This window comes from Oncorhynchus gorbuscha, unplaced genomic scaffold, assembly GCF_021184085.1.
Source record: "Oncorhynchus gorbuscha isolate QuinsamMale2020 ecotype Even-year unplaced genomic scaffold, OgorEven_v1.0 Un_scaffold_1076, whole genome shotgun sequence".
NCBI lineage: Eukaryota > Metazoa > Chordata > Actinopteri > Salmoniformes > Salmonidae > Oncorhynchus > Oncorhynchus gorbuscha.
The window spans coordinates 1-60,000 of record NW_025745965.1 but is presented as its reverse complement, the minus strand read 5'-3'; the positions used below and the strand labels follow the sequence as shown (position 1 = coordinate 60,000).

Below are 60,000 nucleotides of genomic sequence, written 5' to 3'. Positions count from 1 at the left end.
GCTCAGTTTCCACCTCATTTTGTGGGCAGTGAGCACATAGCCTGTCTTCTCTTGAGAGCCATGTCTGCCTACGGCGGCCTTTCTCAATAGCAAGGCTATGCTCACTGAGTCTGTACATAGTCAAAGCTTTCCTTAATTTTGGGTTAGTCACAGTGGTCAGGTATTCTGCCACTGTGTCCTCTCTGTTTAGGGTCAGTCACAGTGGTCAGTGGTTTAGGGTCAGTCACAGTGGTCAGGTTTCTGCCACTCTCTGTTGGTCAGGTATTCTGCCACTCTCTGTTTAGGGTCAGTCACAGTGGTCAGGTATTCTACCACTGTGTACTCTCTGTTTAAGGCCAAATAGCATTCTAGTTTGCTCTGTTTTTTTGTTAATTCTTTCCAATGTGTTAAGTAATTATCTTTTTGTTATCTCATGATTTGGTTGGGTCTAATTGTGCTGTTGTCCTGGGGCTCTGTAGGGTGTGTTTGTGTTTGAGAACAGTGTAACGAAGTTCGTCTGTTGTTTGTAGAGAGTCAGACCGAAATGCAGCGTGTAGGTTACTCATGACTTTTAATGAAGATAATGCGGTACATGGAATAACTGAAGAAGAAAACAACAAACGAGTGAAACTAATTACAGCCTATCTGGTGACTAACACAGAGACAGGTACAATCACCCACGAAATACAACGCGCACTCAGGCTACCTAAATACGGTTCCCAATCCGAGACAACGAGAATCAGCTGACTCCAATTAGGAATCGCCTCAGGCAGCCAAGCCTAACTAGACACACCCCTACTAATACACACTCCCAATTAATACAAACCCCAATACGAAATACAACATATAAACCCATGTCACACCCTGGCCTACCCAAACATATAACAAAAACACAAGATACAATGACCAAGGCGTGACAAACAGAGCCTCAGGACCAGCTTGCTTAGGCACTATTCTCCAGGTTCATCTCTCAGTCATCTCTTATAATAATATATGCCATTTAGCAGATGCTTTTATCCAAAGCGACTTACAGTCATGTGTGCATACATTCTACGTATGGGTGGTCCCGGGGATCGAACCCACTACCCTGGCGTTACAAGCGCCATGCTCTACCAACTGAGCTACAGTTTGTTATGGAAGGTTTGGGAATCGCTTCCTTTTAGGTGGTTATAGAATTTAATGGCTCTTTTCTGCTCTGCATTATTTGGTGTTCTACGTTGTACACAGAGGATATTTTTGCAGAATTCTGCGTGCAGAATCTCAATTTGGTGTTTGTCCCATTTTGTGAATCTCTCAGCTCCTAACCCCAACACTATCTATCATTACTATCTATCATTAGCTATCAACACTATCTATCAACACTATCTATCACCAACTATCATTACTGTCTATCTCCTGCTATCAACACTATGTATCATTACTATCTATCAACACGATCTATCACCAACTATCATTACTGTCTATCTCCTGCTATCAACACTATGTATCATTACTATCTATCTCCTGCTATCATTACTATCTATCTCTGCTATCAACACTATGTATCATTACTATCTATCTCCTGCTATCAACACTATGTATCATTACTATCTATCACCTGCTATCAACACTATGTATCATTACTATCTATCACCAACTATCATTACTATCTATCTCCTGCTATCAACACTATGTATCATTACTATCTATCACCTGCTATCAACACTATGTATCATTACTATCTATCTATCTATCAAACACTATGTATCATTACTATCTATCTCCTGCTATCAACACTATGTATCATTACTATCTATCTCCTGCTATCAACACTATGTATCATTACTATCTATCACCAACTATCATTACTATCTATCACCAACTATCAACACTATGTATCATTACTATCTATCTCCTGCTATCAACACTATGTATCATTACTATCTATCTCCTGCTATCAACACTATGTATCATTACTATCTATCTCCTGCTATCAACACTATGTATCATTACTATCTATCTCCTGCTATCAACACTATGTATCATTACTATCTATCACCAACTATCATTACTATCTATCACCAACTATCATTACTATCTATCACCAACTATCAACACTATGTATCATTACTATCTATCACTAGCTATCATTACTGTCTATCTCCTGCTATCAACACTATGTATCATTACTATCTATCACCAACTATCATTACTATCTATCTCCTGCTATCAACACTATGTATCATTACTATCTATCACCAACTATCAACACTATGTATCATTACTATCTATCACCAACTATCATTACTATCTATCACCAACTATCATTACTATCTATCTCCTGCTATCAACACTATGTATCATCTACTATCAACACTATGTATCATTACTATCTATCTCCTGCTATCAACACTATGTATCATTACTATCTATCACCAACTATCATTACTATCTATCACCAACTATCATTACTATCTATCACCAACTATCATTACTATCTATCTCCTGCTATCAACACTATGTATCATTACTATCTATCACCAACTATCATTACTATCTATCTCCTGCTATCAACACTATGTATCATTACTATCTATCACCAACTATCATTACTATCTATCACCAACTATCATTACTATCTATCACCAACTATCATTACTATCTATCACCAACTATCATTACTATCTATCACCAACTATCATTACTATCTATCACCAACTATCATTACTATCTATCACCAACTATCATTACTATCTATCTCCTGCTATCAACACTATGTATCATTACTATCTATCACCAACTATCATTACTATCTATCACCAACTATCATTACTATCTATCACCAACTATCATTACTATCTATCACCAACTATCATTACTATCTATCACCAACTATCATTACTATCTATCACCAACTATCATTACTATCTATCACCAACTATCATTACTATCTATCACCAACTATCATTACTATCTATCTCCTGCTATCAACACTATGTATCATTACTGTCTATCTCCTGCTATCAACACTATGTATCATTACTATCTATCTCCTGCTATCAACACTATGTATCATTACTATCTATCTCCTGCTATCAACACTATGTATCATTACTATCTATCTCCTGCTATCAACACTATGTATCATTACTATCTATCTCCTGCTATCAACACTATGTATCATTACTATCTATCTCCTGCTATCAACACTATGTATCATTACTATCTATCACCAACTATCATTACTATCTATCTCCTGCTATCAACACTATGTATCATTACTATCTATCACCAACTATCATTACTGTCTATCTCCTGCTATCAACACTATGTATCATTACTATCTATCTCCTGCTATCATTACTATCTATCTCCTGCTATCAACACTATGTATCATTACTATCTATCTCCTGCTATCAACACTATGTATCATTACTATCTATCTCCAGCTATCATTACTATCTATCTCCTGCTATCAACACTATGTATCATTACTATCTATCTCCTGCTATCAACACTATGTATCATTACTATCTATCTCCTGCTATCAACACTATGTATCATTACTATCTATCACCAGCTATCAACACTATTTTTTTATTTCACCTTTATTTAACCAGGTAGGCAAGTTGAGAACAAGTTCTCATTTACAATTGCGACCTGGCCTATCACTAGCTATAATTACTATCTATCACTAGCTATAATTACTAACACTGGCTATCAACACTATCTATCACCAACTATCATTACTATCTATCACTAGCTATCAACGCTCTATCACTAGCTATTATAACAATCTATCACCAACTATCTTTACTATCTATCACTAGCTATCAACACCATCTATCACTAGCTATAATTAGGTATCAACACTATCACCAACTATCCTTATGATCTATCATTAGCTATCAACGCTATCAACACTATCACTAGCTATAATTAGCTATCAACACAATCTATGACTAGCTATGATTAGCTATCAACAATATCTACCACTAGCTATCAACACTATCACTCGCTATAATTAGCTATCAACACAATCTATCACTAGCTATGATTAGCTATCAACAATATATATCACTAGCTATCAACACCATCACTAGCTATAATTAGCTATCAACACAATATATCACTAACTATGATTTGCAATCAACAATATATATTGTTTGGCTTCCGGGTTGGAGCGAGTGGTCGCATCGGCACTTCGCTCCCGCAGGTAGTATAACTTTTTCATCACATTTCATTACATTTAATTATATTTCATTATAGCACAACGGTTTGATTTGTCTAATCTTAGCAATTTCTTCTCAGCTAGCTACATAGCCGTCTTTGTATCAAAGATAATTGCGTAATTATCGTATTTCGCCGTCCTAACGTAGTCTTCACTAGCCAGCTAGCTAACGTCCACTGATTAGCTGCACTGGAGAAACTATTACACTCAACTGAACGACTTGATTAGTGTAGTGTTAGCTAGCTACATAGCTGTCTTTGCTGTCTTCGTATCTTCGTATCCAAGATAATTGTGTAGTTTAGGTTTAGAGTGTGTAGTCTTAGAGTGATTATCTTAATTTACCGAGGTTAGCTAGCCAGCTATTTGTCGTCCTTAACGTAGGAGACTCTGCTAGCTAGCCAACAGCTAGCCAACAGCTAGCCAACGTCTTCTGAATAGACTCAACAACCCGGTCGCATTCACAGGTAGTATCACATTTTAATTTAATTTCATTACAGTACAACGGTTTGATTTGTTTGATCGTCGCTAGCTACATAGCTAGCTACATAGCCGTCTTTGTATCAAAGATAACTGTGTAGTCTAGAGCGATTTTCTAGGTTAGCTAGCCAGCTATTGTCGTTCTTTTAACGCAACGTAACGTAAACAACACTACTTGCTAGCCAGCTAGCCCCGAATAGCAGCACTGTAGAAACTATTACACTCAACGGAACGACTTGATAGAAATGTAAATGTAATGTAAATGTAGTGTCAACAACGCAGCCACTGCCAGCTAGCCTACTTCAGCAGTACTGTATCATTTTAATCATTTTAGTCAATAAGATTCTTGCTACGTAAGCTTAACTTTCTGAACTTTCGAGACGTGTAGTCCACTTGTCATTCCAATCTCCTTTGCATTAGCGTAGCCTCTTCTGTAGCCTGTCAACTATGTGTCTGTCTATCCCTGTTCTCTCCTCTCTGCACAGACCATACAAACGCTCCACACCGCGTGGCCGCGGCCACCCTAATCTGGTGGTCCCAGCGCGCACGACCCACGTGGAGTTCCAGGTCTCCGGTAGCCTCTGGAACTGCCGATCTGCGGTCAACAAGGCAGAGTTCATCTCAGCCTATGCCTCCCTCCAGTCCCTCGACTTCTTGGCACTGACGGAAACATGGATCACCACAGACAACACTGCTACTCCTACTGCTCTCTCTTCGTCCGTCCGTTGCACCCCTTCTGAAAAAACCTACACTCGATCCCTCCGATGTCAACAATTACAGACCAGTATCCCTTCTCTCCAAAACTCTTGAACGTGCCGTCCTTGGCCAGCTCTCCCGCTATCTCTCTCTGAATGACCTTCTTGATCCAAATCAGTCAGGTTTCAAGACTAGTCATTCAACTGAGACTGCTCTCCTCTGTATCACGGAGGCGCTCCGCACTGCTAAAGCTAACTCTCTCTCCTCTGCTCTCATCCTTCTAGATCTATCGGCTGCCTTCGATACTGTGAACCATCAGATCCTCCTCTCCACCCTCTCCGAGTTGGGCATCTCCGGCGCGGCCCACGCTTGGATTGCGTCCTACCTGACAGGTCGCTCCTACCAGGTGGCGTGGCGAGAATCTGTCTCCTCACCACGCGCTCTCACCACTGGTGTCCCCCAGGGCTCTGTTCTAGGCCCTCTCCTATTCTCGCAATACACCAAGTCACTTGGCTCTGTCATAACCTCACATGGTCTCTCCTATCATTGCTACGCAGACGACACACAATTAATCTTCTCCTTTCCCCCTTCTGATGACCAGGTGGCGAATCGCATCTCTGCATGTCTGGCAGACATATCAGTGTGGATGACGGATCACCACCTCAAGCTGAACCTCGGCAAGACGGAGCTGCTCTTCCTCCCGGGGAAGGACTGCCCGTTCCATGATCTCGCCATCACGGTTGACAACTCCATTGTGTCCTCCTCCCAGAGCGCTAAGAACCTTGGCGTGATCCTGGACAACACCCTGTCGTTCTCAACCAACATCAAGGCGGTGGCCCGTTCCTGTAGGTTCATGCTCTACAACATCCGCAGAGTACGACCCTGCCTCACACAGGAAGCGGAGCAGGTCCTAATCCAGGCACTTGTCATCTCCCGTCTGGATTACTGCAACTCGCTGTTGGCTGGGCTCCCTGCCTGTGCCATTAAACCCCTTCAACTCATCCAGAACGCCGCAGCCCGTCTGGTGTTCAACCTTCCCAAGTTCTCTCACGTCACCCCACTCCTCCGTTCTCTCCACTGGCTTCCAGTTGAAGCTCGCATCCGCTACAAGACGATGGTGCTTGCCTACGGAGCTGTGAGGGGAACGGCACCTCAGTACCTCCAGGCTCTGATCAGGCCCTACACCCAAACAAGGGCACTGCGTTCATCCACCTCTGGCCTGCTCGCCTCCCTACCACTGAGGAAGTACAGCTCCCGCTCAGCCCAGTCAAAACTGTTCGCTGCTCTGGCCCCCCAATGGTGGAACAAACTCCCTCACGACGCCAGGACAGCGGAGTCAATCACCACCTTCCGGAGACACCTGAAACCCCACCTCTTTAAGGAATACCTAGGATAGGATAAGTAATCCCTCTCAACCCCCCCCTTTAAGATTTAGATGCACTATTCTAAAGTGACTGTCCCACTGGATGTCATAAGGTGAATGCACCAATTTGTAAGTTGCTCTGGATAAGAGCGTTTGCTAAATGACTTAAATGTAATGTAAATGTATATCACTAGCTATCAACACTATCTATCACTATATATCAACACTATCACTAGCTATAATTAGCTATCAACACTATCTATCATTAGCTATGATTAGCTATCAACAATATATATCACTAGCTATCAACACTATCTATCAACACTATCACTAGCTATAATTAGCTATCAACACAATCTATCACTAGCTATGATTTGCTATCAACAATATATATCACTAGCTATCAACACTATCTATCACTATATATCAACACTATCACTAGCTATAATTAGCTATCAACACTATCTATCGACCCATCACCAGTAGACCCATCACTCCCATCACCACTAGACCCATCACCAGTAGACCCATCACTCTCATCACCACTAGACCCTTCACTCCCATCACCAGTAGACCCATCAGCACTAGACCCATCACTCCCATCACCAGTAGACCCATCAGCACTAGACCCATCACCAGTAGACCCATCACCACTAGACCCATCACTACTAGACCCATCACCACTATACCCATCACCACTAGACCCATCACCACTAGACCCATCACTCCCATCACCACTAGACCCATCACCACTAGACCCATCACTCCCATCACCACTAGACCCATCACCACTAGACCCATCACCACTAGACCCATCACTCCCATCACCAGTAGGTGCTCCTAGACCTTAGTGCTGCTTTTGATACCATCCATCACCACATTCTTTTGGAGAGATTGGAAACCCAAATTGGTCTACCATGTTCTGGCCTGGTTTAGATCTGTCCAGTTTGTCTCTGTGAATGGTTTGTCCTCCAAATCAACTCATTTCCACTGTTTTAGGACCCTATTGTTTTCACTATATTTTACCTCTTGGGGATGTTATTCAAAACATAATGTAAACCACTGCTATCATGACCACAGCTGTACATTTCAATGAAACATGGTGAAGCACCCCATCACCACATAGACTGCAAACTTCTACTATTAAACAAAACAGAGATGCTTGTTCTAGGTCCCAAGAAACAAAGAGATCTTCTGTTGAATCTGACAATTAATCTTAATGGTTGTACCCAAATAAAACTGTGAAGGACCTCACGTTACTCTGACCCTGATCTCTTTTGAAGAACATATCAAGACCATTTCACAGCTTTTTTCCATCTACGTAACATTGCAAAAATCAGAAACTTTCTGTCCAAAAATGATGCAGAAAAATTAATCCATGCTTTTGTCACTTCTAGGTTAGACCTGCAATCACTCCCATCACCAAATAAACTTCAGTTAGTGCTAAATACCATCACTAGAACCAAAAAATTTGATCATATTACTCCAGTGCTAGCCTCTCTACACTCAAAGCAAGGGCTGATTTCAAGGTTTTACTGACCCAAAGCATCACTTGCTCCTACCTAGATTTGGTCCCCACCCTACTAGACCCATCACCTCCCCCTAGAATTTCTAAGCAAACAGCTGGAGGCAGGGCTTTCCCTATCTCCATTTTTATGGAACGGTCTGCCTACCCATGTCAGAGACGCAAACCCTCAACCTTTAAGTCTTTACTGAAGACTCATCTCTTCAGTGGGTCATATGATTGAGTGTAGTCCCCAGGAGTGGGAAGGTCACTCTGGAGCAACGACCCATCAACCCTGTTACTGAGACCCTTCACCACCCTAGATGCCCATCATTCACTGTTGTGGTCGGCCTGTCTGGGTTCCCCCACCCCTTGGACCCTTCTCAGGATGGTAAGTTGGTGGTTGAAGATTTCTCTAGTGGTGTGGGGGCTGTGCTTTGGCAAAGTGGGTGGGGTTATATCCTTCCTGTTTGGCCCTGTCCGGGGTGTCCTCGGATGGGGCCACAGTGTCTCCTCCCTCCTGTCTCAGCCTCCAGTATTTATGCTGCAGTAGTTTATGTGTCGGGGGGCTAGGGTCCCATTTATCTGGAGTACTTCCCTGTCACCAAATCTAGACCCATTCTCTCTTTCTTTCTCTCCACCACCCTAGACCCATCCCCACCACATGATGACCCCCCAGTCCACCTGGCCATGCTGCTGCCCAGTTTCATCACCATGTCCCAGGACTGAGACCCATCCCCAGTCCACCTGGCCATGCTCCTGCTCCAGTTTCAACTGTTCTGCCTATCACCATGCTGGTCATTTATGACCCATCACCTGGCACAGCCAGAAGAGGACTGGCCACCCACATATGCTCTCTCTAATTCTCTCTTTCTTCTCCTCTCACCTGACCCTAGACCCAGGACTACCTGACATGATGGCTCCTTGCTGTCCCCAGTCCATCTGACTGACCCATCACTGTTCTGCCTTATTATTATTTGACCATGCTGGTCATTTATGAACATTTGAACATCTTGGTCATGTTCTGTTATAATCACCACAGCCAGACCCACCCCACATCACTTCCTACCTTTCTAGAGTTTTTCCCCACCGTGCTTTTACACCCATTGTTTGCACCACAGCACTTTGAGATATCAGCTGATGTACATCACCACTAGACCCATCACCACTAGACCCATCACTCCCATCACCACTAGACCCATCACTCCCATCACCACTAGACCCATCACCACTAGACCCATCACTCCCATCACCACTAGACCCTTCACCACTAGACCCATCACTCCCATCACCACTAGACCCATCACCACTAGACCCATCACTCCCATCACCACTAGACCCATCACCACTAGACCCTTCACCACTAGACCCATCACTCCCATCACTACTAGACCCTTCACCACTAGACCCATCACCACTAGACCCTTCACCACTAGACCCATCACCACTAGACCCTTCACCACTAGACCCATCACTCCCATCACCACTAGACCCTTCACCACTAGACCCATCACCACTAGACCCTTCACCACTAGACCCATCACCACTAGACCCATCACCACTAGACCCATCACTCCCATCACCACTAGACCCATCACTCCCATCACCACTAGACCCATCACCACTAGACCCATCACCACTAGACCCAACACTCACTAGACCCATCACCACTAGACCCATCACTCCCATCACCACTAGACCCATCACCACTAGACCCATCACTCCCATCACCACTAGACTCATCACCACTAGACCCATCACTACTAGACCCATCACCACTAGACCCATCACTCCCATCACCACTAGACCCATCACCACTAGACCCACCACCACTAGACTCATCACCACTAGACCCATCACTACTAGACCCATCACCACTAGACCCATCATCACCACTAGACCCATCACCACTAGACCCATCACTACTAGACCCATCACCACTAGACCCATCACTCCCATCACCACTAGACCCATCACCACTCCCATCACCCCATCACCACTAGATCCATCACCACTAGACCCATCACCACTAGACCCATCACTCCCATCACCACTAGACCCATCACTCCCATCACCACTAGACCCATCACTCCCATCACCACTAGACCCATCACTCCCATCACCACTAGACCCATCACCACTAGACCCATCACTCCCATCACCACTAGACCCATCACTCCCATCACCACTAGACCAATCATCATCACCACTAGACCCATCACTCCCATCACCACTAGACCCATCACTCCCATCACCACTAGAACAATCCATCACCACTAGACCAATCACTCCCATCACCACTAGACCCATCACTCCCATCACCACTAGACCCATCACCACTAGACCCATCACCACTAGACCCATCACTCTCATCACCACTAGACCCATCACCACTAGACCCATCACTCCCATCACCACTAGACCCATCACCACTAGACCCATCACTCCCATCACCACTAGACCCATCACTCCCATCACCACTACACCCATCACCACTAGACCCATCACCACTAGACCCATCACTCCCATCACCACTAGACCCATCACCACTAGACCCATCACTACTAGACCCATCACCACTAGACCCATCACTCCCATCACCACTAGACCCATCACCACTCAGACTCATCACCACTAGACCCATCACTACTAGACCCATCACCACTAGACCCATCACTCCCATCACCACTAGACCCATCACCACTAGACTCATCACCACTAGACCCATCACTACTAGACCCATCACCACTAGACCCATCACTCCCATCACCACTAGACCCATCACCACTAGACCCATCACTCCCATCACCACTAGACCCATCACCACTAGACTCATCACCACTAGACCCATCACTACTAGACCCATCACCACTAGACCCATCACCACTAGACCCATCACTCCCATCACCACTAGACCCATCACCACTAGACCCATCACTCCTATCACCACTAGACCCATCACCACTAGACCCATCACCACTAGACCCATCACTCCCATCACCAGTAGACCCATCACCACTAGACCCATCACTACTAGACCCAGACCCATCACCATCACCACTAGACCCATCACCCCCATCACCACTAGACCCATCACCACTAGACCCTTCACCACTAGACCCATCACTCCCATCACCACTAGACCCATCACCACTAGACCCTTCACCACTAGACCCATCACTACCATCACCACTAGACACTTCAACCCCTAGACCCATCACCACTAGACCCATCACCACTAGACCCATCACCACTAGACCCATCAAGGGGACCCTTCACCACTAGACCCATCACTCACATCCCCTTCTAGACCCAGCTGTGAAGGGGAGAGACGGGTAATGCAGCTGAAGGGGAGAGACGGGTAATGCAGCTGTGAAGGGGAGAGACGGGTAATGCAGCTGTAAAGGGGAGAGACGGGTAATGCAGCTGTAAAGGGGAGAGACGGGTAATGCATCGGTAAAGGGGAGAGACGGGTAATGCAGCGGTAAAGGGGAGAGACGGGTAATGCAGCTGTTAGGGGGAGAGACGGGTAATGCAGCTGTAAAGGGGAGAGACGGGTAATGCAGCTGTGAAGGGGAGAGACGGGTAATGCAGCTGTAAAGGGGAGAGACGGGTAATGCAGCGGTAAAGGGGAGAGATGGGTAATGCAGCTGAAGGGGAGAGACGGGTAATGCAGCTGTGAGGGAGAGAGACGGGTAATGCAGCTGTGAAGGGGAGAGACGGGTAATGCAGTGGTAAAGGGGAGAGACGGGTAATGCAGCTGTGAAGGGGAGAGACGGGTAATGCAGTTGTGAAGGGGAGAGACGGGTAATGCAGCTGTGAAGGGGAGAGACGGGTAATGCAGCTGTGAAGGGGAGAGACGGGTAATGCAGCTGTGAAGGGGAGAGACGGGTAATGCAGCTGTTAGGGGGAGAGACGGGTAATGCAGCTGTAAAGGGGAGAGACGGGTAATGCAGCTGTAAAGGGGAGAGACGGGTAATGCAGCTGTGAAGGGGAGAGACGGGTAATGTAGCTGTGAGGGAGAGACGGGTAATGCAGCTGTGAGGGGGAGAGACGGGTAATGCAGCTGAAGGGGAGAGACGGGTAATGCAGCTGTGACGTACCAAACTGGCTTGCCCCAGTGAAGCGGCTGTCATGATGTGCTGCGTGGTTCTTAATGTAGAGAACTGGAACAAAAGAGGTACCGTACAACAAACCTGCTGCCACAGCTAGGACAGAACCACTGGAGGGAGAGGGGGGAGAGAGAGAGAGAGAGAGAGAGAGAGAGAGAGAGAGAGAACAGACAGCTAGGACAGAACCACTGGAGGGAGAGGGGAGAGAGAGAGAGGGGAGGAGATTAGAACACACAGCTAGGACAGAACCACTGGAGGGAGAGGGGGAGAGAGAACAACAGCTAGGACAGAACCACTGGAGGGAGAGGGGGGAGAGATTAGAACACACAGCTAGGACAGAACCACTGGAGGGAGAGGGGAGGCAGAATAAACACACAGCTAGGACAGAACCACTGGAGGGAAAGGGGGAGAGATTAGAACACACAGCTAGGACAGAACCACTGGAGGGAGAGGGGAGAGGCAGAATAAACCACAGCAGGACCGAACCACTGGAGGGACAAAGGCAGAATAATTAGAACACACAGGTCATCCTGGATGTACCTTTGAGAACAAGAACAAGGTCAGAACCACCAACACCCAAGGTCATCCTGGATGACAAAGGCAGAATAATCCCTTCAGGTCCTTTGAGACAAAGGCAGAATAATCCCTTCAGGTCTGCTGAGACAAAGGCAGAATAATCCCTTCAGGTCCTTTGAGACAAAGGCAGAATAATCCCTTCAGGTCTGCTGAGACAAAGGCAGAATAATCCCTTCAGGTCTGCTGAGACAAAGGCAGAATAATCCCTTCAGGTCCTTTGAGACAAAGGCAGAATAATCCCTTCAGGTCTGCTGAGACAAAGGCAGAATAATCCCTTCAGGTCTTTGAGACAAAGGCAGAATAATCCCTTCAGGTCTGCTGAGACAAAGGCAGAATAATCCCTTCAGGTCCTTTGAGACAAAGGCAGAATAATCCCTTCAGGTCTGCTGAGACAAAGGCAGAATAATCCCTTCAGGTCTGCTGAGACAAAGGCAGAATAATCCCTTCAGGTCTGCTGAGACAAAGGCAGAATAATCCCTTCAGGTCTGCTGAGACAAAGGCAGAATAATCCCTTCAGGTCTGCTGAGACAAAGGCAGAATAATCCCTTCAGGTCTTTGAGACAAAGGCAGAATAATCCCTTCAGGTCTGCTGAGACAAAGGCAGAATAATCCCTTCAGGTCTGCTGAGACAAAGGCAGAATAATCCCTTCAGGTCTGCTGAGACAAAGGCAGAATAATCCCTTCAGGTCTGCTGAGACAAAGGCAGAATAATCCCTTCAGGTCTGCTGAGACAAAGGCAGAATAATCCCTTCAGGTCCTTTGAGACAAAGGCAGAATAATCCCTTCAGGTCATTTGAGACAAAGGCAGAATAATCCCTTGAGGTCTGCTGAGACAAAGGCAGAATAATCCCTTCAGGTCTGCTGAGACAAAGGCAGAATAATACCTTCATGTCTTTGAGACAAAGGCAGAATAATCCCTTCAGGTCTGCTGAGACAAAGGCAGAATAATCCCTTCAGGTCTGCTGAGACAAAGGCAGAATAATCCCTTGAGGTCTGCTGAGACAAAGGCAGAATAATCCCTTGAGGTCTGCTGAGACAAAGGCAGAATAATCCCTTCATGTCCTTTGAGACAAAGGCAGAATAATCCCTTCATGTCCTTTGAGACAAAGGCAGAATAATCCCTTCAGGTCTGCTGAGACAAAGGCAGAATAATGCCTTCAATTCATTTGAGACAAAGGCAGAATAATCCCTTGAGGTCTGCTGAGACAAAGGCAGAATAATCCCTTCAGGTCTGCTGAGACAAAGGCAGAATAATCCCTTCAGGTCTGCTGAGACAAAGGCAGAATAATCCCTTGAGGTCTGCTGAGACAAAGGCAGAATAATCCCTTCAGGTCTGTTGAGACAAAGGCAGAATAATCCCTTGAGGTCCTTTGAGACAAAGGCAGAATAATCCCTTGAGGTCCTTTGAGACAAAGGCAGAATAATCCCTTCAAATCTGCTGAGACAAAGGCAGTCTATTCTTTGTTCTGTGAAAAGGAGAGATGTGGTGTTATTTGCACATTGCAACCTGATTGGTCATATGCTAATGAGGGCCTGTGAGAAAGTAGGGGCATGAGAAAAGCATCTCTCTCTCTGTCGCTCTCTCTCAAAAAGGTCATGTTAACTGATTGATATCTAAACCTGTTAACCTCCGACCTTTTTCCAAACCCCTATTATTTCCCCATAGGGATGGCTGAACGAACCAGAGGTCATTTATTTCCAGGTTTCAGGACTACAAGCTGGCGAACTCTAATGTGGCAAAATTGGTTCCTGTTTCAGTCATATCTTTGGTCAGGTTTGCGTGGGTCAAACAAAAACACCCTAATGATTGGTTGACAATAGATCCTCCCACAATGCAGCGATGGCTTCAGGGTCAACTGCAGAAACTTGCAGTCGACTGCAGTCAGAACTTCATGACATGATTTTTGTCAAATTCATGCAGTCAATATGTAGGTGCAATTCGGAATATTTTTATTCCCATAAAGCAACACACTTTAGAAGACTGTGACCAACATGGTGGTGACCACCTTTGATAAAAGTAATCTGCTCGAACGAGTCCAACAAGTAGACCCAGAGCCAGCTGTTCCCTCTCTTGCGTGAGCATGACAGATATTATGGAGGAACCAGGAGCTCACACGGGAAGAGCAGAAAGAGGAAACTTACACTGACAGGAACATTAACAACAACAATTCTCCAATTGTAAAACGGCCTGAGTAAAACTCTTATTTATCCACCATCTTTTGGGTTAATATTGCCCAGCAGTGCAAAATGAACCGCATGGTGGTCATGTGATGTACGCGGTGGTCATGTGATGTACACGGAAGTGTATCTCCTCCGCACCGCAGTTGTCAGTATCTTGCAGAGTTGTAGAACCGGTCTACACCGTTAATGTCTAAGTAGTATATTGAAACAGCTGGTTAATGTAGGCTAGGTTAGTAGTCAGCTCGTATCTAGTCGTCATGTTATTGTTGAGTGTTGTTAGCAGTGTTTGTCTGCTCCTCGCGACACTACATGCGGTACAATGTGACGCCGAATTGAATACATCTACAGGTTTGTTACCGGAGGTCTCTTGTCATTTCCTACGGGTCTGTATGGGCTACTACTGTGTCAGACCAGTTTGTGCTTGTTTCAGGTGAGAATACCGGACAACTCGGGAAGTATTCGGTGCAGCTCGTGACTAACTCGTCCAACGGCACCGAACTAACCTACGGCTTCGTCTCGTGCGGGGTGGCCGTTCTGTTTTACGGTTCCAACTTTGTCCCCGTGAAGAAGATACCCACCGGAGACGGTAAGGACGAAGCGAGACAAATGTATAATGAGTTCAACGCCTTCAGAACTAACGTCAGCTAGTTTACTCAACGTGTTAACCGAGAACCGGTTAAACGGCTTTAAAAGACAACACTTGGTTTATTCCTGGTGTTTCGTGGGTCTGGTAACTTGACATTGTTTAACCTTCTTTCCTGTACGATTACATGTTATGTGTTCTGAACTTTCCACTGTTCCCCGAGGCTTTCCAAACGCAACTTTCCTTATTGTGTAATACTTATCGATCACTGATTGATTAGGCTACGTCATCACTAATCAATGATGCTGTTGAGTAAGAAAGGCAGGGCCACGTTCATTTGCCAAATCAGAGAAATACAATGAAGAGAGCTCATGTGATTCCTTATTATACATTGTATATTATACATTTATATCTGAACATTTCCTAAACACTGTGTCCTGCTGAATGCACCCCAGGTGTGTCCAACTCACCTTTGCTACGGCTGTTGGCACTGTGGTACCGCAGGTGTATGTGACTAATAACATTTGATTTGTGTGTGTGTTGCAGGTCTGTTCTTCCAGTGGGTGCTGTGTGCAGCAGTCTGGAGCGTCTCTCTGGTGGTCAACATTATTCTGGGGTCTCCCACCTTCTGGCCGCTAGCCATGCTGGGGGGGGCCATCTGGGCTACAGGTCAGTATACCTCTAGCCATGCTGGGGGGGCCATCTGGGCTACAGGTCAGTATACCTCTAGCCATGCTGGGGGTGGCCATCTGGGCTACAGGTCAGTATACCTCTCGCCATGCTGGGGGCGTCTGGGTTACAGGTCAGTATACCTCTAGCCATGCTGGGGGGCCATCTGGGCTACAGGTCAGTATACCTCTAGCCATGCTGGGGGGCCATCTGGGCTACAGGTCAGTATACCTCTAGCCATGCTGGGGGGGGGCATCTGGGCTACAGGTCAGTATCCCTCTAGCCATGCTGGGGGGGGGGGCATCTGGGCTACAGGTCAGTATCCCTCTAGCCATGCTGGGAGGGGGCATCTGGGCTACAGGTCAGTATCCCTCTAGCCATGCTGGGAGGGGGCCATCTGGGCTACAGGTCAGTATACCTCTAGCCATGCTGGGGAGGCCGTCTGGGCTACAGGTCAGTATACCTCTAGCCATGCTGGGGGGCCATCTGGGCTACAGGTCAGTATACCTCTAGCCATGCTGGGGGGGGCATCTGGGCTACAGGTCAGTATCCCTCTAGCCATGCTGGGGAGGCCGTCTGGGCTACAGGTCAGTATACCTCTAGCCATGCTGGGGGGGTATCTGGGCTACAGGTCAGTATACCTCTAGCCATGCTGGGGGGGCATCTGGGCTACAGGTCAGTATCCCTCTAGCCATGCTGGGGGCATCTGGGCTACAGGTCATTATCCCTCTAGCCATGCTGGGGGGCACCTGGGCTACAGGTCAGTATACCTCTAGCCATGCTGGGGGGGCCATCTGGGCTACAGGTCAGTATACCTCTAGCCATGCTGGGGGGGCATCTGGGCTACAGGTCAGTATCCCTCTAGCCATGCTGGGGGGGCATCTGGGCTACAGGTCAGTATCCCTCTAGCCATGCTGGGGGGGCATCTGGGCTACAGGTCAGTATCCCTCTAGCCATGCTGGGGGGGGTCATCTGGGCTACAGGTCAGTATCCCTCTAGCCATGCTGGGGGGCATCTGGGCTACAGGTCAGTATCCCTCTAGCCATGCTGGGGGGGGCATCTGGGCTACAGGTCAGTATCCCTCTAGCCATGCTGGGGGGGCATCTGGGCTACAGGTCAGTATCCCTCTAGCCATGCTGGGGGGGGGGCATCTGGGCTACAGGTCAGTATACCTCTCTAGCAGGTCAGTATACCTCTAGCCATGCTGGGGGGGCATCTGGGCTTCAGGTCAGTATCCCTCTAGCCATGCTGAGGGGGCATCTGGGCTACAGGTCAGTATCCCTCTAGCCATGCTGGGGGGGCATCTGGGCTACAGGTCAGTATCCCTCTAGCCATGCTGGGGGGCATCTGGGCTACAGGTCAGTATCCCAATAGCCATGCTGGGGGGCATCTGGGCTACAGGTCAGTATCCCTCTAGCCATGCTGGGGGGGGCATCTGGGCTACAGGTCAGTATCCCTCTAGCCATGCTGGGGGGGGCTATCTATCCCTCTAGGGCTGGGCTACAGGTCAGTATCCCTCTAGCCATGCTGGGGGGGCATCTGGGCTACAGGTCAGTATCCCTCTAGCCATGCTGGGGGGGGGCTGTCTGGGTTACAGGTCAGTATACCTCTAGCCATGCTGAGGGGGGCTGTCTGGGTTACAGGTCAGTATCCCTCTAGCCATGCTGAGGGGGGGCTGTCTGGGTTACAGGTCAGTATACTGGGTTACAGGCAGTATACAGGTCAGTATGCTTTTACACCTGCATTGTTTGCTCTAGCCATGCTGAGGGGGGCTGTCTGGGTTACAGGTCAGTATACCTCTAGCCATGCTGAGGGGGGGGGGGCCCTCTGGGCTACAGGTCAGTATTTAATCCATGTGTTTGTGTGTGTGTGTAGGTAACATCACGGTGGTCCCCATAGTGAAAACCATCGGTCTGGGTCTGGGCCTCCTCATCTGGGCCTCTTTCAACCTCCTCATTGGTTGGGCAAGCTCCAGGTACGTGCGCGCACACACCAGCCAAACCTAGAGATACACACACACCACACACACCCTTACAATACACTGTGTGTGTATCTCTAGGTTTGGCTGGTTTGGGATCGATGCTGAGGAAGTTTCTAACCCAACACTCAACTACTGTGGAGCAGGATGCTGTCTGCTCAGGTAATGAGGGGTGTTTTTGTGGTGGTGGGGGGTGTAGCGGGGGGGGGAAGGGGGGGTATAACGGAGTGTAAAGGCTTGTGGAACAGAGTGTGAAGGCTTGTGGAACAGGGTGTGAAGGCTTGTGGAACAGGGTGTGGAACGTGGTGTGGAACGTGGTGTGGAACGTGGTGTGGAACGTGGTGTGGAACGTGGTGTGGAACGGGTGTGGAACGTGGTGTGGAACGGGGTGTGGAACGTGGAACGGGGTGTGGAACGAACGGGTGGGAACGGGGTGTGGAACGTGGAACGGGGTGGAACGTGGAACGTGTGGAACGGGGGTGTGGAACGGGGTGTGGAACGGGGGTGTGGAACGGGAACGGGGTGTGGAACGTGGAACGGGGTGTGGAACGTGGAACGGGGTGTGGAACGTGGAACGGGGTGGGAACGTGGAACGGGTGTGGAACGTGGAACGGGTGGGAACGGGAACGGGTGTGGAACGTGGAACGGGGTGGGAACGGGGGTGTGGAACGGGGGGTGTGGAACGTGGAACGGGTGTGGAACGTGGAACGGGGTGTGGAACGTGGAACGGGGTGGAACGTGGGAACGGGAACGGGGGTGTGGAACGTGGAACGGGGTGGAACGTGGAACGGGTGGGAACGTGGGCGGGTGGGAACGTGGAACGGGGTGGAACGTGGAACGGGGTGTGGAACGTGGAACGGGGTGTGGGAACGTGGAACGGGGGTGGAACGTGGAACGGGAACGGGTGGAACGTGGAACGGGGTGTGGAACGTGGAACGGGAACGTGGAACGGGTGTGGAACGGGAACGGAACGTGGAACGGAACGGGGAACGTGGAACGTGGAACGTGGAACGGGTGTGGAACGGGGAACGGGTGTGGAACGGGAACGGGAACGGGTGTGGAACGTGGAACGGGTGTGGAACGGGTGTGGAACGTGGTGGGAACGGGGGTGTAGAACGGGTGGTGTGGAACGTGGAACGGGGTGTTTGGTGGTGTGTAACGGGGTGTTTGGTGGTGTGTAACGGGGTGTTTGGTGGTGTGTAACGGGGTGTTTGGTGGTGTGTAACGGGGTGTTTGGTGGTGTGTAACGGGGTGTTTGGTGGTGTGTAACAGGGTGTTTGGTGGTGTGTATGGTGGTGTGTAACAGGGTGTTTGGTGGTGTGTAACAGGGTGTTTGGTGGTGTGTAACAGGGTGTTTGGTGGTGTGTAACAGGGTGTTTGGTGTAACAGGGTGTTTGGTGGTGTGTAACAGGGTGTTTGGTGGTGTGTAACAGGGTGTTTGGTGGTGTGTAACAGGGTGTTTGGTGGTGTGTATGGTGGTGTGTAACAGGGTGTATGGTGGTGTAACAGGGTGTGTAACGGTGTTTGGTGTGTAACAGGGTGTTTGGTGGTGTGTAACAGGGTGTGTAACAGGGTGTATGGTGGTGTGTAACAGGGTGTATGGTGGTGTGTAACACTGCTCTCTCTCCTCAGTGCTGTGATCTTCTTCTTTGTGAAGAGTGATGTTCACAGTCAGTCCTCCAGACCAGAAGAGGAGGAGCCACTACTCATAGACGGCGTGAGACACTGCTGTTCCTAGTCACTCTACAACCGTCTGGATGCTGATCAATGTGGAGCAGATTTTAATACTGTGTGTGTGTGTGTAGTGTGTCAATGCAGATGGTGGGACGTCGTCTGATGACTCGTGGGTCGACACACTAAGACCGCGGACCAAAAGACTGGTGTACGTATCTCATCTTAACATAGGCTCGACACGCTTAACATTTGCAGAGCGGGAGGCTTGCACTGTTTGAGCAGAAAATCACTGCCTAGAACAAGAGGATAAAGGGACTGTCAGCCTAAAACAAGAGGATAAAGGGACTGTCAGCCTAAAACAAGAGGATAAAGGGACTGTCAGCCTAAAACAAGAGGATAAAGGGACTGTCAGCCTAAAACAAGAGGATAAAGGGACTGTCAGCCTAAAACAAGAGGATAAAGGGACTGTCAGCCTAAAACAAGAGGATAAAGGGACTGTCAGCCTAAAACAAGAGGATAAAGGGACTGTCAGCCTAAAACAAGAGGATAAAGGGACTGTCAGCCTAAAACAAGAGGATAAAGGGACTGTCAGCCTAAAACAAGAGGATAAAGGGACTGTCAGCCTAAAACAAGAGGATAAAGGGACTGTCAGCCTAAAACAAGAGGATAAAGGGACTGTCAGCCTAAAACAAGAGGATAAAGGGACTGTCAGCCTAAAACAAGAGGATAAAGGGACTGTCAGCCTAAAACAAGAGGATAAAGGGACTGTCAGCCTAAAAAAACAAGAGGATAAAGGGACTGTCTCTCCCTCCAGTGGTTCTGTCCTAGCTGTGTGTTCTAATCTCTCTCCCCCTCTCCCTCCAGTGGTTCTGTCCTAGCTGTGTGTTCTAATCAGCTCCCCCTCTCCCTCCAGTGGTTCTGTCCTAGCTGTGTGTTCTAATCTCTCTCCCCCTCTCCCTCCAGTGGTTCTGTCCTAGCTGTGTGTTCTAATCTCTCTCCCCCTCTCTCTCTCCCCCTCTCCCTCCAGTGGTTCTGTCCTAGCTGTGTGTTCTAATCTCTCTCCCCCCTCTCTCTCTCCCCCTCTCCCTCCAGTGGTTCTGTCCTAGCTGTGTGTTCTAATCTCTCTCCCCCTCTAAGTGGTTCTGTCCTAGCTGTGTGTTCTAATCTCTCTCCCCCTCTCTCTCTCCCCCTCTCCCTCCAGTGGTTCTGTCCTAGCTGTGTGTTCTAATCTCTCTCCCCCTCTCCCTCCAGTGGTTCTGTCCTAGCTGTGTGTTCTAATCTCTCTCTCCCCTCTCCCTCCAGTGGTTCTGTCCTAGCTGTGTGTTCTAATCTCTCTCCCCCTCTCTCTCTCCCCCTCTCCCTCCAGTGGTTCTGTCCTAGCTGTGTGTTCTAATCTCTCTCTCCCCTCTCCCTCCAGTGGTTCTGTCCTAGCTGTGTGTTCTAATCTCTCTCCCCCTCTCCCTCCAGTGGTTCTGTCCTAGCTGTGTGTTCTAATCTCTCTCCCCCTCTCCCTCCAGTGGTTCTGTCCTAGCTGTGTGTTCTAATCTCTCTCCCCCTCTCTCTCTCCCCCTCTCCCTCCAGTGGTTCTGTCCTAGCTGTGTGTTCTAATCTCTCTCCCCCTCTCTCTCTCCCCCTCTCCCTCCAGTGGTTCTGTCCTAGCTGTGTGTTCTAATCTCTCTCCCCTCTCCCTCCAGTGGTTCTGTCCTAGCTGTGTGTTCTAATCTCTCTCCCCCTCTCCCTCCAGTGGTTCTGTCCTAGCTGTGTGTTCTAATCTCTCTCCCCCTCTCTCTCTCCCCTCTCCCTCCAGTGGTTCTGTCCTAGCTGTGTGTTCTAATCTCTCTCCCCCTCTCCCTCCAGTGGTTCTGTCCTAGCTGTGTGTTCTAATCTCTCTCCCCCTCTCTCTCTCCCCCTCTCCCTCCAGTGGTTCTGTCCTAGCTGTGTGTTCTAATCTCTCTCCCCCTCTCTCCTCTCCCCCTCTCCCTCCAGTGGTTCTGTCCTAGCTGTGTGTTCTAATCTCTCTCCCCCCTCTCTCCCCCTCTCCCTCCAGTGGTTCTGTCCTAGCTGTGTGTTCTAATCTCTCTCCCCCTCTCCCTCCAGTGGTTCTGTCCTAGCTGTGTGTTCTAATCTCTCTCTCCCCTCTCCTCCAGTGGTTCTGTCCTAGCTGTGTGTTCTAATCTCTCTCCCCCTCTCCCTCCAGTGGTTCTGTCCTAGCTGTGTGTTCTAATCTCTCTCCCCTCTCCCTCCAGTGGTTCTGTCCTAGCTGTGTGTTCTAATCTCTCTCCCCCCTCTCCCTCCAGTGGTTCTATGTCCTAGCTGTGTGTTCTAATCTCTCTCCCCTCTCTCTCTCTCCCCCCTCTCCCTCCAGTGGTTCTGTCCTAGCTGTGTGTTCTAATCTCTCTCCCCATCTCTCTCTCTCTCTCCCCCTCTCCCTCCAGTGGTTCTGTCCTAGCTGTGGCAGCAGGTTTGTTGTACGGTACCTCTTTTGTTCCAGTTCTCTACATTAAGAACCACGCAGCACATCATGACAGCCGCTTCACTGGGGCAAGCCAGTTTGGTACGTCACAGCTGCATTACCCGTCTCTCCCCTTCAGCTGCATTACCCGTCTCTCCCCCTCACAGCTGCATTACCCGTCTCTCCCTCACAGCTGCATTACCCGTCTCTCCCCTTCACAGCTGCATTACCCGTCTCTCCCCTTCACAGCTGCATTACCCGTCTCTCCCCTTTACAGCTGCATTACCCGTCTCTCCCCTTCACAGCTGCATTACCCGTCTCTCCCCTTCACAGCTGCATTACCCGTCTCTCTCCCTCACAGCTGCATTACCCGTCTCTCCCCTTCACAGCTGCATTACCCGTCTATCTCCCTCACAGCTGCATTACCCGTCTCTCTCCCTCACAGCTGCATTACCCGTCTCTCCCCTTCAGCTGCATTACCCGTCTCTCCCCTTCACAGCTGCATTACCCGTCTATCTCCCTCACAGCTGCATTACCCGTCTCTCTCCCTCACAGCTGCATTACCCGTCTCTCCCCTTCAGCTGCATTACCCGTCTCTCCCCTTTACCGCTGCATTACCCGTCTCCCCTTCACAGCTGCATTACCCATCTCTCCCCTTTACAGCTGCATTACCCGTCTCTCCCCTTTACCGCTGCATTACCCGTCTCTCCCTCACAGCTACATTACCCGTCTCTCCCCTTCACAGCTGCATTACCCGTCTCTCCCCTTCACAGCTGCATTACCCGTCTCTCCCCTTTACAGCTGCATTACCCGTCTCTCCCCTTTACAGCTGCATTACCCGTCTCTCCCCTTTACAGCTGCATTACCCGTCTCTCCCCTTCACAGCTGCATTACCCGTCTCTCTCCCTCACAGCTGCATTACCCGTCTCTCCCCCTCACAGCTGCATTACCCGTCTTTCCCCTTTACCGATGCATTACCCGTCTCTCCCCTTTACCGATGCATTACCCGTCTCTCCCCTTTACAGCTGCATTACCCGTCTCTCCCCTTTACAGCTGCATTACCCGTCTCTCCCCTTTACAGCTGCATTACCCGTCTCTCCCCTTCACAGCTGCATTACCCGTCTCTCTCCCTCACAGCTGCATTACCCGTCTCTCCCCCTCACAGCTGCATTACCCGTCTTTCCCCTTTACCGATGCATTACCCGTCTCTCCCCTTTACCGATGCATTACCCGTCTCTCCCCTTTACAGCTGCATTACCCGTCTCTCCCCTTTACCGATGCATTACCCGTCTCTCCCCTTTACAGCTGCATTACCCGTCTCTCCCCTTTACAGCTGCATTACCCGTCTCTCCCCTTCACAGCTGCATTACCCGTCTCTCCCCTTTACAGCTGCATTACCCGTCTCTCCCCCTAACAGCTGCATTACCCGTCTCTCCCCCTAACAGCTGCATTACCCGTCTCTCCCATTTACCGATGCATTACCCGTCTCTCCCCTTTACCGATGCATTACCCGTCTCTCCCCTTTACAGCTGCATTACCCGTCTCTCCCCTTTACAGCTGCATTACCCGTCTCTCCCCTTCACAGCTGCATTACCCGTCTCTCCCCTTCACAGCTGCATTACCCGTATCTCCCCTTCAGCTGCATTACCCGTCTCTCCCCCTCACAGCTGCATTACCCGTCTCTCCCCTTCACAGCTGCATTACCCGTCTCTCCCCTTCACAGCTGCATTACCCGTCTCTCCCCTTTACAGCTGCATTACCCGTCTCTCCCCTTTACAGCTGCATTACCCGTCTCTCCCCTTTACAGCTGGATTACCCGTCTCTCCCCTTTACAGCTGGATTACCCGTCTCTCCCCTTCACAGCTGCATTACCCGTCTCTCCCCTTCAGCTGCATTACCCGTCTCTCCCCTTCACAGCTGCATTACCCGTCTCTCCCCTTCACAGCTGCATTACCCGTCTCTCCCCTTTACAGCTGGATTACCCGTCTCTCCCCTTCACAGCTGGATTACCCGTCTCTCCCCTTCAGCTGCATTACCCGTCTCTCCCCTTCAGCTGCATTACCCGTCTCTCCCCTCACAGCTGCATTACCCGTCTCTACCCTTCACAGCTGCATTACCCGTCTCTCCCCTTCACAGCTGCATTACCCGTCTCTCCCCTTTACAGCTGCATTACCCGTCTCTCCCCTTTACAGCTGCATTACCCGTCTCTCCCCTTTACAGCTGCATTACCCGTCTCTCCCCTTCACAGCTGCATTACCCGTCTCTCCCCTTCACAGCTGCATTACCCGTCTCTCCCCTTCACAGCTGCATTACCCGTCTCTCCCCTTCACAGCTGCATTACCCGTCTCTCCCCTTCACAGCTGCATTACCCGTCTCTCCCCTTTACAGCTGCATTACCCGTCTCTCCCCTTCACAGCTGCATTACCCGTCTCTCCCCTTCACAGCTGCATTACCCGTCTCTCCCCTCACAGCTGCATTACCCGTCTCTCCCCTCACAGCTGCATTACCCGTCTCTCCCCTTCACAGCTGCATTACCCGTCTCTCCCCTTCACAGCTGCATTACCCGTCTCTCCCCTCACAGCTGCATTACCCGTCTCTCCCCCTCACAGCTGCATTACCCGTCTCTCCCCTCACAGCTGCATTACCCGTCTCTCCCCTCACAGCTGCATTACCCGTCTCTCCCCTTTACAGCTGCATTACCCGTCTCTCCCCTTTACCGCTGCAGAGAGATTGTCTTTTGTTTTTGGGAAGAATTGTTTGAGATTTTAGTTATTGTTGGAGGTGCGTCTTGGTTAGTTTAGTGCCTAATCCTGCCTAATGAGCGGGCCGGCCTTGATCAGAGCATTATCTTCTTCACATTGAGTTGCATGGTTTGTAAATGGCTTTAAGCTATATGACCGCCATCTAGTGGCCATAATACATTTATGTCAAAAGATTCAGTTCATGGCTCCAGCACTGCAGGTGGCGGTAAATCGGTAAATATTAGCTTTGCACTTTTTTGAAACATCAAAAGAAGAAGAAAATGTACTACTTTCAAATGGAGGTACAACGTTACGATCTCTATGGTGCCACCATAATGGCAGAGATACAATGTTGTGATCTCTATACATCTCTATGGTGCCACCATAAATACAATGTTGTGATCTCTATACATCTCTATGGTGCCATAATGGCAGAGATACAATGTTGTGATCTCTATACATCTCTATGGTGCCACCATAATGGCAGGGATACGTTGTGATCTCTATACATCTCTATGGTGCCACCATAATGGCAGGGATACGTTGTGATCTCTATACATCTCTATCTCCAGCAGCACCTGGCTGATATTTTCTTTCCTCTCTGTGTGTGTGTGTGTGTGTGTGTTGTGTGTGTGTGTGTGTGTGTGTGTGTGTGTGTGTGTGTGTGTGTGTGTGTGTGTGTGTGTGTGTGTGTGTGTGTGTGTGTGTGTGTGTATATATAGATCTGGACTATGTGTTTGCCCAGTTCAGTGGGATATTCCTGACCAGTACGGTCTACTTCCTGATCTACTGCGCTGCCATGAAGAACACACCTAGAGTCTACCCCAGAGCAATACTACCTGGTACACACACCTAGAGTCTACCCTAGAGCAATACTACCTGGTACACACACCTAGTTTACCCTAGAGCAATACTACCTGGTACACACACCTAGTCTATACTACCTGGTACACACACCTAGAGTCTACCCTAGAGCAATACTACCTGGTACACACACCTAGAGTCTACCCTAGAGCAATACTACCTGGTACACACACCTAGAGCAATACTACCTGGTACACACACACCTAGAGTCTACCCTAGAGCAATACTACCTGGTACACACACCTAGAGCAATACTACCTGGTACACACACCTAGAGTCTACCCTAGAGCAATACTACCTGGTACACACACCTAGAGTCTACCCTAGAGCAATACTACCTGGTACACACACCTAGAGTCTACCCTAGAGCAATACTACCTGGTACACTCACCTAGAGTCTACCCTAGAGCAATACTACCTGGTACACACACCTAGAGCAATACTCCCTGGTACACACACACCTAGAGAGTTATACTCCCTGGTACACATTTACATTTACATTTAAGTAATTTAGCAGACGCTCTTATCCAGAGCGACTTACACACACACCTAGAGAGTTATACTACCTGGTACACACACACCTAGAGAGTTATACTACCTGGTACACACACACCTAGAGAGTTATACTCCCTGGTACACACACCTAGAGAGTTATACTCCCTGGTACACACACCTAGAGAGTTATACTCCCTGGTACACACACCTAGAGAGTTATACTCCCTGGTACACACACCTAGAGAGTTATACTCCCTGGTACACACACCTAGAGTTATACTCCCTGGTACACACACCTAGAGAGTTATACTCCCTGGTACACACACCTAGAGTTATACTCCCTGGTACACACACCTAGAGAGTTATACTCCCTGGTACACACACCTAGAGTTATACTCCCTGGTACACACACCTAGAGTTATACTCCCTGGTACACACACCTAGAGTTATACTCCCTGGTACACACACCTAGAGTTATACTCCCTGGTACACACACCTAGAGTTATACTCCCTGGTACACACACCTAGAGTTATACTCCCTGGTACACACACCTAGAGTTATACTCCCTGGTACACACACCTAGAGTTATACTCCCTGGTACACACACCTAGAGTTATACTCCCTGGTACACACACCTAGAGTTATACTCCCTGGTACACACACCTAGAGTTATACTCCCTGGTACACACACCTAGAGTTATACTCCCTGGTACACACACCTAGAGTTATACTCCCTGGTACACACACCTAGAGTTATACTCCCTGGTACACACACCTGAGAGTTATACTCCCTGGTACACACACCTAGAGTTATACTCCCTGGTACACACACCTAGAGTTATACTCCCTGGTACACACACCTAGAGTTATACTCCCTGGTACACACACCTAGAGTTATACTCCCTGGTACACACACCTAGAGTTATACTCCCTGGTACACACACCTAGAGTTATACTCCCTGGTACACACACCTAGAGTTATACTCCCTGGTACACACACCTAGAGTTATACTCCCTGGTACACACACCTAGAGTTATACTCCCTGGTACACACACCTAGAGTTATACTCCCTGGTACACACACCTAGAGTTATACTCCCTGGTACACACACCTAGAGTTATACTCCCTGGTACACACACCTAGAGTTATACTCCCTGGTACACACACCTAGAGTTATACTCCCTGGTACACACACCTAGAGTTATACTCCCTGGTACACACACCTAGAGTTATACTCCCTGGTACACACACCTAGAGTTATACTCCCTGGTACACACACCTAGAGTTATACTCCCTGGTACACACACCTAGAGTTATACTCCCTGGTACACACACCTAGAGTTATACTCCCTGGTACACACACCTAGAGTTATACTCCCTGGTACACACACACACACACACACACACACACACACACACACACACCTAGAGAGTTATACTCCCTGGTACACACACACACAGTTATACTCCCTGGTACACACACCTACAGACATACTCCCTGGTACACACACCTAGAGAGTTATACTCCCTGGTACACACACCTAGAGACACACACACACACTGGTACACACACACCTAGAGAGTTATACTCCCTGGTACACACACACACACACACACACACACACACACACCTAGAGAGTTATACTCCCTGGTACACACACACACACACACACACACACACACCTAGAGAGTTATACTCCCTGGTACACACACACACACACACACACCTAGAGAGTTATACTCCCTGGTACACACACACACACACACACACCTAGAGAGTTATACTCCCTGGTACACACACACACACACACACACCTAGAGAGTTATACTCCCTGGTACACACACACCCACCTAGAGAGTTATACTCCCTGGTACACACACACCCAGACTAGTGCTACACTGCCTGGTTAGATTGTAGGGTTATTTACACTGTGTGTATTTTCATCCAGGCTTTGTCTCTGGGGTGATGTGGGGTATTGCTACCTGCTGCTGGTTTCTGGCCAACACCTACCTGAGTGCTGTGGTCAGTTTCCCCATAATAACCACGGTGAGTATTACTACTACAGAGGTACTATATTAATACTATATTAGTACTACAGCGGTACTATATTAATACTACAGCGGTATTATATTAATACTACAGCGGTATTATATTAATACTACAGCGGTACTATATTAATACTACAGCGGTATTATATTACTTCTGTAGCTCAGTTACTACATGGCGCACGCCAGGGTAGTGGGTTCGTTAATACCACCCATACGTAGAATGTATGCACACATGACTGTAAGTCGCTTTGGATAAAAGCGTCTGCTAAATGGCATATATATATATATATTAATACTACAGCGGTATTATATTAATACTACAGCAGTATTATATTAATACTACAGCGGTACTATATTAATACTACAGCGGTACTATATTAATACTACAGCGGTATTATGTTAATACTACAGCGGTACTATATTAATACTACAGCGGTACTATATTAATACTACAGCGGTACTATATTAATACTACAGCGGTACTATATTAATACTACAGCGGTATTATATTAATACTACAGCGGTATTATATTAATACTACAGCGGTATTATATTAATACTACAGCGGTATTATATTAATACTACAGCGGTATTATATTAATACTACAGCGGTATTATATTAATACTACAGCGGTATTATATTAATACTACAGCCAGCGGTATTATAGTAATACTACAGCGGTATTATATTAATACTACAGCCAGCGGTATTATAGTAATACTACAGCGGTACTGCGTTAATACTACAGCGGTACTGCGTTAATACTACAGCGGTACTGCGTTAATACTACAGCGGTACTGTTAATACTACAGCGGTACTGTGTTAATACTACAGCGGTACTGTGTTAATACTACAGCGGTACTGTGTTAATACTACAGCGGTACTGTGTTAATACTACAGCGGTATTATGTTACTACTACAGCGGTATTATGTTACTACTACAGCGGTATTATATTAATACTACAGCGGTACTATATTAATACTACGTCAGTATGTACTACAGCGGTACTATATTAATACTACAGCGGTATTATATTAATACTACAGCGGTACTATATTAATACTACGTCAGTATGTACTACAGCGGTATTATATTAATACTACAGCGGTACTATATTAATACTACGTCAGTACGTACTACAGCGGTACTATATTAATACTACAGCGGTACTATATTAATACTACAGCGGTACTATATTAATACTACAGCGGTACTATATTAATACTACAGCGGTACTATATTAATACTACAGCGGTACTATATTAATACTACAGCGGTACTATATTAATACTACAGCGGTACTATATTAATACTACAGCGGTATTATATTAATACTACAGCGGTATTATATTAATACTACAGCGGTACTATGTTAATACTACAGCGGTACTATGTTAATACTACAGCGGTACTATGTTAATACTACAGCGGTACTATGTTAATACTACAGCGGTACTATGTTAATACTACAGCGGTACTATGTTAATACTACAGCGGTACTATGTTAATACTACAGCGGTACTATGTTAATACTACAGCGGTACTATGTTAATACTACAGCGGTACTATGTTAATACTACAGCGGTACTATATTAATACTACATTAGTACTACAGCGGTACTATATTAATACTACAGCGGTACTATATTAATACTACAGCGGTACTATATTAATACTACAGCGGTACTATATTAATACTACAGCCAGCGGTATTATAGTTAATACTACAGCCAGCGGTATTATATTAATACTACAGCCAGCGGTATTATAGTAATACTACAGCCAGCGGTACTGTGTTAATACTACAGCGGTACTGTGTTAATACTACGGCGGTACTGTGTTAATACTACGGCGGTACTGTGTTAATACTACGGCGGTACTGTGTTAATACTACAGCGGTACTATGTTAATACTACAGCGGTACTGTGTTAATACTACGGCGGTACTGTGTTAATACTACAGCGGTACTATGTTAATACTACAGCGGTACTGTGTTAATACTACAGCGGTACTGTGTTAATACTACAGCGGTACTATGTTAATACTACGGCGGTACTGTGTTAATACTACAGCGGTACTATGTTAATACTACAGCGGTACTATGTTAATACTACAGCGGTACTGTGTTAATACTACGGCGGTACTGTGTTAATACTACGGCGGTACTGTGTTAATACTACGGCGGTACTATGTTAATACTACAGCGGTATTATATTAATACTACAGCGGTATTATATTAATACTACAGCGGTATTATATTAATACTACAGCGGTACTGTTACTACTGCAGCGGTACTATATTAATACTACAGCGGTATTATATTAATACTACAGCGGTATTATATTAATACTACAGCGGTACTGTGTTAATACTACAGCGGTACTGTGTTAATACTGCAGCGGTACTATATTAATACTACGGCGGTACTATATTAATACTACATTAATACTACAGCGGTATTATATTAATACTACAGCGGTATTATATTAATACTACAGCGGTATTATATTAATACTACAGCGGTACTGTTACTACTGCAGCGGTATTATATTAATACTACAGCGGTATTATATTAATACTACAGCGGTATTATATTAATACTACAGCGGTACTGTGTTAATACTACAGCGGTACTGTGTTAATACTACAGCGGTACTGTGTTAATACTACGGCGGTACTGTGTTAATACTACGGCGGTATTATATTAATACTACGGCGGTATTATGTTAATACTACGGCGGTACTATGTTAATACTACGGCGGTACTGTGTTAATACTACGGCGGTACTGTGTTAATACTACAGCGGTATTATATTAATACTACAGCGGTACTGTGTTAATACTACAGTGGTACTGTGTTAATACTGCAGCGGTACTATATTAATACTACGGCGGTACTATATTAATACTACATTAATACTACATCGGTACTATATTAATACTACATTAATACTACAGCGGTATTATATTAATACTACAGTGGTATTATATTAATACTACAGCGGTATTATATTAATACTACAGCGGTACTGTTACTACTGCAGCGGTACTATATTAATACTGCAGCGGTATTATATTAATACTACAGCGGTATTATATTAATACTACAGCGGTATTATATTAATACTACAGCGGTATTATATTAATACTACAGCGGTACTGTGTTAATACTACAGCGGTACTGTGTTAATACTACGGCGGTACTGTGTTAATACTACGGCGGTACTGTGTTAATACTACGGCGGTACTGTGTTAATACTACGGCGGTACTGTGTTAATACTACGGCGGTACTGTGTTAATACTACGGCGGTACTGTGTTAATACTACGGCGGTACTGTGTTAATACTACGGCGGTACTGTGTTAATACTACGGCGGTACTGTGTTAATACTACGGCGGTACTGTGTTAATACTACGGCGGTACTGTGTTAATACTACGGCGTTACTGTGTTAATACTACGGCGTTACTGTGTTAATACTACAGCGGTACTGTGTTAATACTGCGGCGGTACTGTGTTAATACTACGGCGGTACTGTTACTACTGCAGCGGTACTATATTAATACTGCGGCGGTACTATATTAATACTACGGCGGTACTGTGTTGATGCTACGGCGGTACTGTGTTGATGCTACGGCGGTACTGTGTTGATGCTACGGCGGTACTGTGTTGATGCTACGGCGGTACTGTGTTGATGCTACAGCGGTACTGTGTTAATACTGCAGCGGTACTATATTAATACTACGGCGGTACTATATTAATACTACATTAATACTACAGCGGTATTATATTAATACTACAGCGGTATTATATTAATACTACAGCGGTATTATATTAATACTACAGCGGTACTGTTACTACTGCAGCGGTACTATATTAATACTACAGCGGTATTACATTAATACTACAGCGGTATTATATTAATACTACAGCGGTATTATATTAATACTACAGCGGTACTATGTTAATACTACAGCGGTACTGTGTTAATACTGCAGCGGTACTATATTAATACTACGGCGGTACTATATTATACTTTAATACTACAGCGGTATTATATTAATACTACAGCGGTATTATATTAATACTACAGCGGTATTATATTAATACTACAGCGGTACTGTTACTACTGCAGCGGTACTATATTAATACTACAGCGGTATTATATTAATACTACAGCGGTATTATATTAATACTACAGCGGTACTGTGTTAATACTACAGCGGTACTGTGTTAATACTACAGCGGTACTGTGTTAATACTACAGCGGTACTGTGTTAATACTACGGCGGTATTGTGTTAATACTACGGCGGTACTGTGTTAATACTACGGCGGTACTGTGTTAATACTACGGCGGTACTGTGTTAATACTACGGCGGTACTGTGTTAATACTACGGCGGTACTGTGTTAATACTACGGCGGTACTGTGTTAATACTGCAGCGGTACTGTGTTAATACTACGGCGGTACTATATTAATACTGCGGCGGTACTGTTACTACTGCAGCGGTACTATATTAATACTGCGGCGGTACTATGTTAATACTACGGCGGTACTGTGTTGATGCTACGGCGGTACTGTGTTGATGCTACGGCGGTACTGTGTTGATGCTACGGCGGTACTGTGTTGATGCTACGGCGGTACTGTGTTGATGCTACGGCGGTACTGTGTTGATGCTACGGCGGTACTGTGTTGATGCTACGGCGGTATTTATTTATTTATTTTACCTTTATTTAACTAGGCAAGTCAGTTCGGGGGTTTGAACTTGCAACCTTCCAGTTACTAGTCTAACGCTCTAACTTGGCTACCATGCCGCCCCACTTTACTGTGTCTCTGTAGGGTCCTGGTCTGATTGCAGCTCTTTGGGGAGTGGTGGTCTTTAAGGAGGTTAAGGTAGGTAACTGTTCTATTCAAAAATATGTTACCATATATATTACCAAAGCAAACTTAGAGAAACGTGTTAACCTTTTTCACTTGTGAGTTACAAATATCTGAAACGCATTAAGAAGGCACACCTGTTAATTGAAATGCATTCCTGGTGACTAACTCATGAAGCTGGTTGAGAGAATGCCATGCTGTCATCAAGGCAAAGGGTGGCTATTTGAAGAATCTCAAATATATAAAATATATTTTGATTTGTTTAACACTTTTTTTTGGTTATTACATGATTCCATGTGTTATGTCATAGTTTTGATCTTCACTATTATATTGCAATGTAGAAAATAGTCAAAATAAAGAAAAATCCTTGAGTAGGTGTCCAAACTTTTGACTGGTATCAGACCTACCAACATGCTCGCATTTTGGTACCAACTACACAATTCTTTGTCCATGTACTCATTTTTATAAAAAATAAATCCACTGAGTAAATCACGCAACCTGATAGACTGTAATTATGATTCACGTCACAAAAACATTACAAAAGTATAATAAAAAATACATCTAAACATCTTGGCATTAAATGGAGTGGGGAGTTTAGAAGACTGCGCGATGAAGAGTGAGTTGTCCGGTATTAGCTATAGAGGCAAAGCTTCTAAAATGCCTTACACTAGATTTGAGATTTGATCAATTTTGAAATGATTTATGAGAAGCATGTCACAGAGAAGCGTTCTTTAGGTCCTGGCCTGTGATGTCACAGAGAAGCATTCTTTGGGTCCTGGCCTGTGATGTCACAGAGAAGCATTCTTTGGGTCCTGGCCTGTGATGTCACAGAGAAGCATTCTTTGGGTCCTGGCCTGTGATGTCAAAGAAGCGTTCTTTAGGTTAGAGTTAGGGAATGTTCACCTCCTTAGGTCCTCAGATAGCAGAAGGAGAAGTGAATGTTTACCTCCTTAGGTCCTCAGATAGCAGAAGGAGAAGTGAATGTTCACCTCCTTAGGTCCTCAGAAGTGAATGTTCACCTCCTTAGGTCCTCAGAAGTGAATGTTCACCTCCTTAGGTCCTCAGAAGTGAATGTTCACCTCCTTAGGTCCTCAGAAGTGAATGTTCACCTCCTTAGGTCCTCAGAAGTGAATGTTCACCTCCTTAGGTCCTCAGAAGTGAATGTTCACCTCCTTAGGTCCTCAGAAGTGAATGTTCACCTCCTTAGGTCCTCAGAAGTGAATGTTCACCTCCTTAGGTCCTCAGAAGTGAATGTTCACCTCCTTAGGTCCTCAGAAGTGAATGTTCACCTCCTTAGGTCCTCAGAAGTGAATGTTCACCTCCTCAGATAGCAGAAGGAGAAGTGAATGTTCACCTCATTCGGTCCTCAGATGCTGCAACAACAGTAAAATAATGCTAGCTGCCACCTTCAGAGGTGTCCAACATCTTTACTACCTGTCCGTCTGGTATTACCCCTTAGAATGCCCTTCTAGCCAATCAGAATTGAATAGTATTCAACAATGCCGTGGCATAATTAAGCAATGATGCCCGAGAAGGGTGTGTGGTATATGGTCAATCGCTTCTATTGCTTAAATGCAAACTTTGCAAACTGGAAAACATTTATCCGGAGGCTGCATTCATTGTAGCTGGGGGTTTTAACAAAGCCAATCTGAAAACAAGACTCCCTAAATTTTATCAGCATATCGATTGCGCAACCAGGGGTGGTAAAACCTTGGATCATTGTTACTCTAACTTCCGCGACGCATATAAGGCCCTGCCCCGCCCCCCTTTCGGAAAAGCTGACCACGACTCCATTTTGCTGATCCCTGCCTACAGACAGAAATTAAAACAAGAGACTCCCACGCTGAGGTCTGTCCCAACGCTGGTCAGACCAAGCTGACTCTACACTCCAAGACTGCTTCCATCACGTGGACTGGGACATGTTTCGTATTGCGTCAGATGGGAATATTGACGAATACGCTGATTCGGTGTGCGAGTTCATTAGAACGTGCGTCGAAGATGTCATTCCCATAGCAACGATAAAAACATTCCCTAACCAGAAACCGTGGATTGATGGCAGCATTCGCGTGAAACTGAAAGCGCGAACCACTGCTTTTAATCAGGGCAAGGTGTCTGGCAACATGACTGAATACAAACAGTGCAGCTATTCCCTCCGTAAGGCTATCAAACAAGCTAAGCGTCAGTACAGAGACAAAGTGGAATCTCAATTCAATGGCTCAGACACAAGAGGCATGTGGCAGGGTCTACAGTCAATCACGGACTACAAGATGAAATCCAGCCCAGTCACGGACCAGGATGTCTTGCTCCCAGGCAGACTAAATAACTTTTTGCCCGCTTTGAGGACAATACAGTGCCACTGACACGGCCTGCAACGGAAACATGCAGTCTCTCCTTCACTGCAGCCGAGGTGAGTAAGACATTTAAACGTGTTAACCCTCGCAAGGCTGCAGGCCCAGACGGCATCCCCAGCCGCGCCCTCCGAGCATGCGCAGACCAGCTGGCCGGTGTGTTTACGGACATATTCAATCAATCCCTATACCAGTCTGCTGTTCCCACATGCTTCAAGAGGGCCACCATTGTTCCTGTTCCCAAGAAAGCTAAGGTAACTGAGCTAAACGACTACCGCCCCGTAGCACTCACTTCCGTCATCATGAAGTGCTTTGAGAGACTAGTCAAGGACCATATCACCTCCACCCTACCTGACACCCTAGACCCACTCCAATTTGCTTACCGCCCAAATAGGTGCACAGACGATGCAATCTCAACCACACTGCACACTGCCCTAACCCACCTGGACAAGAGGAATACCTATGTGAGAATGCTGTTCATCGACTACAGCTCGGCATTCAACACCATAGTACCCTCCAAGCTCGTCATCAAGCTCGAGACCCTGGGTCTCGACCCCGCCCTGTGCAACTGGGTACTGGACTTCCTGACGGGCCGCCCCCAGGTGGTGAGGGTAGGCAACAACATCTCCTCCCCGCTGATCCTCAACACGGGGGCCCCACAAGGGTGCGTTCTGAGCCCTCTCCTGTACTCCCTGTTCACCCACGACTGCGTGGCCACGCACGCCTCCAACTCAATCATCAAGTTTGCGGACGACACAACAGTGGTAGGCTTGATTACCAACAACGACGAGACGGCCTACAGGGAGGAGGTGAGGGCCCTTGGAGTGTGGTGTCAGGAAAATAACCTCACACTCAACGTCAACAAAACTAAGGAGATGATTGTGGACTTCAGGAAACAGCAGAGGGAACACCCCCTATCCACATCGATGGAACAGTAGTGGAGAGGGTAGCTAGTTTTAAGTTCCTCGGCATACACATCACAGACAAACTGAATTGGTCCACTCACACTGACAGCGTCGTGAAGAAGGCGCAGCAGCGCCTATTCAACCTCAGGAGGCTGAAGAAATTTGGCTTGTCACCAAAAGCACTCACAAACTTCTACAGATGCACAATCGAGAGCATCCTGGCGGGCTGTATCACCGCCTGGTACGGCAACTGCTCCGCCCTCAACCGTAAGGCTCTCCAGAGGGTAGTGAGGACTGCACAACGCATCACCGGGGGCAAACTACCTGCCCTCCAGGACACCTACACCACCCGTTGTTACAGGAAGGCCATAAAGATCATCAAGGACATCAACCACCCGAACCACTGCCTGTTCACCCCGCTATCATCCAGAAGGCGAGGTCAGTACAGGTGCATCAAAGCTGGGACCGAGAGACTGAAAAACAGCTTCTATCTCAAGGCCATCAGACTGTTAAATAGCCACCACTAACATTGAGTGGCTGCTGCCAACACACTGTCATTGACACTGACCCAACTCCAGCCATTTTAATAATGGGAATTGATGGGAAATGATGTAAATATATCACTAGCCACTTTAAACAATGCTACCTTATATAATGTTACTTACCCTACATTATTCATCTCATATGCATATGTATATACTGTACTCTACAACATCGACTGCATCCTTATGTAACACATGTATCACTAGCCACTTTAACTATGCCACTTTGTTTACTTTGTCTACACACTCATCTCATATGTATATACTGTACTCGATACCATCTACTGTATGCTGCTCTGTACCATCACTCATTCATATATCCTTATGTACATGTTCCTTATCCCCTTACACTGTGTATAAGACAGTAGTTTTGGAATTGTTAGTTAGATTACTTGTTGGTTATCACTGCATTGTCGGAACTAGAAGCACAAGCATTTCGCTACACTCGCATTAACATCTGCTAACCATGTGTATGTGACAAATAAAATTTGATTTGATTTGATTTTGATTTGAATGACCTCTCGTCCTCAGGGTTGGTGTAACTTCCTCATCCTGGGCATGGCGTTCTCATTGGTTCTCGCTGGAGCCCTGCTGACAGCCTTCTCCAAGGTGTGACACACACCTGGTCTAAGGTGTTATGACTTTCCGCCAGACACTCAGGGAACCAGGATGGTTACTGTACTCCAGAAGGGAACTGTCTTTTCACCTAGTTTCTATGGAAATCATTTCTAGTTAGTCTCTTAATATTTTAATGTTTGATCAAATTATTTGTCTATTTCCATGAATTCATCTCAAAGGGATACTATTTTTTATAAAGTTATCTAATGTGATACCAGTGGATGAAGAGGTTTAGCTGTAGAGTTATATAATGTAATGTCACAGCCAGTGGATGAAGAGGGTTAACTGTAGAGTCAATACTTCCTGTTGATCTGGCCAAAGTAAACACTTCTAAGATCAACATGACTGTACATTTGTTGAAGAGAATGCGTGGGCTTTCAGCTCTATGAAAGGTTTTGTAGTCATTTGACATGTTGAATAATTATATAACAGGTTGGGTTCTGAGAATATGAAATATACTTATTCATGTCACTGAGGGAGGGAGGGTAATGTATAACGTTTACATTATGTCAGGATATGTCACTGAGGCACAGGGGGTAATGTATAAGGTTTACATTATGTCAGGATATGTCACTGAGGCATTATGTCAGGATATGTCACTGAGGGAGGGTAATGTATAAGGTTTGTCACTGATTATGTCACAGGGGGTAATGTATAAGGTTTACATTATGTCAGGATATGTCACTGAGGGAGGGTAATGTATAACTGTTTACATTATGTCAGGATAATGTTTACATGTCAGGGTCACTGAGGGATGGTAATGTCATAACATTTTTACATTATGTCAGGATATGTCAGGGGGGCAGTGTAATGTATAAGGTTTACATTATGTCAGGATATGTCACTGAGGGATAATGTATAAGGTTTACATTATGTCAGGATATGTCACTGAGGGAGGGTAATGTATAACGTTTACATTATGTCAGGATGTCACTGAGGGAGGGTAATGTATAAGGTTTACATTATGTCAGGTTGTCACTGAGGGAGGGATGGTAATGTATAACATTTACATTATGTCAGGATATGTCAGAGGTAGTGTAATGTATAAGGTTTACATTATGTCAGGATATGTCAGAGAGAGGTAGGGTAATGTATAATGTTTACATTATGTCAGGATATGTCACTGAGGAACAGGGGGTAATGTATAAGGTTTACATTATGTCAGGATATGCCACTGAGGGAGGGTAATGTATAAGGTTTACATTATGTCAGGATATGTCACTGAGGGAGGGTAATGTATAATGTTTACATTGTCAGGATATGTCACTGAGGGAGGGTAATGTATAACGTTTACATTATGTCAGCATATGTCACTGAGGCACAGGGGGTAATGTATAAGGTTTACATTATGTCAGAGAGAGGTAGGGTAATGTATGTTTACATTATGTCAGGATATGTCACTGAGGCACAGGGGGTAATGTTTACATTATGTCAGAAAGAGGTAGGGTAATGTATAATGTTTACATTATGTCAGGATATGTCACTGAGGCACAGGGGGTAATGTATAAGGTTTACATTATGTCAGGATATGTCAGAGAGAGGTAATGGGTTTAATTATGTCAGGATATGTCACTGAGGGAGGTTTACATGTTTACATTGTCAGGATATGTCACTGAGGAACAGGGGGTAATGTATAAGGTTTACATTATGTCAGGATATGTCAGAGAGGGGTATAATGTTTAGTCAGGTAATGTATAACGTTTACATTATGTCATTAGTTGAGGTAGGGGGTAATGATTATGTCAGAGTTAATTATAATGTTTAGTTAGTCTATACTTTAGAACCTAATGTTTACATTATGTCAGAAAGAGTTAATGTATAATGTTTACATTATGTCAGTTAATTATAAGGTTTACATTATGTCTATAGAGAGAGGTTAATGTATAAGGTTTACATTACGTCAGGATATTAGAGAGTTAGGGATTATGCTGGTTAATTGTTTAGAGAGGGGTAGCTATATTTACAACCTAACAGTAGTTAGGAGTTATGGGATTATGCCGGTTAATTGTTTAGTTAGCTATATTTAGAACCTAACAGTAGGAGTTATGGGATTATGCCGGTTAATTGTTTAGTTAGCTATATTTACAACCTAACAGTATTAGGAGTTGGGATTATGCCGGTTAATTGTTTAGTTAGCTATATTTACAACCTAACAGTATTAGGAGTTATGGGATTATGCCGGTTAATTGTTTAGTTAGCTATATTTACAACCTAACAGTAGGAGTTATGGGATTATGCCGGTTAATTGTTAGCTATATTTACAACCTAGCAGTAGTAGGAGTTGGGATTATGCTGGTTAATTGTTTAGTTAGCTATATTTACAACCTAACAGTAGTAGGAGTTATGGGATTATGCCGGTTAATTGTTTAGTTAGCTATATTTAGAACCTAACAGTAGTAGGAGTTATGGGATTATGCCGGTTAATTGTTTAGTTAGCTATATTTACAACCTAACAGTATTAGGAGTTATGGGATTATGCCGGTTAATTGTTTATTTAGCTATATTTACAACCTAACAGTAGTAGGAGTTGGGATTATGCTGGTTAATTGTTTAGTTAGCTAGATGTCTAAACAGAACACTTCATCAGATGAATACAGGACCCATCAAATTAGCCAGGTGTGATTACAGCCATCTATTGTATTTCATGAACATGTCTAGACAATGTTTTTACCTGGAGTTTTCCCTTATTGTAGGTTACTACTTTGACCACTATTAGTCTTAATCTTTGGTTGTTTACTACACTACTCACTCTGTTTAGCACATGGCCTCATATGTGAATCCTTAAAGAGATGGGTGGGGCTAAGGCTTAAGAGGGTGTGAACGATGCTGAATAGGTGGGGCTAAAGCTTAAGAGGGTGTAGACAGAGCTCTCCAGTAGGTACCAAAATATTCAAGGGCCATTTTCTAAAAAGTGGGGTTACAAGTTTATCAACTTTCAAAGCAGAATTACTTCCCCATTGTTCCTCAGCTGTAGTGTATGATGTACCATTTTCTACCTCAGTCTCTACATTTATCCAATGTACAAAACACAATTTCAAATGTTGCTACATAATAATATATAATAATATGCCATTTAGCAGACGCTTTTATCCAAAGCGACTTACAGTTATGTATGGGTGGTCCCGGGGATCGAACCCACTACCCTGGCGTTACAAGCGCCATGCTCTACCAACTGAGCTACAGAAGGACCACTGGCTAGTATAGAGCCAGTTCAGGGTACAACAGTAGTGGGTAGTAGTAAGACCGAATCGGTGAGGTCGGTCACATTTGTTAACCTTCCGATAACATTGAGTTTACCACAACAGTAACCGGTTTCATTAATGACGTCGTCCCCAGTGACCGTACGTACATATCCCAACCAGAAGCCATGGAACACATCCACAATGATTGGTCCTGTTCATTAGAGAGCACTGTATCAACCAGGGTCATGTTCACTAGAGAACGCTGTATCAAAACATGTTTCAACCAGGGCAATAACTGTAAACTAAACATGATAATACCAGTCTAAATATTAACTTTAGGAGGGGTTTTCAATCAGATTTATTTATAAAGACCTTTTTACAACAGCCGATGCCACAAAATGATACACAGAAACCCAGCCTAAAACCCCAAACAATGTCAATATAGTTTAACCAATAGCAGTTTTTCATGGTTCCAGGAAGTGGATAAAGTTCATGTGCAGAAAGACACGGTTGGAAGAAGCTTCATTTTCCATCGTTCCCAGGGGTGTCACCAAAGCGGTGTTGTATGCATCAGGGAACTCCCAGGTGAATTCCATAAAGCCCTAACGATCACATGGTCGGGCAGGACGTCTCTTTGGCACTTCAGACATCTGATTACTGCTGTGTGTCAGTTGAAGAACAGGTCTTGACAGATACGTTGTGTATCTTCAGGGCAGGTGACTTCATGTCCGATGGTTCTGGGATCTGCATAGATCTCATAGTCGTTTCCCCCCTAAAGCAGTGTCAACATTAATATATCATATACTGTAGTTTCCTCCATAAAGCTATAACGCGGTTGTCGTCGTTGTCGTCATAAAGCTATAACACGGTTGTCATCATAAAGCTATAACGCGGTCGTCGTCATAAAGCTATAACACGGTTGTCATCATAAAGCTATAACACGGTTGTCATCATAAAGCTATAACACGGTTGTCGTCATAAAGCTATAACACGGTTGTCATCATAAAGCTATAACACGGTTGTCGTCATAAAGCTATAACACGGTTGTCGTCGTCATAAAGCTATAACACGGTTGTCGTCGTCATAAAGCTATAACACGGTTGTCGTCGTCATAAAGCTATAACGCGGTTGTCGTCGTCATAAAGCTATAACGCGGTTGTCATCATAAAGCTATAACGCGGTCGTCGTCGTCATAAAGCTATAACGCGGTCGTCGTCATAAAGCTATAACGCGGTCGTCGTCGTCATAAAGCTATAACGCGATCGTCGTCGTCATAAAGCTATAACGCGGTCGTCGTCGTCATAAAGCTATAACGCGGTCGTCGTCATCATAAAGCTATAACGCGGTCGTCGTCATAAAAAAATAACGCGGTCGTCGTCGTCATAAAGCTATAACGCGGTCGTCGTCGTCATAAAGCTATAACGCGGTTGTCGTCGTCATAAAGCTATAACGCGGTTGTCGTCGTCATAAAGCTATAACGCGGTCGTCGTCGTCATAAAGCTATAACGCGGTCGTCGTCGTCATAAAGCTATAACGCGGTCGTCGTCATAAAGCTATAACGCGGTCGTCGTCATAAAGCTATAACGCGGTTGTCGTCATAAAGCTATAACGCGGTTGTCATTATAAAGCTATAACACGGTTGTCATTATAAAGCTATAACGCGGTTGTCATTATAAAGCTATAACGCGGTTGTCATTATAAAGCTATAACGCGGTTGTCATTATAAAGCTATAACGCGGTTGTCATTATAAAGCTATAACTCGGTTGTCATTATAAAGCTATAACGCGGTTGTCATTATAAAGCTATAACGCGGTTGTCGTCATCATAAAGCTATAACGCGGTTGTCGTCATCATAAAGCTATAACGCGGTTGTCATTATAAAGCTATAACGCGGTTGTCGTCATAAAGCTATAACACGGTTGTCATTATAAAGCTATAACGCGGTTGTCATTATAAAGCTATAACACAGTTGTCATTATAAAGCTATAACGCAGTTGTCATCATAAAGCTATAACGCGGTTGTCATCATAAAGCTATAACGCGGTTGTCATTATAAAGCTATATAACACGGAGGTCATTATAAAGCTATAACACGGAGGTCATTATAAAGCTATAACACGGAGGTCATTATAAAGCTATAACACGGAGGTCATTATAAAGCTATAACACGGAGGTCATTATAAAGCTATAACACGGTTGTCATTATAAAGCTATAACACGGTTGTCATTATAAAGCTATAACACGGTTGTCATAAAGCTATAACACGGTTGTCATAAAGCTATAACACGGTTGTCATTATAAAGCTATAACACAGTTGTCATTATAAAGCTATAACACGGTTGTCATTATAAAGCTATAACACGGTTGTCATTATAAAGCTATAACACGGTTGTCATCATAAAGCTATAACACGGTTGTCGTCATCATAAAGCTACTTACAGGTTTAGTTTTGTCTCCAAAGAAGTGTATGGTTTTATAGGAGTCTTTCTCTACCAGGCCCAGACAGTAACGCTTGTCCCAGCCCTCTGGGAACACATCAAAACTGATCTGACCACCTACAGAGTTGGAGCGAGGAAGAGTGGGGGGAGAGAAGGAGATTAGAGGTCAGACTCACCTATAGAGAAGTCCTTAGGGTTCGAGGTCAGACTCACCTATAGAGAAGTCCTTAGGGTTCGAGGTCAGGGGTTAGAGGTCAGACTCACCTATAGAGAAGTCCTTGGGGTTCGAGGTCAGGGTTTAGAGGTCAGACTCACCTATAGAGAAGGTCAGTCCTTTGCCTTTAAACTCCTCTTGAAGAACGGCAACAAACTTCTCTCTGATTCGTTCTTTCTGTTGAGAGACAGCGGTCAATCAAAGTGACCTAACGACACAGACTGACAGACAGACATCATCCCTCCATACTTGGTCCAGCTGGTAGAACTCTATCCTCTCCTCCTGACTACAGCTCCGCCCGACCGGTGACACGTTCAACATTCCATTACGGAACTCTATAAACGTCCCCCTGAGGAGACACAGACAGAGGTTGGGTGAGCGTGTGTGAGAGGGAGAGAGACGGGGTGAGTGTGTGTGAGAGAGAGAGAGTGTGCACCTCTTCCTGTGTAGTGTAATCTAGGCCAGGTAGTTGACACAGACAGAGATGGTGTGAGTGAGAGAGAGACAGTGTGTACCTCTTCCTGGGTAGTGTAATCTTGGCCAGGTAGTTGAGACAGAAGTTGATGAAGTCTTGAAGAAGATCCTCCCCCATGTACGCCTGGATACTCTGAAACAACCAATCACAGCCCTGGATCCTCTGAAACAACCAGTGACTACAACGTGTCCATCTTGGTCAATAAACCACATGGGAGCATCAAAGGTTAGAGGTCAGGGTCTTACCTGTACTGCTACCAGCTGTCCATTCTGATAGGCCACCAATCCGTTTTCAGCAAACAGATAGTCCACCTTCTCGACCACTACGACACACAAATGCCCACATTACTACACAGTGTGTGTGTGTGTGTGTGTGTGTGTGTGTGTGTGTTTTGTGGTAAACTATTTAATATAGTAAACTATTGACTAACTAAAACTCACCCGTTGTGAATGACTCAGTTAATGCAGTAAAGATCAATGATGGTTTAGTGTGTGTGTGTGTGTGTGAGAGTGAGAGAGAGTCAACTGATCTGTCAGGTTGTATTTAGCTGCTCTGACCTTCTCAGCTCTTCTCTGTAAAGGTCGACACACACACACACACACACACACACACACACACACTTGATTCGCTGATCTTGATTCCATAGTGAGAAGTTATTGGTTGATCAGTGATTCTGTATATATTCTGTGTTATATTCTATATATTAATTTATATTTATGATAAACTGGTTAGTTTGGGTCCTGACGTCTGAATGCGTTCCCGAATGTTTCAGCATCTTGACTTTTTCCACATCTTGTTATGTTACAGTCTCATACTAAACTAAAGTATTCAGCCATCTTGTTATGTTACAGTCTCATACTAAACTATTCAGCCATCTTGTTGTGTTACAGTCTCATACTAAACTAAAGTATTCAGCCATCTTGTTGTGTTACAGTCTCATACTAAACTAAAGTATTCAGCCATCTTGTTGTGTTACAGTCTCATACTAAACTAAAGTATTCAGCCATCTTGTTATGTTACAGTCTCATACTAAACTATTCAGACATCTTGTTATGTTACAGTCTCATACTAAACTAAACTATTCAGCCATCTTGTTGTGTTACAGTCTCATACTAAACTAAAGTATTCAGCCATCTTGTTGTGTTACAGTCTCATACTAAACTATTCAACATCTTGTTATGTTACATTCATACTAAAGCCATCTTGTTGTGTTACAGTCTCATACTAAAGTATTCAGCCATCTTGTTGTGTTACAGTCTCATACTAAAGTATTCAGCCATCTTGTTGTGTTACAGTCTCATACTAAACTAAAGTATTCAGCCATCTTGTTGTGTTACAGTCTCATACTAAACTAAAGTATTCAGCCATCTTGTTATGTTACAGTCTCATACTAAACTAAAGTATTCAGCCATCTTGTTGTGTTACAGTCTCATACTAAACTAAAGTATTCAGCCATCTTGTTGTGTTACAGTCTCATACTAAACTAAAGTATTCAGCCATCTTGTTGTGTTACAGTCTCATACTAAACTAAAGTATTCAGCCATCTTGTTGTGTTACAGTCTCATACTAAACTAAAGTATTCAGCCATCTTGTTGTGTTACAGTCTCATACTAAACTAAAGTATTCAGCCATCTTGTTATGTTACAGTCTCATACTAAACTAAAGTATTCAGCCATCTTGTTATGTTACAGTCTCATACTAAACTAAAGTATTCAGCCATCTTGTTATGTTACAGTCTCATACTAAACTAAACTATTCAGCCATCTTGTTATGTTACAGTCTCATACTAAACTAAAGTATTCAGCCATCTTGTTGTGTTACAGTCTCATACTAAACTAAAGTATTCAGCCATCTTGTTGTGTTACAGTCTCATACTAAACTAAAGTATTCAGCCATCTTGTTGTGTTACAGTCTCATACTAAACTAAAGTATTCAGCCATCTTGTTGTGTTACAGTCTCATACTAAACTAAAGTATTCAGACATCTGGTTATGTTACAGTCTCATACTAAACTATTCAGCCATCTTGTTGTGTTACAGTCTCATACTAAAGTATTCAGCCATCTTGTTGTGTTACAGTCTCATACTAAACTAAAGTATTCAGCCATCTTGTTGTGTTACAGTCTCATACTAAACTATTCAGCCATCTTGTTGTGTTACAGTCTCATACTAAAGTATTCAGCCATCTTGTTGTGTTACAGTCTCATACTAAACTAAAGTATTCAGCCATCTTGTTATGTTACAGTCTCATACTAAACTAAAGTATTCAGCCATCTTGTTATGTTACAGTCTCATACTAAACTAAAGTATTCAGCCATCTTGTTATGTTACAGTCTCATACTAAAGTATTCAGCCATCTTGTTATGTTACAGTCTCATACTAAACTAAACTATTCAGCCATCTTGTTGTGTTACAGTCTCATACTAAAGTATTCAGCCATCTTGTTATGTTACAGTCTCATACTAAAGTATTCAGCCATCTTGTTGTGTTACAGTCTCATACTAAACTAAAGTATTCAGCCATCTTGTTGTGTTACAGTCTCATACTAAAGTATTCAGCCATCTTGTTGTGTTACAGTCTCATACTAAAGTATTCAGCCATCTTGTTGTGTTACAGTCTCATACTAAAGTATTCAGCCATCTTGTTATGTTACAGTCTCATACTAAACTAAAGTATTCAGCCATCTTGTTGTGTTACAGTCTCATACTAAAGTATTCAGCCATCTTGTTATGTTACAGTCTCATACTAAAGTATTCAGCCATCTTGTTGTGTTACAGTCTCATACTAAAGTATTCAGCCATCTTGTTATGTTACAGTCTCATACTAAACTAAACTATTCAGACATCTTGTTGTGTTACAGTCTCATACTAAACTAAACTATTCAGCCATCTTGTTATGTTACAGTCTCATACTAAACTATTCAGACATCTTGTTATGTTACAGTCTCATACTAAAGTATTCAGCCATCTTGTTATGTTACAGTCTCATACTAAACTAAACTATTCAGCCATCTTGTTGTGTTAGTCTCATACTAAAGTATTCAGCCATCTTGTTGTGTTACAGTCTCATACTAAACTAAACTATTCAGCCATCTTGTTGTGTTACAGTCTCATACTAAACTATTCAGACATCTTGTTATGTTACAGTCTCATACAAAACTAAACTATTCAGCCATCTTGTTGTGTTAGTCTCATACTAAACTAAAGTATTCAGCCATCTTGTTGTGTTACAGTCTCATACTAAACTATTCAGACATCTTGTTATGTTACAGTCTCATACTAAAGTATTCAGCCATCTTGTTATGTTACAGTCTCATACTAAAGTATTCAGCCATCTTGTTATGTTACAGTCTCATACTAAACTAAAGTATTCAGCCATCTTGTTATGTTACAGTCTCATACTAAACTAAAGTATTCAGCCATCTTGTTGTGTTACAGTCTCATACTAAACTAAAGTATTCAGCCATCTTGTTGTGTTACAGTCTCATACTAAACTAAAGTATTCAGCCATCTTGTTGTGTTACAGTCTCATACTAAAGTATTCAGCCATCTTGTTATGTTACAGTCTCATACTAAACTAAAGTATTCAGCCATCTTGTTGTGTTAGTCTCATACTAAAGTATTCAGCCATCTTGTTGTGTTACAGTCTCATACTAAAGTATTCAGCCATCTTGTTATGTTACAGTCTCATACTAAACTAAAGTATTCAGCCATCTTGTTGTGTTACAGTCTCATACTAAACTATTCAGCCATCTTGTTATGTTACAGTCTCATACTAAACTAAAGTATTCAGCCATCTTGTTGTGTTACAGTCTCATACTAAAGTATTCAGCCATCTTGTTGTGTTACAGTCTCATACTAAACTAAAGTATTCAGCCATCTTGTTGTGTTACAGTCTCATACTAAACTAAAGTATTCAGCCATCTTGTTATGTTACAGTCTCATACTAAACTAAAGTATTCAGCCATCTTGTTGTGTTACAGTCTCATACTAAACTAAAGTATTCAGCCATCTTGTTATGTTACAGTCTCATACTAAAGTATTCAGCCATCTTGTTATGTTACAGTCTCATACTAAACTAAAGTATTCAGCCATCTTGTTGTGTTACAGTCTCATACTAAACTAAAGTATTCAGCCATCTTGTTGTGTTACAGTCTCATACTAAACTAAAGTATTCAGCCATCTTGTTGTGTTACAGTCTCATACTAAACTAAAGTATTCAGCCATCTTGTTATGTTACAGTCTCATACTAAACTAAAGTATTCAGCCATCTTGTTATGTTACAGTCTCATACTAAACTATTCAGCCATCTTGTTGTGTTACAGTCTCATACTAAACTAAAGTATTCAGCCATCTTGTTATGTTACAGTCTCATACTAAACTAAAGTATTCAGCCATCTTGTTATGTTACAGTCTCATACTAAACTAAAGTATTCAGCCATCTTGTTGTGTTACAGTCTCATACTAAACTAAAGTATTCAGCCATCTTGTTGTGTTACAGTCTCATACTAAACTAAAGTATTCAGCCATCTTGTTGTGTTACAGTCTCATACTAAACTAAAGTATTCAGCCATCTTGTTGTGTTACAGTCTCATACTAAACTAAAGTATTCAGCCATCTTGTTATGTTACAGTCTCATACTAAACTAAAGTATTCAGCCATCTTGTTATGTTACAGTCTCATACTAAACTAAAGTATTCAGCCATCTTGTTATGTTACAGTCTCATACTAAACTAAAGTATTCAGCCATCTTGTTATGTTACAGTCTCATACTAAACTAAAGTATTCAGCCATCTTGTTGTGTTACAGTCTCATACTTGCCATCTTGTTATGTTACAGTCTCATACTAAACTAAAGTATTCAGCCATCTTGTTATGTTACAGTCTCATACTAAACTATTCAGCCATCTTGTTATGTTACAGTCTCATACTAAACTAAAGTATTCAGCCATCTTGTTGTGTTACAGTCTCATACTAAACTAAAGTATTCAGCCATCTTGTTATGTTACAGTCTCATACTAAACTAAAGTATTCAGCCATCTTGTTATGTTACAGTCTCATACTAAACTAAAGTATTCAGCCATCTTGTTATGTTACAGTCTCATACTAAACTAAAGTATTCAGCCATCTTGTTATGTTACAGTCTCATACTAAACTAAAGTATTCAGCCATCTTGTTACAGTCTCATACTAAACTAAAGTATTCAGCCATCTTGTTATGTTACAGTCTCATACTAAACTAAAGTATTCAGCCATCTTGTTGTGTTACAGTCTCATACTAAACTAAAGTATTCAGCCATCTTGTTATGTTACAGTCTCATACTAAACTAAAGTATTCAGCCATCTTGTTGTGTTACAGTCTCATACTAAACTAAAGTATTCAGCCATCTTGTTGTGTTACAGTCTCATCTTAAAGTATTCAGCCATCTTGTTATGTTACAGTCTCATACTAAACTAAAGTATTCAGCTCATATCTTTCAGCCATCTTGTTGTGTTACAGTCTCATACTAAACTAAAGTATTCAGCCATCTTGTTATGTTACAGTCTCATACTAAAGTATTCAGCCATCTTGTTGTGTTACAGTCTCATACTAAACTAAAGTATTCAGCCATCTTGTTGTGTTACAGTCTCATACTAAACTAAAGTATTCAGCCATCTTGTTGTGTTACAGTCTCATACTAAACTAAAGTATTCAGCCATCTTGTTGTGTTACAGTCTCATACTAAATTCAGCCATCTTGTTATGTTACAGTCTCATACTAAACTAAAGTATTCAGCCATCTTGTTGTGTTACAGTCTCATACTAAACTAAAGTATTCAGCCATCTTGTTATGTTACAGTCTCATACTAAAGTATTCAGCCATCTTGTTGTGTTACAGTCTCATACTAAACTAAAGTATTCAGCCATCTTGTTGTGTTACAGTCTCATACTAAACTAAAGTATTCAGCCATCTTGTTGTGTTACAGTCTCATACTAAAGTCTCATACTAAAGTATTCAGCCATCTTGTTATGTTACAGTCTCATACTAAACTAAAGTATTCAGCCATCTTGTTGTGTTACAGTCTCATACTAAACTAAAGTATTCAGCCATCTTGTTGTGTTACAGTCTCATACTAAAGTATTCAGCCATCTTGTTGTGTTAGTCTCATACTAAACTAAAGTATTCAGCCATCTTGTTATGTTACAGTCTCATACTAAACTAAAGTATTCAGCCATCTTGTTGTGTTACAGTCTCATACTAAACTAAAGTATTCAGCCATCTTGTTATGTTACAGTCTCATACTAAATTAAAGTATTCAGCCATCTTGACTTTTTCCACATCTTGTTATGTTACAGTCTCATACTAAACTTGTGATGTTCGATGGGGTTCAAGTCCGGGCTCTGGCTGGGCCACTCAAGGACATTCAGAGACTTGTCCCGAAGCCACTCCTGCATCGTCTTGGCTGTGTGCTTAGGGTCGTTGTCCTGCTGGAAGGTGAACCTTCTCCCCAGTCTGAGGTCCTGAACACCCTGGAGCAGGTTTTCATCAAGGAACTCGCTCTACTTTGCTCCGTTCATCTTTCCCTTGATCCTGACGAGTCTCCCAGTCCCTGCCACTGAAAAACATCCCCACACCATGATGCTGCCACCACCATGCTTCACCGTAGGGATGGTGCCAGGTTTCCTACAGACATGGTGCTTGGCATTCAGGCCAAAGAGTTCAATCTTGAATTCATCAGACCTGAGAATCTTGTTTCTCGTGGTCAGAGTCCTTTAGGTGTCTTTTGTTAAACTCCAAGCGGGCTGTCATGTGCCTTTTACTGAGGAGTGGCTTCCGTCTGGCCATAAAGGCCTGATTGGTGGAGTAAACTGGCTAGTTTAACAGCATCCCAGCCGTGTTTACAGTATATCAGACAGCAGTACAGCATTATTCGTTATACTAGTACTCCAAAAAAAAAAAAAATACTATTTTCAGAACACAAGGCTGGAAAAACCATGTGCTTATGTATCTATATGCCAACAGCACACAACATTGCATAACACAGTTAATGTCGGAAGTTTACATATACCGTAGCCAAATATATTTGAACTCAGTTTGCCTTTAAATTGTTTAACTTGGGTCAAATGTTTCAGGTAGCCTTCCACAATAAGTTGAGTGAATTTTGGCCCATTCCTCCTGAAAGAGCTGGTGTAACTGAGTCAGGTTTGTAGGCCACCATGCTCGCACACGCTTTTTCAGTTTTGACCACAAACTTTCTAGAGGATTGAGGTCAGGGCTTTGTGATGGCCACTCCAATACCTTGACTTTGATGCCCTTTTGGAAGTATGCTTGGGGTCATTGTCCATTTGGAAGACCCATTTGCGACCAAGCTTTAACTTCCTGACTGATGTCTTGAGATATTGCTTCAATATATACACAGAATTTTCCATCCACATGAAGCCATCTATTTTGTGAAGTGCATCAGTCCCTCCTACAGCAAAGCACCCCCACAACATGACGCTGCCACCCCCATGCTTCACAGTTGGAATAAATGCCGAAGAACCCCGTCCCTTATTCCTGTAATTATGGGCTTTTATTTCTGTTTTTATAGGCATTTATTCCTGTAATTATGGGCTTTTATTTCTGTTTTTATAGGCTTTTATTTCTGTTTTTATAGGCATTTATTCCTGTAATTATGGGCTTTTATTTCTGTTTTTATAGGCATTTATTCCTGTAATTATAGTCTTTTATTTCTGCAATTATATGCTTTTATTTCTGTATTTATAGGCATTTATTTATAGGCATTTATTTCTGTAATTATAGGCTTTTATTTATAGGCATTTATTCTTGTAATTATAGGCTTTTATTTCTGTATTTATAGGCATTTATTTATAGGCATTTATTCCTGTAATTATAGGCTTTTATTTCTATACTCAGCGCGCATGTAGAGGGACAGGTCGGAACACAATTGAGTGAGACACGGGGGGGAAGGGAATTTAGGGAGCAGAACTGTGTGATGCTTGGCTTCTTTTTTGTTGTGTCTTGCAAATGCACATGTACAAATGGAACACTAGAGTCCTATATCTCTACAATACACCACTAGAGTCCTACAATACACCACTAGAGTCACCACTAGAGTCCTACATCTCTACAATATACCACTAGAGTCCTACAATACACCACTCGAGTCCTACATCTCTACAATACACCACTAGAGTCCTACATCTCTACAATACACCACTAGAGTCCTACAATATACCACTAGAGTCCTACATCTCTACAATATACCATTAGAGTCCTACATCTCTACAATACACCACTAGAGTCCTACAATATACCATTAGAGTCCTACATCTCTACAATACACCACTAGAGTCCTACAATATACCACTAGAGTCCTACATCTCTACAATACACCATTAGAGTCCTACATCTCTACATCTCAATACACCATCTACAATAGTCCTACAATATACCATTAGAGTCCTACATCTCTACAATACACCACTAGAGTCCTACAATATACCACTAGAGTCCTACATCCCTACAATACACCACTAGAGTCCTACATCGCTACAATACACCACTAGAGTCCTACATCGCTACAATACACCACTAGAGTCCTACATCCCTACAATATTCCACTAGAGACCTACATCTAAAATACACCACTAGAGTCCTACAATATACCACTAGAGTCCTACATCCCTACAATACACCACTTGAGTCCTACATCCCTACAATACACCACTAGAGTCCTACATTCCTACAATATTCCACTAGAATCCTACATCCCTACAATATTCCACTAGAATCCTACATCCCTACAATATTCCACGAGAGTCCTACATCTCTACAATAGTCCACTAGAGTCCTACATCTCTACAATACACCACTAGAGTCCTACAATATACCACTAGAGTCCTACATCCCTACAATACTCCACTAGAGTCCTACATCCCTACAATACACCACTAGAGTCCTACATCTCTACAATACACCACTAGAGTCCTACATCCCTACAATACACCACTAGAGTCCTACATCTCTACAATACACCACTAGAGTCCTACATCTCTAGAATATACCACCAGAGTCCTACATCGCCACAATATACCACTAGAGTCCCACATCTCTACAATACACCACAGGTAGGATGCAAAACATTCTTGTTTACTGTTCTATGTATGTTGGTAACCAGTTTATAATAGCAATAAGGTCCTACATAAGTCCTACATCTCTGCAATACACCACAAGGAGTCCTACAACATACCACTAGAGTCCTACATCCCTACAATATTCCACTAGAGTCCTACATCCCTACAATACACCACTAGAGTCCTACATCCCTACAATACTCCACTAGAGTCCTACATCCCTACAATACACCCCTAGAGTCCTACATCCCTACAATACACCACTAGAGTCCTACAATACACCGCTAGAGTCCTACATCCCTACAATACTCCACTAGAGTCCTACATCCCTAAAATACACCACTAGAGTCCTACAATATACCACTAGAGTCCAACATCGCTAGAATATACCACCAGAGTCCTACATCGCTAAAATACACCACTAGAGTCCTACAATACTACATCGCCACAATATACCACTAGAGTCCCACATCTCTACAATACACCACAGGTAGGATGCAAAACATTCTTGTTTACTGTTCTATTTATGTTGGTAACCAGTTTATAATAGCAATAAGGACCCTGGTTGGGTTGTGGTATATTGCTTTTAAATATATTATCTCAAACTCACCCAGACACACCTTAACCCCCTCCCTCCCAGACACACCTTAACCCCCTCCCTACCTCCCAGACACACCTTAACTCCCACACAGACACTCACCATCATCTCCCAGTTGTTCTTTGATCTTGATGAAGTCCGACCCCCCCACCACGCCGACTCGAACACGCCGCCGCAGACGCTGCAGAAAGTCCTCCATCCCGGGAGTCACCCTCTGAAACACACCAATACACGCTAGTACACTGCTACAACAACCAGTCAATCACACGGTCCTGCCTCGACCCCGGACGCGGCCCTGCCTCGACCACGGTCCTGCCTCGACCCCGGACGCGGTCCTGCCTCGACCCCGGACGCGGTCCTGCCTCGACCCCGGACGCGGTCCTGCCTCGACCCCGGACGCGGTCCTGCCTCGACCCCGGACGCGGACCTGCCTCGACCACGGAGGCGGTCCTGCCTCGAACCACGGACGCGGTCCTGCCTCGATCACGATCCTGCCTCGACCCCGGACGCGGTCCTGCCTCGACCGGTGACGCGGTCCTGCCTCGACCGGTGACGCGGTCCTGCCTCGACCACGGATACAGTCTATATCATTCACCTGGTGACTGACTCATATAGCTAAACCATAGCACTCTCTCTGTCTATTGCCTGGAGTCTTTACTAACAACGGTCCGTTTTACCTGTCTTTAGTGAACAGGGTTCTTCTATTCATTACCCGTTTTGCAACAAAAACAGTTTATTCCAAACGTTTCGTAAAGAAAACGAGTTTATATTGGACAAATGCTGGTAGGTTGTGAACTAACGTTAACGTTGGGTTATTTTACCAGTCTGTTCCTTAGGTTAGTGGACTGTAGAAGGGGATCTATCGGTAGCAGCACCGTGGGAACTATCGGTAGCAGCACCGTGGGACCTATCGGTAGCAGCACCGTGGGACCTATCGGTAGCAGCACCGTGGGACCTATCGGTAGCAGTACCGTAGGAACTATCGGTAGCAGTACCGTAGGAACTATCGGTAACAGTACCGTGGGAACTATCGGTAACAGTACCGTGGGAACTATCGGTAGCAGTACCGTAGGAACTATCGGTAGAAGTACCGTGGGATCTATCGGTAGCAGTACCGTGGGAACTATCGGTAGCAGTACCGTAGGAACTATCGGTAGAAGTACCGTGGGATCTATCGTTGGTCTTACTTACCTGTCGGGCGGCAGTCAGCGTCCCGTCCACATCGAAGAGACACAGCGTCGTGGTGTCGACAGCTTCACTCATCTTGTTCGTAATAAATGTGTTGGAGGATGAGTTATTCGCCGTCATGGGACAGAGGACGGACAACTGATATGAGAAGGAAGAGACTAGTGGACGGACTGCAACGTCATCAGTGCTTTGTGTATACGGAAGTACAGTCCCCTTGTCCAATCACAGCGCGCTGTGGGCGTGGCTTTGTAACGTCGAATTCGCTCGTCGTGTCCGTTCGGGGAACGCCAAATATTTAGTTATTAGCCTGACCATTAAATACTGAATTATTGACCAACAGACAATTGAATAGTTTATTTTATTTTTCACCAGAGTCCAGCTGAATTGAGCTGTGAACAAGTTTCATAGGGTTTTGCATCACTTCGTTTTTAATTTAACCAGGTACTAATGGGGATCGATAATACATACAAATATAGCCCTCAGAGAGGAGGGTACATGAGGTTATGGACCAGAACAGGGTCATATAGCCCTCAGAGAGGAGGGTACATGATGAGGCTATGGACCAGAACAGGGTCATATAGCCAACAGCTCTCAGATACAGAGAGGATCAGAACAGGTCATATAGCCCTCAGAGGAGGGTAGAGGTATGGACAGAACAGGGTCTATGGAGAGGAGGGTATCAGGGTCATATAGCCCTCAGAGAGGAGGGTACATGATGAGGTTATGGACCAGAACAGGGTCATATAGCCCTCTGAGAGGAGGGTACATGATGAGGTTATGGACCAGAACAGGGTCATATAGCCCTCAGAGAGGAGGGTATCAGAACAGGGTCATATAGCCCTCAGAGAGGAGGGTACATGATGAGGTTATGGACCAGAACAGGGTCATATAGCCCTCTGAGGAACAGGGTCATATGATGAGGTTATGGATCAGAACAGGGTCATATAGCCCTCAGAGAGGAGGGTACATGATGAGGTTATGGACAGAACAGGGTCATATAGCCCTCAGAGGAGGATCAGAACAGGGTCATATAGCCCTCAGAGGGAGGTATCAGAACAGGGTCATATAGCCCTCAGAGAGGAGGGTATGAGAACAGGGTCATAGCCCTCAGAGGAGGGTAGAACAGGGTCATATAGCCCTCAGAGAGGAGGGTACCAGAACAGGGTCATATAGCCCTCAGAGGGAGGGTATCAGAACAGGGTCATATAGCCCTCAGAGAGGAGGGTACATGATGAGGTTATGGACCAGAACAGGGTCATATAGCCCTCTGAGAGGAGGGTATCAGAACAGGGTCATATAGCCCTCTATAGCCCTCAGAGAGGAGGATGTATCAGAACAGGGTCATATAGCCCTCAGAGAGGAGGGTATCAGAACAGGGTCATATAGCCCTCAGAGAGGAGGGTACATGATGAGGTTATGGACCAGAACAGGGTCAGAACAGGGTCATATAGCCCTCAGAGAGGAGGGTATCAGAACAGGGTCATATGCCAGGGTCATCCCTCAGAGAGGAGGGTACATGATGAGGTTATGGACCAGAACAGGGTCATATAGCCCTCAGAGAGAGGGTACATGATGAGGTATCCAGAACAGGGTCATATAGCCCTCAGAGAGGAGGTTATCAGAACAGGGTCATATAGCCCTCAGAGAGGAGGGTACAGAACAGGGTCATATAGCCCTCAGAGAGGAGGGTATCAGAACAGGGTCATATAGCCCTCAGAGAGGAGGGTATGATGAGGTTATGGACCAGAACAGGGTCATATAGCCCTCAGAGAGGAGTACATGATGAGGTTATGGACCAGAACAGGGTCATATAGCCCTCAGAGAGGAGGGTATCAGAACAGGGTCATATAGCCCTCAGAGGAGGGTACAGAACAGGGTCATATAGCCCTCAGAGAGGAGGGTACATGATGAGGTTATGGACCAGAACAGGGTCATATAGCCCTCAGAGAGGAGGGTATCAGAACAGGGTCATATAGCCCTCAGAGAGGAGGGTACATGATGAGGTTATGGACCAGAACAGGAGGGTCATAGTTTGTTAATATAGCCCTCAGAGAGGAGGGTATCAGAACAGGGTCATATAGCCCTCAGAGAGGAGGGTATGGACAGAACAGGGTCATGGAGCCAGAGAGGAGGGGTACCAGAACAGGTCATATAGCCCTCAGAGAGGAGGGTTATCAGAACAGGGTCATATAGCCCTCAGAGAGGAGGGTACAGAAACTATTAAAACAGGTTTAGCCAAAGCTCTCAGATGCAGACAGGGTAATATAGCCCTCAATGAGGGTAGTGATTATGGTCAGAACAACGCATGATGAGCCCTCAGGAGGAGGTGTCCAGATATAGCAGAGAGTTGTGGTAGTGTGTGTGTGGGAGTGTGTCCTGACTGAGGAGGACCAGAACAGGGTCAGTGGGCCTGGGGGAGGAGGGGGATGAGAACAGGGTCATTGCCCTGAGAGGAGGGGACAGGGAGAGGACATGGGGGAGAGAGGGAGGGGGGCTGTCAGAGGGAGGGTTATGGACAGTGGGGCAGAACAGTGTGTCATATAGCCCTCAGAGAGGAGGGTACATGAGGTTATGGACCCAGGGTCAGGCCCTGGAGGACTCTGTTGTCAGGGTGCCTCTGGGAGAGGTGGGGAACAGGAATCTCTAGGAGACCAGAACAGGGTCATATTTGTTAATTAAACTGTAGAGAGCTGTTATCATCATCACACAATACTCTACTACACACAACAGAAACTATTAAAACAGACATGAAATGCAGACAGTAAAAATATAAGCTCAAATGATGATTTGGTCAAAACAACGCTGATGAGTGAACCAACTGAGGTGAGGTGTCCAGTCACAACTTGTGCCCCCACCCCACACAACTAGTCAGAATGGTGGTCCCTACAGCTCACTGAGGACAAAGCCCCCCACCCCAGGAGGGGGAGGTAGTCAGAATGGTGAGGTTGTGGTAGCTGAGAGGGGGAACCAGGGGAAGGACATGTGGGGGGAGGCCAGAGAGGGAAGGACTGGGGCTGGTAGGGGGATTTAGTCAGAATGGGGCTGGTCCCTCCCTACGGCCCCTTCGCCCCGGGGTGGGGACCCCAGTACGGCAGGGTGGTCCTCTGTTCACAACAAAGCCCCCCACCCCACATCTAGTCAGAATGGTGGTCTCTATCTGGAAGAGAAAGAAAATTAGGTCACACACACACACACACAATGGTGGTCACACTCACACACACACCACACACAACTAGTCAGAATGGTGGTCCCTAAGCTCAAATGATAACAGCCAACAACCATCACAATCTGAACCAACTGATCACTAACCCCCACCCCACAACTAGTCAGAATGGTGGTCCCTACAGCTCACAACAAAGCCCCCCACCCCACAACTAGTCAGAATGGTGGTCCCTACAGCTCACAACAAAGCCCCCCACCCCACAACTAGTCAGAATGGTGGTCCCTACAGCTCACAACAAAGCCCCCCACCCCACAACTACATTTAGTCAGAATGGTGGTCCCTACAGCTCACAACAAAACCCCCCCACCCCACATTTAGTCAGAATGGTGGTCCCTACGGCTCACAACAAAGCCCCCCACCCCACAACTAGTCAGAATGGTGGTCCCTACGGCTCACAACAAAGCCCCCACCCCACAACTAGTCAGAATGGTGGTCCCTACAGCTCACAACAAAGCCCCCCACCCCAAACTAGTCATTTAGTCAGAATGGTGGTCCCTACAGCTCACAACAAAGCCCCCCCCCCCACAACTAGTCAGAATGGTGGTCCCTACGGCTCACAACAAAGCCCCCCCCCCACAACTAGTCAGAATGGTGGTCCCTACGGCTCACAACAAAGCCCCCCACCCCACAACTAGTCAGAATGGTGGTCCCTACAGCTCACAACAAAGCCCCCACCCCACAACTAGTCAGAATGGTGGTCCCTACAGCTCACAACAAAGCCCCCCACCCCACAACTAGTCAGAATGGTGGTCCCTACAGCTCACAACAAAGCCCCCCACCCCACAACTAGTCAGAATGGTGGTCCCTACAGCTCACAACAAAGCCCCCCACCCCACAACTAGTCAGAATGGTGGTCCCTACAGCTCACAACAAAGCCCCCCCACCCCACAACTAGTCAGAATGGTGGTCCCTACAGCTCACAACAAAGCCCCCCACCCCACAACTAGTCAGAATGGTGGTCCCTACAGCTCACAACAAAGCCCCCCACCCCACAACTAGTCATTTAGTCAGAATGGTGGTCCCTACAGCTCACAACAAAGCCCCCACCCCACAACTAGTCAGAATGGTGGTCCCTACAGCTCACAACAAAGCCCCCCACCCCACAACTAGTCAGAATGGTGGTCCCTACAGCTCACAACAAAGCCCCCACCCCACAACTAGTCAGAATGGTGGTCCCTACAGCTCACAACAAAAGCCCCCACCCCACAACTAGTCAGAATGGTGGTCCCTACGGCTCACAACAAAGCCCCCCACCCCACAACTAGTCAGAATGGTGGTCCCTACAGCTCACAACAAAGCCCCCACCCCACAACTAGTCATTTAGTCAGAATGGTGGTCCCTACAGCTCACAACAAAGCCCCCCACCCCACAACTAGTCAGAATGGTGGTCCCTACGGCTCACAACAAAGCCCCCCACCCCACAACTAGTCAGAATGGTGGTCCCTACAGCTCACAACAAGCCCCCCACCCCACAACTAGTCAGAATGGTGGTCCTACGGCTCACAACAAAGCCCCCCACCCCCACAACTAGTCATTTAGTCAGAATGGTGGTCCCTACGGCTCACAACAAAGCCCCCACCCCACAACTAGTCAGAATGGTGGTCCCTACAGCTCACAACAAAGCCCCCACCCCACAACTAGTCATTTAGTCAGAATGGTGGTCCCTACA

At 45.1% G+C, this 60,000-nt stretch overlaps 2 protein-coding genes across 2 annotated transcripts; one reads left to right on the top strand and one right to left on the bottom strand.

Annotated features, from left to right (window-relative positions):
* The first annotated feature begins 14,870 nt into the window (after nt 1-14,870).
* Nucleotides 14,871-38,239, top strand: LOC124021175 (transmembrane protein 144-like). Its single transcript, XM_046336524.1, has 12 exons — nt 14,871-15,446; nt 15,529-15,684; nt 16,228-16,350; nt 18,226-18,325; nt 18,410-18,490; nt 19,961-20,045; nt 20,134-20,210; nt 22,438-22,556; nt 25,918-26,037; nt 28,506-28,603; nt 33,448-33,501; nt 37,813-38,239. Exons 1-12 carry the CDS (start codon nt 15,356-15,358, stop codon nt 37,894-37,896), a joined length of 1,188 nt encoding a protein of 395 aa, XP_046192480.1. The 5' UTR covers nt 14,871-15,355; the 3' UTR covers nt 37,897-38,239.
* Nucleotides 38,240-41,410: 3,171 nt separating this feature from the next.
* LOC124021176 (phosphomannomutase 2-like) lies at nt 41,411-55,299 on the bottom strand. The gene is made up of 8 exons (XM_046336525.1): nt 55,112-55,299; nt 54,023-54,134; nt 44,456-44,532; nt 44,251-44,342; nt 43,985-44,084; nt 43,837-43,912; nt 43,523-43,638; nt 41,411-41,853 (listed from the first exon to the last, which is right to left on the bottom strand). The coding sequence occupies exons 1-8, from the start codon at nt 55,226-55,228 to the stop codon at nt 41,749-41,751; spliced, it is 795 nt and encodes a 264-aa protein (XP_046192481.1). The 5' UTR covers nt 55,229-55,299; the 3' UTR covers nt 41,411-41,748.
* Nucleotides 55,300-60,000: the final 4,701 nt, after the last annotated feature.

What these genes read in the sequence shown, in the direction of transcription:
- LOC124021175 (XM_046336524.1), top strand. Translation starts at nt 15,356, where the DNA reads ATGTTATTGTTGAGTGTTGTTAGCAGTGTTTGTCTGCTCCTCGCGACA. An exon ending in CCGCGGACCAAAAGACTGGT is followed by an intron (nt 20,211 to 22,437) that starts GTACGTATCTCA and finishes CTCTCCCTCCAG; the next exon opens with TGGTTCTGTCCTAGCTGTGG. An exon ending in CACTGGGGCAAGCCAGTTTG is followed by an intron (nt 22,557 to 25,917) that starts GTACGTCACAGC and finishes GTGTATATATAG; the next exon opens with ATCTGGACTATGTGTTTGCC.
- LOC124021176 (XM_046336525.1), bottom strand. Translation starts at nt 55,228, where the DNA reads ATGACGGCGAATAACTCATCCTCCAACACATTTATTACGAACAAGATG. An exon ending in CGCTGACTGCCGCCCGACAG is followed by an intron (nt 54,135 to 55,111) that starts GTAAGTAAGACC and finishes GGTGTGTTTCAG; the next exon opens with AGGGTGACTCCCGGGATGGA. An exon ending in AGAACAACTGGGAGATGATG is followed by an intron (nt 44,533 to 54,022) that starts GTGAGTGTCTGT and finishes TGTGTGTCGTAG; the next exon opens with TGGTCGAGAAGGTGGACTAT.